Source organism: Thalia democratica, chromosome 5, assembly GCF_965202585.1.
Source record: "Thalia democratica chromosome 5, ktThaDemo2.hap1.1, whole genome shotgun sequence".
NCBI classification, from domain to species: Eukaryota; Metazoa; Chordata; class Thaliacea; order Salpida; family Salpidae; genus Thalia; species Thalia democratica.
In genome coordinates, this window is record NC_139169.1 from 53,575,544 (window position 1) to 53,647,632 (window position 72,089).

At 26.1% G+C, this 72,089-nt stretch overlaps 3 protein-coding genes across 4 annotated transcripts in view; all 3 read left to right on the forward strand.

Moving 5' to 3' along the window:
* Positions 1-27,032: 27,032 nt before the first annotated feature.
* LOC145836630 (cytosolic phospholipase A2-like) lies at positions 27,033-49,609 on the forward strand. Its single transcript, XM_082944417.1, has 11 exons — positions 27,033-27,055; positions 27,265-27,531; positions 30,356-30,475; positions 35,472-35,565; positions 35,785-35,908; positions 41,256-41,392; positions 41,521-41,617; positions 45,818-45,999; positions 48,760-48,946; positions 49,224-49,372; positions 49,541-49,609. Exons 1-11 carry the CDS (start codon positions 27,033-27,035, stop codon positions 49,607-49,609), a joined length of 1,449 nt encoding a protein of 482 aa, XP_082800543.1.
* Positions 49,610-65,522: 15,913 nt separating this feature from the next.
* On the forward strand, positions 65,523-66,408 carry LOC145837176 (AP-2 complex subunit sigma). The gene has a single exon (XM_082944944.1). It carries the CDS (start codon positions 65,549-65,551, stop codon positions 65,975-65,977), a length of 429 nt encoding a protein of 142 aa, XP_082801070.1. The 5' UTR covers positions 65,523-65,548; the 3' UTR covers positions 65,978-66,408.
* The window catches only part of LOC145837175 (transcription termination factor 3, mitochondrial-like), an 11,293-nt gene continuing 5,611 nt past the window's right edge, over positions 66,408-72,089 (forward strand). The window contains exons 1-4 of one of the 2 annotated variants that reach the window (XM_082944941.1): positions 66,408-66,887; positions 67,038-67,223; positions 68,065-68,118; positions 71,157-71,287. In XM_082944941.1, coding sequence (XP_082801067.1) covers positions 66,427-66,887; positions 67,038-67,223; positions 68,065-68,118; positions 71,157-71,287 — 832 coding nt within the window. In that variant the 5' untranslated portion in view covers positions 66,408-66,426. The remainder of the gene's footprint in view (positions 66,888-67,037; positions 67,224-68,064; positions 68,119-71,156; positions 71,288-72,089) is intronic. The other variant, XM_082944942.1, reaches the window with a different exon arrangement.

A 72,089-nucleotide genomic window follows, 5' to 3' on the forward strand; every position in this document is an offset into this window, starting at 1 on the left:
ACAGGTTCTAAATATCAAAAAAACGTCTACCTATACTTTTGACTTATTGAACAGTATACACTTCCTTTTAAGAACTTAGAATATAATTATTTTAATTTTAAATGAAACCACCACAATAATTACGATTACTAAAATTTATTAACTGTATTATTTTAAGTTTCATATATACTCATATTAATATTATTAAAAAGTTGTATTTCATATAAATTCGCCCTAAATTTGAATGCAACTTGCCAATTTCGTCTCCATGCTTGAAAAATATATTTTAACCATATAGAATCTCTTCAAAGAAAAAGTATGAAGTAGTCTTTAACGGCTGCAATACTCATTATATTTCTTGCATTGACGACTATCAAAACTTAATATTTAATCTTTAAAATTCAAAAGACTTATACTTTTACTAATGACTTTTATGACTAATTAACAACAATTGATTAATAATCCATTTTTGAACCTTATTAAAATAATTAATTACGACGAAGATAAATCGAAAAATTTATGCAGTCATAACTATCTTTCAGTTTAAATGTGGAATTAGCTTTCAAACAAAACTAATTTTTGCAAAAAAAAAAGAACAACTTTGATATAAGTTTACTTGATTATGATAATATCCTTTATACTAGAAACTATCAGTAATTTAACAAATTTTTAAACTTATAAACCATTGATTTAATATGTAGAACTTGGTTCATTCTATAGTTTGATTTTATTAGCAGCGCCTTTCCTCTGTAAATGATAAACCGTTTTTCAACATTTTCGATAGAATTTTATTTGACCTGTATTCTTAATGTGCTTTGGACTTTAAATTTTAAATTTAGTGGTTAGTCAATGCACTTAATTTTTTTTTTATAATTGTCTGTACCTTAATTCAAATAATGTTTATTTTAATTCTATCGATCATGCTTTGGCAAAGCGACTAAAATAAATTATAAAAAAACAATGAAATACCAAACGGTTGCACAAATGTACAGAACCTAACTCTTAAAGTCAGGATGTGTATATCCGGTTAATGTTTGAACAAGAAGATAATTTATTCATGAATTTTCGTAGTTTGTTTGAATTCTGACATTCTAGTATGTTCTAAATGAATTTTACAAAAGTAACCATGAACCTTATTTTTATAAAGAAATGCGTGATTCAGACTATTTTGCCGATTGCTGCACTAAAGTCATTGAAATAATTTACTAAATCGTCTGAATATGTGTTGCTGAATTTTGAAAAGAAGGTTTTTTTTTTGAAAAGAAATCGGAAATAAATTCTAAATTGAAAGATTGTGCAGCTGTGTTTGGTTTTATTGGAACTCACTGATCGATGAAAGAATTCATGATAAACTTGCTTATTAGGGAGTTAAAACCAAATTTGTTAAAAACCTTCTCCTTCAAATCATAAATAAGTCAATTAGTATCATACTAAAGTGTTGATTTCTTTTGCTGTTAATCTATAAATATTGGATAAAACTGTAGCTTTTGATTTTAAGGTATATAAATTTTTGTCTCTTTGTTAAGTGTCATTCAGTTTAAGTGGCCCAGATTTTGAAGCCTGGGTATAGCGTAGGATAACAAACTTTCTGACTGCAATAAGTATCAAAAATTAAATTTTAACAAAAGCTATAAGAAATTATGCTTTATTTCAAAAAAAACTAACTAAATTTCATTAAAAAAACAACTTTGTTAAGATTAATATGTTTTTAAAACAAACCCTTTTTTTAAACAATAACAAAAAAACATATTAATACAGATCGGGTTAATAGTTGTAGGGTTAGATCGGGATAAAAATTATCGGTTTAGATATGATCGGGTTAAATCGGGTTAGAAGTGATCGGGTTAGAAATGATCGGGTTAGAAGTGACCGGGTTAGAAGTTTTCGGGTTAGAAATGATCAGGTTAGAAGTGATCGGGTTAGAAGTGGTCGGGTTAGAAGTGATCTGGTTAAGAGTAATCGAGTTAGAAGTGATCGGGTTAGAAGTTGTAACAGCTAGCACTGTTCTTTTCTTCCTTTTCTCTCAAAGTTAAAAATGCTTAAGTTTAGTAAAGCGCGAGTTTTTGGGGCAGTCTAGTTTTTAGCTTGTAAAAATAACATATCGTGTTAAAAGGTTGTGTTCGCCTCGTAATTCTTGTACGAAGGCGACTGTTTGTTATATAAACTTTGAATTGAAGAAGTCATTTGTATAGTTTGCTATGTTTTGTTAATGTGTTTATCGCAGTTTATATTCATCATAATACAGCTTTTATTTCTAGAACTCGATTTCTTATATACAATTAGTTTAAGCCTTCTAACAATCTAACTATTTAATTAGGCTAAGCATTAAATTATAGTCTAAGTTTAACTCTCAATTCATTAAGTCGACTTAGCTAAATAATTTAGCTAAGTCAAATCTAAACATTTAAATAACACATCAATATATTTATAACGCGCTGGGAGTCAGATAATAACCAGCTTCGCATAATATAAGTAATAACTATCCGTTGGTTGATAGTTAAATGGTGAACCCTAGTTGTTTAACACGCACCTCATTTAAGTCCGTAACTTCTTCTTTTTATTTTCTACGTTTCGTAGTGGTGACCCAAATTTAGTTTAAAACTTTATTAAGACTTTAACAAAATCTACTAGTATCATGGATATACTTTATTTTAGGCCTAACAGCTGCCAACTTTATAGGGACTGGGAAGATTTCAAAAATGACAAATATAATACATTAATATCAGAGTGTCCCTTGTCTGACCCACCCGAACCAGTACCCTACAGATATTCAAACATTACGTACAATCACAATCTGACTAACCGCTTACAAAAAGCCCATTTGCATTGGTTATTGTCATGTCTAGATAACGACCTCTACCAACTTATTTTATGGGAAGGGCGCGTAGCTAACCGCTTAACAAAACTTCCGTGGATCTTGGATGACCACTTTCTTTACGATTGGCCTAAGTATAGGAACATCGAAGTAATCGATGAAGCCCGCAAAAATCTCGAAGATATTATAACAGCCTGTAACGAAATTATAGATTTTAACGTTAAAATTGATTTGTTAAGAGCAGAAATTAACAAAAGACAAAGTAGGCGCGATAGATTCGAGAAAACGCAGTTTGATAAGAATGTATGGTTCGAATACCAAGGTTTTAGCAACGAACGGTACGAATATTAAGAGAAATCTTTTAAGCACCTTAACATTATAAAGAATGTCTTGAAATAATTCCCTTTATTAGGTGTAGTCCATGAAATATATGATGTTGAGACGATAATTAACATTTTCGAAAATTTTTGTAGGTACAACCGTATCGACGAACTTGACAACAGCGAAAGAATAAAACTTATCTTATGGTCCAATGCTCCTGATGAGATGTTTATTTTTTTTAAATCAAACGCAACTGAATATAAAAATCTTGCTAGCTTAAAGTTATTTTTACGTAACTCTCATACGAGAAGTAGTAAAATCTTAATCAAGATTTCCGCAAATTACAAGCCGAATACGCCGAACTTCTACGCAGAGCAATTGCTAGCTAATCTATGCAAGAAATACGCAAATTAGAAGCCGAATTAGCCGAAGTCAATCGCAGGAAAGCTGCTATAGAATCAAAACGCAATCGCGATGTCGCCATACCGAATTATGACGTCACAAGTACAGCGTCACGTAATGCAACGAAAATATCTATTAAGAACCAACGTTCTGAGCAACCACGGCCAGGGTTGCCAAGGCCAGAGTCAACGACCAGAGCCAAAGATCAGAGCCATGCCAACCAGCACCACAACGGGCAGTCCCAACGGTCAGCGCAATCGCAGCCAGAATTCACAGAGCCAGAGTCAACGGTCAGCGCCACCGAAGTCAGCAACTATGCTACCAGCGTCAACGATCAGAGCCATCTCAGCCAGCACCAAAAAAATTAGAGCCAACGGCTGGTTCAGAAATGCCTTCCGTCGAACCGAAAAACGCACGGAAATCATCCTCGTCTACGACCGGAAGCGCAGCAGCGACGCCAGAAATTGCTTTCGTCAGTCCGACAAACACTTCTTCCAGCAGTACTTCGGCCGGCAAAACGACAAAACCACGAAAGTTGCCCTTTTCTCTAAACAAAAACATATCAGCGATGCCAAACAATCACAAAACTAAAAATGTTAGGCCCGATCGCGAAATCTTAACAAAAAAACACATTTCTTACTCTAAACGCAAAACGATTGCGAATAACAAATAACCTTTAGAATCTAGCTTACAGCAAATTTTTAAAACAAACCACGAATTAGTTTGGTTTATATTTCACAAATGGCGTTTTAAAACCAAAATATCTTTGAACAGTATTGAAGCACGCATTTTTAAAAATAATCGCGAATTATTTTGGTTCATTTTCCATCGATGGCGCTTTAAAAATTTTAAAATCGGAAATTCTTTAAACACTATCGCACGCATTTTTAAAACTAATCGAGAATTATTTTGATTCATTTTTCACCGATGGCGCTTTAAATATTTTAAAATCAAAAAGCTTGTTAATCAAAAATTAAACCGGTGTGAAACTTTGAGTTTCTTTTCAAACGCTGTTTTTCACTGCTGGAAAATTAAATTAAGATGTTATTGAACCTTTACGGTTAATTAACTTTTACAGAAAAAAGTTAAGACCACCAAAAGAGTAATTAACTTTTAGAACGCTAAGTTAGGACCACCAAAAGAGTAATTTATTTTATTTAATTATAGCAGACAACTAGTCTAAGAAGCTTTCTGAACAAAGCTTAGGACGAAATCGAGTCATAAGAAATTAAAGGAGTATTTTTTATAGTAAATTTTAATTAAATTTTTATGTTGAGCTCTTACTGATACTAAAAAAATTGCCTTAACTTGTTAAACTTAATTTCAACTTTTTTTTCAGCAAAATTTTTTTTTGTTCAAACTTTGAACTACAGTATCTACAGTTGTACCGTAATAACCTTAGTAATTGCTGATAAAAACTTTATTACCTTGTTATTTTGTCGTTATAAACTTCAGCTTACTTATAAAAAAAACACAATTTTTATAAGGTCATTCGAGCTATTAAAGTCTTATTCAACAGTTAAATGCTAAAAAACAACTTTGTTTTTAACTTTCTTAGAATATTAAAGTTTTATAAATTAGTATAAAGTTCAAGAGCTATATATTTTTACGAAAACAATTTTAAACTTTTGAAATGCATGTAATTGCTTGTTTTGTCAACTAACTCGTGTTAAATGTGAAATGTTTTCAATACACTAAAAATTTATAGAACGACTAATTCGTTTAAACTGAAGCTATAAATGCTTTTTAAGTTTCTTATAAACATACTTGAAAGTACTTGAAAATACTTAAAATAGTTTCTTCTTTATATTTTTCGAGCTTCGCACTAAAACGGCTCGAGAATCGAAAGTCATCAACAAGTCGGCGAAGGTGACAAAGAGATCTGATGTACCATCAGCAAGGTGGCCGAGTGGAGTACAGATGAGGAGACCGAGCATGTACGAGGAGCGTCTACGGGAAACAACGATTTGCGAGCACTACTAGCGAAAAAATTTCTAAAAATTCTTTCAGTTTTTTTCATTTTGTAAATTGTTAAAACTTTTTAATTCTACGCGTCATTTACGGAATTTAAAGCATTTACAAAGTAAAATAGTAGTTTTTTACAAATAACAAGATATAAGTCGACGATAGTCGACGGTCATATTTCATTTATGCTTATATATTAGAGGTTTTTTAGTGTTTTTTACAAACTCAAAAATAATTAAAGACAATATTTTCTTAGGGATAAGTGTAAACGGGTTTAAGTCGAAAAATGTAACAGCTAGCACTGTTCTTTTCTTCCTTTTCTCTCAAAGTTAAAAATGCTTAAGTTTAGTAAAGCGCGAGTTTTTGGGGCAGTCTAGTTTTTAGCTTGTAAAAATAACATATCGTGTTAAAAGGTTGTGTTCGCCTCGTAATTCTTGTACGAAGGCGACTGTTTGTTATATAAACTTTGAATTGAAGTAGTCATTTGTATAGTTTGCTATGTTTTGTTAATGTGTTTATCGCAGTTTATATTCATCATAATACAGCTTTTATTTCTAGAACTCGATTTCTTATATATAATTAGTTTAAGCATTTTAACAATCTAACTATTTAATTAGGCTAAGCATTAAATTATAGTCTAAGTTTAACTCTCAATTCATTAAGTCGACTTAGCTAAATAACTTAGCTAAGTCAAATCTAAACATTTAAATAACATCACCGATATATTTATAACGCGCTGGGGGTCAGATAATAACCAGCTTCGCGTAATATAAGTATTAACTATCCGTCGGTCGATAGTTAAAAAGTGATCGGGTTAGAAGTGATCAGATTAGAAATGATCGGGTTATAAGTAATTGGGTTAGAAGTAATCGGGTTAGAAGTAATTGGGTCAGAAATGATCGGGTTAGAAGTGATCGGGTTAGAAATGATAGCGAGTTAGAAATGATAGTAAACCACAGGAATCACATTGAAGTTAGTTGCAAAAAAAAAGAAATATAATAATATGCATAAGGCTTGCAATTGATAAAGGTTTTACTTAGATCATTGAAGACTAAAGTTTTTTTTTTTACATAGCTTTATGATGTAATTATCTTGCTGTTTAAACTGGTGTACAATTGAAATAATGGGAGCCGATCATTTCTAACCCGATCACTTCTAATCCGATCATTTCTAACCCGATCATTTCAAACCCAATCACTTCTAACCCAATCATTTATAACCCGATCATTTATAACAAGATCATTTATAATCCGATCATTTCTAACCCGATCACTTCTAGCCTGATCGTTTTTAACCCATTTTACTTGTTTATTTTTCTAATATGGGTTTCATGTAAAAACAAACTAGTCTTAATAAAGTTATTAAAATGTAATGTAATAATTTTTTAGTTACTTTAAAACATAATGACTGTTACGTAAAAAATATTTTTAGTATAAATTATGATTTTAGTTTTAACTTAACATAATTTTAACTTATTTTTATTACCTCATTTTTTCATTTTTCATCCTACACATATTTTCAATTCTTTTAATTTTTTTTTCAGATTACTTTAACAGACGTTTTTCGTTAATCATATACAATTTACTAAATCGTTTACTTTACAATATTTTGAACTCTTCTTTGTAGGGTTTTAAATAAACAATGAACTTCACCGCAAGATCAACAACAACAGCATCCGAGACAATCCTACGACCGGTTTGGATGATGGCCGAAATAAATACTGGCTAGGGTTTTAAAGTAAGCAATTATAACTATATTTAAGTTAGATCTTGTTGTAATTCACATGACTATAATGATTTTAACATAAGCAAATTTTAATAAGTAAACCTTTACAATAGTGATATTTAGATACAAAAGCCTTTATATTACGGTCTAAAAACTACATTGTAAGTCTGTTGTAAATTTTGTATTATTACTGACTAATGTATTAACGTTTTATAGTAGGTTAGTTTTAAGTTTCATTTAAACAACTTATACAAACTGTTCTACAACTTGCCTAGGCCTATTAAGATAATGGAATTCAAACAAGCATTAGTAGAAACTAACACTTCTTTTATATTAAGTGTAAAAGCAGGATTTTTAGATATAACCTAGCAATTAAAACAGTTGTGTCATATAACAAACCACAAAAGTATGTTACGTCGATTGACCGTCTTGATTTCACATCATTAATAAATTCCCACTTAATCCTAGAGCAAAAAAGTCACTAATAATTAAACAGACATGTTTATCTGTATAACAAGTCCGAGGATAATTTAATCTCACCTAGATAATCTTCTTTAAAACCTTAACTTAAATTTATATAATATAAAATATGTTTCAATTACGACTTAAATTAGTACTTTAGTTGACAATTTTTTTATAATTTACTTAAATATGACTAGTTTAAATAACGTAAGTAAAAACGAAATAAGTACTAAAAAAACATTTTAGAACAAAATAATAATAAATTATACTTAAAATAAGTATAACTAGTAACAGAAGTTTATAAAAACTCCATCAAGTTCTTTGTTTCCTTTAATCAACTACTTTTTCAGACGATTATTACACGCAACATATTTACTTTTTATTCATTACAGTAAAGCCAGCTTGAAGTCTATTGACTTTAATCTCGGTGTTTTTTTTTTGCACCTCTAAATTTCTATAAATGGCATGAGTTTTTTCTTCGTTAGAAATTTAAACCTATACAATAGGTTTCACAATACAAACAAATGTTATTATTTCATTATAAGTTTTTAAGTTATATAAGCTAATCAAATAGGTTATACTTATATTTCATATTTAATGATCGCTAAGTAATCTAAAGTTTTTGTGATTTTGAAAAACATGTGAAACAATACCTTTTAAAAGTTATCAAGAAAATTATTAAAGAAGTTTCTACTATTAATCGTGAGAAATTATTTTTGCAATTTTAAATTTTGAAAACTTTTAAATTTTTATGAAAAATGTAAACTTATTTTAATAGAAAAAGATAAATAATAAGTTTTCCACACTTAACTTTTATAGTTGAGTTTATTATATAATACTTCTTAATTAGTCTTTACATATAATTTACCATTGGATTTAAAAAGAAAATTAAATTTAAGTTTTAGTAAATGACAGATTCTAAATACACTTGTTGTTGACAAGTTGACTAAATATTTTTTAAAAAATGTCTACCTATACTTTTGACTTTGTATTAAACAGCATACACGTTCGTTTTAAGATTTTAGAATTTAATGATGATAATTTTAAATGAAACCACCATAATAATTACGATAACTAAAATTTATTAACTTTATCATTTCAAGTTTCATATATACTGATATTAATATTCTTAAAAAGTTTTATTTTATATAAATTTTCCCTAAATTTGAATGCAATTTGCCAGTCTGGTCTCCATACTTGAAAAATATATATCTCTCCAAAAAAAAAGTACAGAATTGTCTTTAACCGCTGCAATACTCATTATATTTTTTACATTGACGACTATCAAAACTTAATATCTAATCTTTAGAATACAGAAGACTTATATTTTTCTTGATGCTTTTAAAACCTAATTAATTACAGTTAATTTATAATCCAATTTTGAACCTTACTAAAATAATTAATTACCACGAAAATAAATCGAAAGATTCATGCTGTCATAACTATCTTTCAGTTTAAATGTGGAATTAGTTTTCAAACAAAACAAATTTTTGCAAAAAAAAAAACAACTTTGATTTAAGTTTACTTGATTAAGATAGTATACTTTATACTAGAAACTATCAGTTATTTAACAAGTTTTTAAACTTATAAACCATTGATTTAATGTGTAGGATTTTGTTCATTTTATAGTTTGATTTTATAAGCAGCGCCTTTTTTCTGTAAATGATAAACCGTTTTTCAATATTTTCGATAGAATTCATTTGACCTATATTCTTAATGTGCTTAGGACTATAGATTTTAAATTTATTGATTAGTCAATGCATTTTAAATTTTTGTTTTTTTTTTACAATTGTCTCTACCTTAATTCCAATAATTTTTAATTTAATTCTATCGATTATGCTTTGGCAAAGCGACTAAAATAAATTATAAAAAAACAATGAAATACCAAACGGTTGCACAAATGTACAGAACCTAACTCTTAAAGTCAGGATGTGTATATCCGGTTGATGTTTGAACAAGAAGATAATTTATTCATGAATTTTCGTAGTTTGTTTGAATTCTGACATACTTGTATGCTCTAAATAATTTTTTTTAAATTAACCCTGATCCTTATTTTAATGTAGAAGTGCGTGATTCAGACTATTTTGCTGATTGAAACAATTTACTAAATCGGCTAAATATGTGCGTGCTGCTGAGAAATTTTGCAGAGAAGGTTTTTTGTTGAAAATAAATTGGAAGTTATTTCTAAAATAAAAAAGATTGTGCAGCTGTGTTTGGTTTTATTGGAACTTACTGATCGTTGAAAGAGTTGATGTTAAAGTCGCTTATTATGAAGTTAAAACCAAACTTGTTAAAAACCCTTTCCTTAAAATCATAAATAAGTTAACTAGTTTTATACTAAAGTGTTGATTTCTTTTGCTGTTAATCTATAAAAACTAGATAAAACTGTAGTTTTTTATTTTAAGGTATATAATAATCGGTTAAAACAAAATTAATAATAATAATATACTTTAAGTAAAACTAAGTAAACGATAAATTTTGTTTGAGACGAGACAGACTAAATTTTGATGCAAAAACAAATTTGGTAAAATTAGTAAGTATTTTATATATTCTAATTTTGAAAAATCTAAAAATGAACAATAGTTTTTTAATTTGGTTAGAAATGATCGTATTACTAATGATCAGGTTAAAAATGATCAAGCTAAATATGACCGAGTTGAAAACTATCGGTTTGAAATTATCGCGAGTTAGAAATTATCGGCTTCTTTTGCCACCTAATGTTTTTTTTAGTTGTGATAAAATAATCTCACTCTTCTAAATGCCAGACTTCAGCACAGTATAAAGGAGGCTAACTCTTTTTCGTTATCAAAGGACAGTAAGATAATGATTCTTTTTTTAGTTTTAATGTAAAAGCCTGAAATTTGTGTATATTTATTCCCCTTAAGTTCGCGCTCTGAACAAAACCCAAAATAGCCAACTCACTAAAAACACGAACTCAAAAATTCATTGTAAACTTTTTTTTCATAAACGGATAATTTTAATATTTTGTAAACAAATAATGTTATAAAGAGATGGAAAATCTCACAAACCATAAAATAAAGTTTCATTTAAAAAAGATGTCATTTGACTTTTTTAAACTTTCTAAACTTTTAAAAAACGATTTATTAATAAAAACAAGCTAACACTACAGACATCATTATTAAAACACCTACTTCATAGTAAATTGTACTCTTTGTTATTTTTGTTTTAAACTAGTTCTTAAAGATTGCCTTTTATAAAACTTTTAGATTAATATTTGAATTATAACTAAACCTATTATAGATCACATTACAACGTTCGTTTTGTTAACTTTTAAGTTTTATTAACGACTTTTTGCATTTTTTATTCATATTTGATCATGAAATATTTAGATGTAAAATGAGCTCTTTTTTATTGTTGTTAACCTTTTGTTAGTAGCTTTTTTACGTATTGTGTATTGTGTAATTCTATTTATTATGAAAAACCTTAAATATAATTTTCTTAATTATTTGTTAGTTACTAGTAGAGTTTTTGTTAAGTTATATACAAAACTAAAAATATACACTTTAAACACAACGGTTTTTTTTTAAATGGGGAAAAGTTAATTTAAAAAATTCGAACAAGAGAGAAAAACTACTATATTTGAAACTATTCTATTTCATTTTATATCCATTTTGAAGTTCGAAGTCATTTTACGATGGAATGTTTTTAGATCTTTCCTCACACGAACACTTTGACGTTGCTTTTTGTAAAACAAAAGCGAGGGTTTGCGGTTTTAGGACGGTTTTTGTTTTTGTAGAGCTTTTTGTACTTTCTTAAAGCATAGTGAACTGTTAACTTGTACACTTTGAGCAGCTCTTTTATCATTTATATGAGCGTCCCTTCGCGTTCAATAATGGCATAATGCTTTTTCATTTCAATAATAAATTATAATGAATCTGTTTAATATAGCTGACAATAAGTAAAATTATCAACACACATACTACATAACGTAAATTTTTTTTATAAAGTTTAAATAAACTGTTTGAATTTAAACTTTGAGAAATTTTTTTTTCCCAGTCATTAATTTTTTGAAAAGCTTTTAAAATATCATTACTAACATTTGGGGAAGATTTAAAAATTAGATCATAAAAAATATTTAAAAAAATGTAAGACATAACACTTTTTTATATCATTATATTTGTCTGTTGAATAAAAAAATTAAAAGCAGTTTTTAACGTGAGCTGCATATTTAATTTTCATTTAAAAATCCTATTAATCCAACTACAGATAAAACAATAAACATTTATTTAAAGTTTGTCTTTTTTAATTTATACACACTCAAATAAATGTTTTTTGTTTTATCTGTAGTTGTTCTGGACAATGACGTTAAACTGTATCCAAGTGGTTGACGACTCGATAACCAAAAGGTTTTTTGGTGCACCATGTCTTAGGACTAAATACTTTATGCGCTTTTTTTTGTAGTCGCTAGAATTTAATGTGGCATAAACCCAGTAGTTTAAAATAATGTAAAGTAGATTATTAAGCTAACGCGTCAGGCATCTAGTTTGAGGAATCAAGCAAAAAAGTAGAAGTTTTTTAACTGCTAAATAAAACTGATAAAGCTTCATTTATAACGGCTGTATAAATTAAGTATAAAATAAAATAAAATAAGTTGTTCTTTAAAGTACTTAACAGTTATACAAACATAAAAAATTACAAAAGTTTATAATAAGTGTAACAGTTTGTACATTAATATTTTTTATTTAACAAATAACTTCTAATAAAAAATTATTGTTTACTAATGAATTTTTAAGAAATATTTATCACTTATAATTATGTAGAAGACACATCAGTTAAATAAATGCTACAAAAATGTTTTTACAGTATTTAGGTCGTTTCAAAATTAAAAATAACTGATTTAACTATTTAGCTGCGTAAATTGAAACTAGTTTTTTGTTTTAGTTAAGTTTAACTAATTTATTAAACGACAAAAAAAGAAGTCCATAAACTATTTAATTCTAGGACCTAGTGCACGAAAAACCTTTCGATTATCGAGTTGCTCACCTTTCGGATACCTTTTAACGTCTTGTCTAGGACCTAAGTGATTAAAATTATAAAGTAAATATTTAAATTATAGTACACAGACATCAAGTCAAGTTTTTTCTATCTACTTAAAATATTTTAAAAGTTAAATAGCTAATTATCAGATTGAAAAAAGAAATAAGTTTTAATTAGTTGATTAACTTTTGAAGTATTTATAGTAGATTGAAAAACTTCATGTCTGTACTATAATTACAATATTTATTTAATATTTTTATATAGCTTAATTAGAATAAGAAGTAGTTTAAACTTTATGCAGCTAAAATAGTTAACTCAGCTGTTTAAACAAAACTAGCTCGAATATTTTTCTGACTAAACATTTTTTTTCTTAAAATGCTGAAACTTTACTTATATTAAAATATTTATATATATATAATTAAAGTGTCAGCATTTTATGAAAAAATAGTTTAATTACAAAAATTTTCGAGCATTGTTTAGTTAAAAAACCTTAAGTAAGTTGCATTCTAGTAAGTATGTATATTTTATTCTAAAAAAAAATTAAATATATTTACTTTCGTTAAAATACAGGTTTTTAAATTCTTAAATTGAACTATTTACTTGAAACGAGATAGAAAAAAAAACACTTTATTATCAACATTTTAAACTTTTTCCAAATATTTGAAGAGAGTATGTTGTACTAAACGTGTCATAATCGACAGAAAATATATAGTTAAATAAAAGATTCAAGACAGAAAATCCACTAGGTCTCACTCTGAGACTAACTACACCGATTTAAAAAAATGTTTTGAAACTGTTTTTGAATTATCACAACTTTTACACACAGTGAGTTTCAATAAACTTAAGCTGATCTCAATTTTAAAGCTCAATATTATAATATTAATGTTAAAAAAAAACATATATTAAATTATTGCTTAACATATTTTATTGAAACATTTTTCAATTAAGATATTTAATCAACTACTTTGACAATGAAAATCACATTCTACCATGTGCAATACACTAATTCCCCTGTAAATTAAAGTTTCTGTAATTTAATTCATGATTTTATATTCTGTTGAGAATATATACTTTTTTGAAAATAGGAATTAAGTAAGAGTATACAAAATTTTTTTTTTTGTATTTATCCTCAAAATATTTTAAGTTAGTTATTTTACTTACATGAATAACTAAAATTTTAGAAGTTAAGTCTTTGTGTGAGTCAACTAATTTTTAATCTTTAAGGGTAAATACAAATAAATGAGCCGTAATTATTAGAACTTAACACTTTTCTTATCTACTATAAAAGCATCATCTACTAATAAGAACTCAACTAATGAAAGTACCAGCTAAAAAATACTGCAATAAAAATTGGATTAGTACCACCCAAACCTACTTAGCATAAAAATTGCTAATTAAAACCTTTAAAAAAGGCAATAGTTTAAAATTAAAATATTACTTTTAAATAAGAAAAATATTTTCACTCTAAATAAAAAACCTCATTCAATTTAAAAGTTTGTTATTTAGTTAAGATTAAATTAAAAAAGTTTCAGAAAGGTTGCTTAAAAACTGTAGGAGAAAACAGATTTTAAATGACATAATTTTTTTTTGCCTTTTTAATTTGGTCCTTCCATAAGTAACTATTGAGCTTTCCAAACTTACACCCTCATATTTCAAAAAACTAATTTGAGTTTTACAAAACAATAAAAAGGAACTGTTAGCTTAATAAAAATCATTAAAATAAAATCAACATGAAAAAGTGCCTTACCCCACTATGCCCTTTAATATTTATATAAGCCTTTTTTTACTTTAAACTAAATTTGATAAAAAGTCTCTTGTTTTCTGTAGGCTATAAAATTATTGTGTTTTACTACTAAGAGTTTTTGTTATAAAGTTTAGCAAACAGCATTGACTTGAAAAAATTTTAAGAAATAATGAGGTAACATCAATAAGACTAAAATTTTTCTTTTACAAATTTTTAATATAATTGGTGTAAAAACATTTTTTTTCAGCTTGTAAATATATTAGTAAAGTTTCTTTAGGTTTTGCCAAGTTGAATAACCTATAGTAATGTTCTTAATGTTTCTTAAATAAAGCAATTCAAACCAGCAAAACCTGTTGGAAAATCAAAATAGCTTATTTTTAATGCAAATACTTTATTAGTCATTTGCTGCCCATGAAGTACGAACAATTCCAAAGAACATGTGCATAACCTGAAGTTATAAAATATAATGTACAATATGTATTTATCTAACAAATTTTTATACCCATTTATTTACTTAGACTACACTGTTTCAAAAACTGCCACAAAAAATAAGTAAATTTATAATTAGTTTTAGTTATCACCTTAAATAGCTTGTTTTATATAATATTAAAAATACCCTAGTTGTATTTATAAACACATGTTTGCAGTAAATAAATCTAATACATAAATACATGTTGTATACAATTTATAAATGCTTTTTCTGTGTACAATCTTCACAGACCTGAAGAATTATTTGTACTTAATTGGCAGCTAAACGTACAAAGTCAGTTCTTTAGCATGAGTTTGTGAATTTTAAGTACTAAAGATAATTTTTATCTATAAGAAGTTATGATTGTTTTATATTGTTTATTGAACAAAAAAATCCTTAAGACCTGGTGCACAAAAAAAAAAACCTTTTGGTTAGTCACACATCACTTGGATACCTTTTAACGTCTTTTTAATCCTTTTTACTATTAGATTAACTTGATTTGTTTCTTAGTATTCTGTATGACAGTATTGATTATTTGAAACTGATGAACACTTTATTATAGACCTAAAAAGCATTTTTATAGGTATTAACAGCAAAAATTTTTTTGCTTATCAACAATGTTTATATTATTCTAAAGGATTAAATTGTTTTCAAGGTTCATAAAATAAAACTATAAATCTAAAATTTTTAAAGACTTTTCTCAAAAAACTAGATATGTGTGTACATGTTTGCTGCATTAAAACATTAATTAATACAAGACATATAATTAGTTACATTCAAACAAATGTATCATTTAAACAAATTTCAAAACAAAACATTAATACACTATCCAGGTCACCACTTACTTTAACTAGTTTAAAATCTTTAGAAAAAATCATGCATGTATGATGTTTTTTTCTACGTAACTTTGGCTGGTTTTGATTTTTAAAAAATTCAGTCAGGTTTTTATGACTTTAAAATAATTTTTTTTTTTCAATTAATTCTTTCAATATTTATACTAAATGCCCAAGTAGTTTTCTTGATAGACATTGATATTTTTTAACAATGAAACATGATCTAAATATTTATTTTGTTTATTTTAGGGTTGCCTTTTTACCTGGAATCCTGGAAAAACCTGGAATTTGACAATGTAGGCAAAAAAAACTGGAATTTGGGAAATTTGGAAAAAAAAAACTAAAAAAATCTGGAATTTTGAACAGAATGCATTAAAAAAACCTGGAGTTTTAACTATTTTCAGATGTTCAGTAGTAAAATTTCAATTTGACTAAAAAATATATCATATATTTGAAAAAAAAATTTTTCATTAATTTTTTTTTTGTTATCAAAAAAACATATTTAAAATTAGCTTTACAGTATCTTTTCAATATTTTTATACCATTTAACACAGTTTCTAACCTTGAACTTAATTTAAAACTAAAAATAGACCAAGAAATGTGTACTTTTTAAAACCTGGAAGAAATTTGGAAAACCTGGAAAAATTTTTGAAAAAACAAGTGGCAACCCTGTTATTTATAATTACAATTCTGTTTTTCAATAATAAAAACTAATATGATTTTTTTAAAGTTATTAATAACTTAAAAATAAATGTTTCCTATTTGATATAAAATTGTTTTACTTTCAGGTATATCTTACCCTTTAATAGATTGAATAATTAAAATGACTTTATAAAGTAGGTTGTACTTTATTTATGCAACTTAATTTATTGTTTGATGTTCTAGAATACTTATTCAAATAAAAAAAAAGTTTATAATTCGCTTGTCATTAGAAAAAAAACTAGTAGAAAAATCACAGTAAAATTTGTTTGCATAAATTTTAGTTTAATACTGCAAGATCTTAGTAAATTTTAATTTAGCAACATTTTAAGTAATGTTTTTAATTAACATTTCAGGTGTTTATAAATTAAAAGGCAACTGTAGATATAAATCAATCATTATGAGCTCAGGTATATAGTGTACTAAGTACTTTAAATTATGTATGTTAGTTATAGACTTTAATACTAACAAAGGGTTTGCAAATTTTCAAATTAGCGGCCTGATTTATCAGAACAGAAAAAGTCTTTTGGTGGCTGGTTGTGTTAAAAGAAAGTTATAGGCTGGCTAGATAATTTAAAAAAATAAGTTTATATAAATCAAAAAAAGTATTGATTTGTTTGATTTGGGCAAGATTATTCAATCTTTAAAATATGCCAAAAGTTTTTGTTGTCTACTCTTTGTCAAAGTTTGGATTGACCAAGAAATATTGAAAAGTATTTTGAAGGCAAGGTTTTTACAAAGTTTTACATGCTTCAAAATTATGAAAATTTATATTTAAGAAACAGAAAAAAAACTTTAAAAGTAAAACTACAATAAAATAACCGTTTATAAAATATTTAAGAAAACGTACTCAAAATCAAATTAAAATAATTTTTATTTAAACTTTGTTTGGTTGAGTTAGATGTTGTTAAGCTAGAAATATGTCCCAGGCCAGAGATTACTGATGGCAAGCTGAGCCCGCAAGCAGTATGTTTCCAACCCCTAGTCTAAAATTTTCTTAATTTTCATAAATATTCTAAATTGTTTAAGTATTAATTTTTTTTAAATATTTTAGCCAGAATTTATTTCGACCAATCATCAACAAAGTTGGGATGTTTTTTGCCATCAATAATAAACACACCACCAACAACAACAGCATCCTAGACAACCTAAGACCAGTTTTGTCCTTTTTAAAAAACAAGTATAGAGACTAAAATCTCACATTAAGCTGACAATGTCTTAGACTTTGGGTTGTGAACAATTTGACTGCTTCAATTTTTTTGGACTTGACCCACAAGAGCTTAGATTCATATGCACTTAATCCCGCTTGGTTAAGGTCGCAACAACTATGCCTGCCTGATGAGTTATAAAAAGGACAAAACCGTCGTAGGTTGTCTCGGATGCTGTTGTTGTTGGTTGTGCAGTGAAGTTCATTGATTATTTTTTTTTAAACTTAAAAATGTTTTATGATTTGTGAGTATAAAATAATAAATATTTACAAACAGAAAGGGATCCTAATCAGGAGTATAAAGTAAGTAACGTTTTTTTTATTCACCTATTAAACATTAAAATTTTGAATTATAATTAAAGCAAATTTTGTTTCTTAAAATTAGATGTACGTCTATTCAAAATCTGACAATTCAAACATTAACAATTTTAAATTAATTTGAGTTATAATTATAATAAACGTTTATACAAATCTTTTTTATATTGTAATCTTATAATTGGACCTATATGACCATTTTTTTATAATTACATTTTTTAGATATAGTAAAAATAAATTATAACATGAACATTATTATATTTTTTATAATTTTAAAATATTGTTTGAGATATGGTAAAAATAATTACAAACTTAAAAAAAAAAAAATTATAAGTTTTCTCTTTCAATAAAAAAAGTTTTATTTACTAATTTAGTCTTACTAAATAAACCTACCTGAGCACATTTTATTTTTTCTAAGTAGAAATTAATATTTGAGATGTGGTCCCTTGAAACTTTTAATAAGAATTTTACTTCACAAAAAAAATTATTGTACTGATTTTAGGAAAGATGTAATCTTTAAAATGTTGATTTTCTCTCATTTTCTGTTTATTTATATATAAAAGATTACCATTTGTGTAGTAATTAGTAGAGCTTTTTTAGGTTGTTTACCTTAAAAATATTTATAGTATTTTTTAATACATTTTTTTTGTGTAAAAAAGGTGCTTTACATATTAAAGTATACTATCAAAATCCACCCGCGTTCAAAATCCACCTAATATTTTTTTACTTGCTTTATTTAATAATTTATTTTGTATATTTTTTGCATTTATTTATTTATTTTTTGTTTATTTTTCACTATCACTGTCACCCCTAAGTCTTACCCTCAATTGGTAAGTAAGAGTTCTTGAATTTGACTGGGTGGATTTTAATCGCAGATGGGATGAATTTTGAACGTGTCTTACATGTTATATAACATATAATGGTTATCTAAAGTTAAAAGCACATTTGTTGTATTTTATTTTATACCCTTTCAAATAACATCATTCAAAAATATTCTCATATATATTTATATACAGGTAGATACAAATTGGGCAAAGTCTGATTTGTTAGTAGTGAAAATCATAAAAGGAGAGATAAAAAAAGGACATAGTTCTGACGCAAGTAAACTATTACAAACATTAGTTATATATATTAAACATATATGTTCTAAAATGAAGACTTATACAGGGTTGCCACAAAACTTAAAATCCTGAAAAAATGTGAAATTTAACAGTGTAGAATAAAAACCTGAGATTTGAGAAATTTTGAGAAAAAAGGGGAAAACCTGGAATTTGAACAAAAAGCACTAAAAAATCTAGAATTTTAAACAATTTTTACATGTTAAGTAGTAGAAAAAATTGATTTAACACTAAAAATTTATCATATATATAAAAAAAAAATTCTCATCATCAAACATTTTTTATAAAAAAAACACATTTAAAGTAGTCTTACATTATGTTTTTAATGTTGTTATAACATAGTTTTTTACCTTAAACTTAAGTTAAACATAAAAGATAGACCCAAAAACGTTTACTTTTAAAAACCTGGAATAAGTTATTGAAAAACCAGTGGCAACCCTGCTTATAAAACTATTCTAATGTTAAATAACCTGTCTTTCTGTTTGATTAAAAAAAAGCTTTGCTTAAAAATACTGCATTTATATAAAGTTTAAACAAACTTAATGTATTTTATAAATCTGAAGCACAGAAAAATATTAAATTTTAACTATAATAAAGACTAATGTGAGTATTTTAAACTTGTCAGATTTTGAGTCACTAAATAGTGTATATATTAATTAAAAAATAACTTTGAATTCTTTTTAAATCTTTGAAATGTTTTTTGACTTACTTATAAAGCTTTTTGCTAGACTTTTTGGTGGGAAAATTTTTCCAAAAATACATTGACACCGGTTTATATATCTTTATTTAATTTTCTATTATATCCAAGAAGTGTTTGTTATGTCTATAATATCAATTTTAATGAAATTATAGTTTTACAATGATATTCACATCTACACACAATGTATAATAAAGCAGTAGTTAAATAATTGTGTTTGTATAGTTTTATTTAGATTTAAATTTAATTTGTAATGTTTTTACTTAAAAGATTTATATAATATATAATTTATATAACTCACAGTAATTTTTAATAAACTGACATATGTTTCTGTGAGTCAAGTAAGTTAAGGATATAAGGATGTCCTTTAGGGTGCATTTGTTGCCCCTCTAAAATGAAAGTTTTGGAATTTTTTATAGTAAAATTTTTTGACTTTGCGAAATCACATAAGTAGACAGCACAAAAAAAAAGCTTTTTAGCTTTAAGCATTCTGAAGCAAATTACTTTTGAAAATTTTGCCTTATATGGGTGTATTTAAAAAGAGGAAAAAAGACTATTTCACTAATAACTTATTTTCTCCATTTCTTTTGAGATTACTACCTGAAGCGATTAGGAAATGTTCCTTGCTTCATTTAGAAAAATCTGTATAAACTAAGTTTATTAAAATTATTGAAAAAAAAAACTAAATTTTTTATGTCATTTTTGCATTAAGTTTTAGTTTTTAAATGTTTTAATAACTTTATATATACATGTATTTTTTAAACTTTATTTATACAGATTAACAAAAAAAAAAAAACTGATTTTTTTTTGTTATTTTTGCATAAAGTTTTTATTTTTAAGTTTTTAAAATTTTGTCTATACAGAATTTTAAAATATGGTAATGAACATTCCTAAGCGTTTCAGGTAGTTATCTCAAAAAACAAGTTTTTAATAGTGATGTACCGGACCCGGATCCAGACTTTTTTTTCAAATTACAATCCGACCAGAACCGGATCTGGACTTTTTTTTCAAATTAGAATTCGGCCGGATCTGGATATCAGACAAAAATGGCAATATCCAACCGGACCCGGATAGTGAGTCCGGTACATCACTAGTATAAACTAGCCGGAGTCAGAATGAGGTTTTTAAAAACTGACAAAAAAGAACTTTAATCTAATAATAAGTAGAACAGCTAGCCACAAGGTTTACAAATTTAGGTGTTATTTACAATAAAAAATCTGAAATCAAGTTCTTGAACAAAATACACTAGAAAATTACAAAATATTGAAAACTGGATCAGCTCAAATTCATTCAAAATCTAAAAGAAAACTAGCCTGAGTTTTTATAAAAAACTAAACTAGCCTGAGGCAGTCCAAGATTTTCTAAAATTCCCAAAAATTTTCAAACTAGCAGGGTTGCCACTGTTAAAGTCAATAAAACTAGCTAGAGTGAGTTTAAACAAGCCTGAGTCAGAATGAGGTTTCTAAAAACTGAAAAAATTACTTTAATCTAATAATCAGTAGAACAGCTAGCAAAGGTTGACAATTTGGTAGTAAAGTTGTGGACTGATTGTGGTAAACTTAACTTATTAGTACTACCCATCATAATTAAATCCTACCTTATTTAATTAATATCTAACAAATACTAAATTCTAACTGAGACTACTTTCTATAATCAGACACGACAGTTTTGAGTGATGAATCTTTTATATAAAACACAACAAGAAATACTAGCATATACAAAATTATTAATTACTTTGGTAACACTTTAAAAACTGGAATCTATTTAAATATATTTCAAAAGACTTAAAACAATAAACAGAAAATTAAATAAAACTTTTAGTAAACAAGAAAATGTAAAATTTTTAATAAACTATTGAACTATAAACCTGGCTTAAATATTTAAACAATTAAACACCAGTTGAAATATTAATTTTTAAAACAAAACACTACTTACAATAAGCATTCACAAAAAAGTTCAAGATATTTTGTTGCTTCAAGCTGCACACCAAACTAACTAACTGCTTACATATAAACTGCCTGTCATGTTCTGATGTTTTGTTGCATCAGTATTTAGTTTGAAACATTTCGTCATATGATTCTCATTGGCTCGTACATTCAACCGTATTAACTCTAAATATTCTCTGAGCTCAACTTTAAACAATAAATAATGCAAGTATTCATTCCAAAGTTTTCAATTTTACAACATATGTAAAGAGTTGCATTTCTGAAATGTTTGTTTCATAGTTTAAATGTAAACAAATGTAAATTAGTCAGTACAAAATGAGCCAATCACGGTAGGTGTTTAATTTAACTGACGAAAATGACTCTTATTAATTTGCACAGGGTTTGTTTTTGAAAAATTACTTTTCAGTATGCTCTTTTTTACTAACTAAATCCGGGTCCGGACTTTTTTTTTCAAATTAGAATCTGGCCGGAACCGGATCCGGACTTTTTTTTGAAATTAGAATCCCGCCGGATCCAGATATCAGACAAAAATGGCAATATCCGGCTGGACCCGGATAGTGAATCCGGTACATCACTATTTTTAATGAAATAGTCTTTTTTTTCCTTTTTAAATATACCAATATAAAGCAACATTTTCAAAGTAATTTGCTTCAGCAGGCTTAAAGCTAGGAAGCTAATTTTTTTGTGCTGTCTATTCATGTGATTTCCCAACGTCAAAAAATTTTACTAAACAAAATTCTAAGGTCGGGGCAACAGATGCACCCTAATGTCCACCCTGACTTTTACAAATTGATCTTATTTGTAGAGTTTAATTCAAGCTATCAGAAATTTTTAATCGCTTAGCAAAATTCAATGTAACTTTCAAGATATAAGCCATCTAAGTAAAAGACCTCAATCAATTTCTTATAGAAGGCACAGATAAAAAACGCAATAAAAGACTATTTTACTAAATATCTATCTGCTTCCTCATTTTTTAATTAATCTTTTTCAATTTTTTACAGTAAGTCTGTAACTAACAATTTAACCAATTGAATGCACAGTTTTTTTAATTTTGTAAAATTAAAACTTAGTTAAAACACAACCACCTATTTTTTGTTATTTTTTGAAAAATCTTTATTTTTAACTATTTAAAAAACCGAAAAGTCCTTTAAACTATAAAATAAATTTTTTCTAAAAGTTTGAGGTCTCTAGCTCAAAAAATGATTATAAAATTATATTTGTAGTGAATTTTTAAATTTCTTAGAAAAATGTCAACAAAAAATTACACTATAACGTTTGTATTGGAAACGTTTTAGAAAAACGTCTATATCTCAAAAACTAAAAAAGATTTTTATATTCTATAATTACTGGCTTGTAGTTCATACTTCAAGTTTTTAAATAAGGGTCAATTTTAATTTTTGTAAAAAAATGTTAGACCCCTTCTATGCCCTTAACACGGGAACAAGTCACTTTTGCTTGAAGAAACTTTTGCACGAAGGCTCACTTTTCCACGAGGAGACACTTTTGCACAACAACTCTTTTGCACAAGAGTCACTTTAGCACTAGGGGACACTTTTGCACGCATGGTCAATTTTGCACGAGGTGACTTTTTTTGCACGAGGGACATTTTACACGTCAAAACTTTTGCTCAACATTACATTTGCATGGCGATATTTATGCAAAGCGTCACTTTTGCAAGGCGTTATATTTTCACGGTTATTCTTATGAACTGCAAAAATTTTAAACAGTTGTCAATTTTGAAAGGAACTTTACTTTTGCACGCTTCTAATTTTTATTTTCTCAAATAAAAATTTAAATATTTTTTTTTGTAAACTTAAATAATATTCGCTTTTAAACGCAAGTTGTTTTTAATGAACAAAATATGGTAGTTTTTTAATGAAATTTTTATGTACAGTTTTTATGAACTTATTCTTGCAAAAATTTATTTAACAAACTAAGTTTTTGTCAGTGCTTAAATAAAGTTCTTAAATAAAAGTTTTTATTTGAAGTTTTAGGGAGAACAATATAATTACGTACCACAATTCATTATTTCATATGTATAATTTTAATTAAAACAAATTAGATGATTAACTAAAATAAATTAAAATTTTTAATTTTAAATAAAATCAATTTTGAATACTTTAAATAAAAATAATCTGAATCTTGTTCATTTTTGTTGTTAGTCAATGCATTTAAATATTTGACGTTGATTGTTCTACATCAAAGCGTAAATAAGTATAAGTTTGTGATTAAAATTTTGCTTTTTATGTTAACCTACAAATTTTATATCAAATTATGTTTTTATCTTTCTTTTAATAAATAAACTATTTGTGTTAATTATGTTTTTTCATTATGTGTCTTTCAGTTTAAGCGGCCTAGGTTTTGATGCCTAGGTCTATCATATGGACAATAAACTTGTAACCGCAAAGTGAAATATATAAAAAGACATAGTTGTTGATTAATATGTTAAAGTTTAAAATAAACTAGAACAATTTACTTACACTTCAAGTATTTTTTATTCCTAGTTTCTAAATAAATTATTTTTTTTGTTTCTGGTATGAATCTTTTATAAATAATTTTATTTTATCTTTCCTTAGTTTTTTTCTAACATTAACTTGTACTGTTTAAGATTTTAAATCTTTTATTTTTCGCCTTTAATATAAGTATGTTAAAAAATTTTAGTTTTCAGTTTATTAATGTTAAAAATTTGGCTGTTCAAAAATTTCTTTGTAAAAATGTTACGTTGTGCAAAAGTATAGTTGCGCAACAATGCTGCCGTGAGAAATACGCCATGCAAAGGTGTCTCCTTGTGCAAAAATGACGCCATGCAAAAATGACCCTGCGTGCAAAAGTGTCCCCTTGTGCAAAAGTGACCCTCCGTGCAAAAGTGTCCCCTCGTGCTAAAGTGACGCTCGTGCAAAAGTGTCCCCTCATGCAAAAGTGACCCTTTGTGCAAAAGTGACGCTCGTGCAAAAGTGACACAACGGAGATTTTTCTAGAACTCAGTATTGACTTTACAATTCATAGTTTAAAAGGTACCTTTAAATAACATCTTAATTTTAAAATTTTTTATATTTAAAGTTCACATTCCCCATGCATACTTGACGTTAAATAGTACCAAAAAGGTTAATTACAAGTATAGGACAAAAACAATCAACAATAGTAAGAGTCCTGCATGGAATGAGGAGTTTTTATTTTGGTTTCCTGCAAAGTCAAAAGTTCCAATAAATGAAAAGTTTCCAGTTGAAGTAAACTGTTTTTTGTTATAACTTTAACACCCAGTAAATATTTTTTAGAAGCTTACTTTTATTTAAAAAACTAAATTTAAATAGTTTAGATGAAAAACTACTTACTTTCTTCAGGGTTGCCAAAAAGTCTGGAGTCCTGGAAAAATCTGGAACCCAAGGAATTTTGAAAAATACCCTAGAATTTCGAATAAAAATCATTAAAAGACCTGGAATTTTAAACTGTTTTTACATTTAAAGTGATATAATTTGATAACATACAAAAAATCTCTCATAAAATTAATTTTTTTGTTACATTAAATTTGTAACATATATTGTCATTGAAAAACACATTTTAATTAGATTTATAGCATTTTTACAATGTTGTTATACTAATTAAGAATTTTTTTACCTTAAGTTTAGTTTTATACTAAAAATGTACCAAAAAAGCTTGTTTTAAAAAAAACTGGAAGAAATCAGAAAACCAGGAAGTAGTTTATAATAACCTATGGCAAACCTGTTTCTTAAATTAACTTTTTTTTTGCTATTGGTTGATAAGTTTAAGCTTGAACTTTGATCACAAACTATCTTTTATTAAAATTTAACAAACATTACATTATACTAGTTTTTAGTGAGTAATTTTTTTCTTAATGTTTCATAATGCATTGATATATAAACCAGTAAAAAATATTTAAACATACAGCTAAACTAGGGGCGGGAAACTTTATTGGTTGGCAGATCAGAAAAAATCTTTGTGGGCGCTTTTTTGAAACTTTTACTACAAGACTAAGAAAACTCCTTACAACGAAATGTTTATTTTTAAGACCACTAATGTGTACTAATAATAAAGTTAAAGTCACATTTTAAAATATTTGTTATAAGATATACAAATTTTTGATTTACTCAATAATTATTTAAGCTAAACATAAGTGCAAGAGGTTTCTGCTGCAGTAAAATGCCCACCCTTGATCAAAACTTTATTTTTTGTTAATATATATTCAACAATTTTAAGTATAAATTACTTTTTATTTTACAAACTAGTTTTATATTTGTAGTTTTTTTAATGTACAGCATTTTTTTTTGTTAAATTAATTTTTCTTTTATTTGAAGTAAAGTTATAGTGTTTTCGTTTTAGACGTGTAGCTTATTTCTTATTTATTGATTAATAAAGCTTATTAGTAGATACAAAGAATTCATTATCTTTTACAACTAAAACTCCCAGTCCATAAGTAGTTAAAACAATATTCTATTTAGTAAATATTTTTATTATAGATAAAGAATACATAAATTTTCTATTTATTTTCATTTTCAAACCTTTTGAATTTAACAAAGTTATTCATAAGATACGAGTGTATAATAACAACTTATAATTACTTTGTTTTTTATCGTTAAAATTAAATGATTTGTTAATTTTATTAGTTTTTAGTATTTATAACTTTTCAGATAAAACTTTTTGATGAAAATGTTTTGATTAATCGTCAAATCGGAGAAACTTTTGTTTTTGATTTAAACACAGTTGAATATGAAAAGCTTGAAAAAGTTATTTTAAAATTCAAGGTAGGAAACAATTTTAATAGCCATAAGTAATATAGATTTACTGCGTAAACATTAAGTTATAGTTGTTATTTAAAAACAAAAAAAAAAACTGTGTCTATGTATAAGCTAACCTATAAAATAAAATACTTTTTTTGGTTTTATTTTGTGTTAGCCCTGTATGTTTATAAGCATAGTTTAGTTATTGTACATATATAAAATATTTTTATATCTCAATAAAGTTATTTATAAAAACATAGAAAAAAAGTTTCCTTAGTAAATTTATTAGGGTAAAACGCTAAATCTTCTTTGATATAGTACACAAGTAATAGAAATACAATAAGCAAAATAATTTCAAATGTAAAGTTCTCGTTATTTTTTTATGATTGGTTCTCAAGTAGTTAATTAGTTTATTCTAAAAGGTAATGGTGTAACAAAGTTACGTAAATAAAAAAAAGATTTCGTTATTTTTTTCTAACTTTGAATTAGAAAATTGAATTAAGTTCATAGAAATTAGTTTTTTATGCTAAAATAGAATGGTTTACTCAAGCATTGGTTCAGAATTTTTGAATATATTTTCTTTTAGGAATCAACTGTTTATATGGAAGTTGAAAGAAAAGTTTGGTTAGTTAAAGTTTACAGAATAAAGTAATCTTTAAAAATGAAATATAACTTTTCTACATTTGTAGCTGAAAATATTTATTTAGTAGTACCACTTGATTAATAGTTTTTATACTAACAAAAATTTACACAAAAACAATCACATACAACTTAATTTAATTATAGTAGTACAAAAAAAGAAATTAAAGCATTATCCTAAATAAATTTCTTAGCAACTCGGGAGTACGGTTCAGCCAATCACTAAGCGACGAGGAAAAACAGTTCAGGGAAGCGAGGAAAAACAAAGTGTTCAACGCTTTAAAGAAAACTTTAGGAGCGAAAGCACCCAAGAGTTTAAGTGAGACTCCCACCATAGCAGTGATGGGATCGGGCGGAGGCATCCGTGCGATGGTTGGTTTCTTAGGTTGCTTGAAGGCGCTTGAAGACATGGGGATTTTGGATGCTTCATGCTACTTGAGCGGACTGTCCGGATCTACCTGGTATATATATTTTGGTTTTTATAATCTAATTAGTTTTTGTACATTTTCACAATAAAAAATATCTTGAAATAAGTTTGTTAATAAAACTAAAGGTAAAATATATAATCGGGGTTGCAACAAAACCTAAAATACTGAAAAAAAAACCTGGAATTTGACAATTTAGGATAAAAAAGAAAGAAAAAAACTGTAATTTTAATTAAGTTTTACATGTTAAGTAGAAAAGTTTTGATTTGACACGAAAAATCTACGGTTTAGATAAAAAAAATTGTCGTCATCAAATTTTTTATTTATTAAAAAGCACATTTAAAGTAGCTTTACACTATCTTTCCAATTTTTTTATATACTACTTAACACAGTTTTTAACCTTAAGCTTAGCTTTAAAAAGTAGACTTAAAAACGAATACTTTCAAAAACCTGCGAGAAATTCAGAAAACCTGAAATAAATTTTACAAAAACCAGTGGCAACTCTGTATAATCATCTTTTTTAATTAATTTTAAATTGCCCCAGAGCTTGAAGAAAAGCTGTTTTAATGAAATAAAAAAAGAACTATTTTTCAAAGCTTTCATCATTTATTGACATTTCCAATTGAAAAATACTACAAATAAATTGAAAAAAAAATTTTAAGCATAAGTAAAAAGCTATCAATAAAACCAAAATTAAAAAAACTTAAATATTAAACTTAACAATCAACAATCTCAATTAAGATTTATTACAAATTTAGGTATTATAAAACAAATTCAAATTTTTTTAAATAAAAATAATGCAATGATAAATAAGCTTTACAATAACAAATTTCGAGACATGATAAATAACAGGAATGCATCATCTAACTTTAATGTAATTTTACTATCCTACTCTTTTACAAATCACTGTATAGTGTTTTTGCCAAGTTTGTTTTGAGTTCATCCATCCAAAAAGTTCTTTATGAATAATATGATTATTCAATAAATTATTGTTAAGATTCTGAAATATCGGTTGCTCTAAGAAAGCAACTCTGTACACATCATTAATGTTAAGGTTCTTTAGACAATTTGTGGTTAAAAAAGTATGTAATGTCTGTATAAGGCAGACTCGTCTGAAATATCTTATGTGTTAAATTTAAATTTCATTATATTCCAATTAGTTCTATGAGCTGTTCATCTATTACTGCAAGTGTTTTTTGTTTATCGTACATAATTACTATTTGACAATTGTTCTTAAGGCTGCGTAAATCCCAAAACTCTTACAGTTCAGATTTGGTTTCAGTTATACTAATTTATCTTTAATATGTAGAAATACTTTATCTAACAACATATTTTTAGTGCACATTTTTTTTGCGTTTTATACTAAAAATTGAAATGTTAAAAACTGGAATTTGTTTTTTGACCCCGTATTTACGAATTACTTGACATATCATATTTTTAGATTAATTATTTTGTAAAACAATCTTTTTTAAAAAGATTCGTACAACAATATTGTATATTATTAAGTTTTAATTAGACTCATAAAGTTGAAAAATATTAGTTTAAAGACTGTAGAAATAATTTTTTTTTAACTGAAATTGTCTTTTTAAGTCTTTTTAATTCAGTCGTTTCATATGGAATCTATTGAATTCTTCGGCATTTTACCGTTATATCTCAAAATTATTGAATTTCAAGAGATGGTAAAAAGCAGTTGCTAGCTAAATTAAAAGTCTTTAAAATGAAATGATTATGTAAAAAAAGTGCCTTACCCCGCTTTTAATTATACTTACATATATATCCATCACTTGCATACTATAAAATTTTTGGCTCTGTAGAGCTGTTCATATTTTATAAGAAGCGAAACATCATCATTCAATAAAGTATTGGCGTAATAAATCAGTTGTTTTTATATATCCATTGTATATTTTATGGAATATGTTTTTTTTCAAGTATGTAATTGTATACTGCATTCAATTGTATTGAACTCAATTTATGAATGAAAATATAAAGTTCAGTGTTATAAAACGACAGATACCTTTGCAACTCCCATGTATAATAAACTAGCTTGTAATGTCGACAAATGCTAAATTTTAAATACAAATTTTCTCATATATTTCAACAGGTTGTTTTTATCATCCAAATAAGACTTTAAATTTAATGTTTTTTGTATATTATTTCAAGCTTTTTTAGACAAATTTGGTATTACTTTATCTTTTAAGTCGAATTGCTGGTTGCTTAGTATATTGAACAGGAATTGGCAAACTGCGGACATCCAGGGATAAATTTACGGCCTGCGAAAGGTGAAATGTGGCCCGCGAGCTTATTAATCTTGCCTGCAAACGAAATCTTATAAACTTACGCTAGATTTTCGTGGGTTTGAAATAGAGAGTAAAATCAAAAATTTAAAGATAGAATTTACAGGAGATTTGAAACTAACACTAGATAAACTGTAGTCTGTAATTTTAAGAAATAACTAAGATATTCGTGGGTTTGAAATAAGTTAAAGTTTACGATAAGTTTGAAATCAACTCGAGATGTTATTCTGTAGTTTTTAAAACTAACACTAGATCATCTGGGGTTTGAATTAAAGAGTAAAAAAGTCTAAGACATGATTTAAAGGATATTTGAAACTTACACTATATATTTTGATGTCTTTTATAAATAGTAAAAACTTCAACTGCAGCCTACGAATATTTTTATTTTTGAAATATATGGCCCGGCCCATGACCACCAAATCTAGAAAGTAGTTTTTATTTTATCTAGCATAAAGCTAAAACACGATTTTAAATTTCTCTTTTCAGTATTTTTTAAGAACAAAATAAGTATTTAGGTAAAATATATCTATATACATTATATCAATAAAAAACTAAAAAAATTTCAGGGCTCTTGCTTTTACTTACATGAATTCGAAGTTTTCTTCTGAAGGAATTGAGCCTGTAAGCAAGTTAGCGAAAGAAAGAATTTCTAAGAGTGACATTTTCGATGTACCTTTGGATATTGAGTTAGATTATCCTAATCATATAAAGAAATTCAAAATTACTTAGTTTTTAAACTGAGATGTTTTTTACTAGAGAACTCTACAATGAAATTAGTTTTTGTAACGTATAAAATTTAAGCATTTTTATTTTTTATATTGTATACTATATGTATAGTACATTTGTTTGTCTGATATTTTATGAAAAATAGAACCACGTACACTTAGATTTTTTTTAACTTTAATTCATAGTACTTTTGACCATAGTTGCCAGATATATTTCCAATCAGTTAAAACACACACAAGCTAAAACGAACAACCTTTTTATAAAGCAACTTTAGCATTAATGTTCCTGCTTTTGACATTCTTTTAAAAATATTTTTTTAAATTTGGAAGAACTATTTTTCAACACATATCTAACAAATATTTTTTTACATTTTTACAAGTTGATCTTAATTTATAAAGTTTTATCTGAGCTATCAGACAATTTAACCGCTTAAACAACTTAAATTAACATTTTGAAATACAAGCGATCAAAGTCGATGTGCTCAATAGGTTTTTTTATGGAAAGAGCAAACCAAAAACGCGAAAAAAGACTATTTTATTAAAAATTTATTTTCTCCCTCATTTTTCTACCAGTCTTTTCAAATTTTTACAGAAAGTATTACTAGATTTTATTTAGATTTAATGCAGGATTTTTTTAAACTTTGTAAGTAATAATTTAATGAAAAAACCACTTTTCTTATTATTGTTTTATTTATCTGGAAATTAAATATTTCAATACCTTTAAAATCGTAACACTCAACGTATTTTAAACTTAAAACGGATCAATTCCTAAAAGTTTGAGGTCTCTAGCTCAAAAAATATAGGAGAAGATAAATTTTTAGTGAATTTAAAAATTTTTGAAAAAACTGATCTTGAAAATTTGCGTTCTATACGTTTGTATCTGAAACTTTTTACAAAAAATACAATATCTAAAACTTTAAATAAGACTTTCTAAAATTCTATAAAAAATGGCTTGTAGTTTGTACTTAAAACTTTCTAATTAAAGCAAATGTTATAAAAAATAGTTTGACCCCTATGCCCTTAATTGACTAAGCATCATTAAAAATTAACAATTCTACAAATACATATTTTCCAAAATATTTTTAAGTTAAAATAAAACAAAATATAAAGATAATAGAATATAATACTCAAATTTGTCCAGGACTTAGTCCTATTTTTCCATTTTTAAAAATTATTTGCAAAAGTATTTTTTTAGTTTTTAAAGTTTTGCTTATTAAGCTAATTGACAAGAGAGCAAAACTCTTGAAAACGTTTTAAACTTTATTTTGGGGAGCGGGTCAGAGTAGCACGGCGTCACTTTTCTACAGCGTCTTGGACAAAACAGTCGTCTTCTTTCATTGTCTTCTCTCAAATTATTTCATATATAAGCAGTTAATTCACTTGAATGTGGCTTGTTTGGTTATTTCATTGCTCTGTTATTGTCTTTCACAAGCACATTTAGCAGTTTGTTGTAGCGATATCGATTGTTTTTAGGCTGTCAAGCCGAAGTATCTTATTTTGTATTGTTTTGCTAGTACAGTTTGTTGCATTTTTTCGCACATTTATTCATTGTAAAATACGTTTTTTACTTTTATACTGGATTTCAGTTATACAGGTAGTGTAAGTTATCTAAAACTTTATAAACCTAGTAAAAGCTATCTACAACTTTATAAACCTAGTACTAGTTATCTACAACTTTATAAACCTAGTATAAGTTGTTTACAGCTTTATAAATATACTTCAGTTAAACAGTAGTATAAGTTCAATTTTCACTTATAAACCTACTTTATCAATTAGCTAAATCAGTCTAAACACTAGCCTAAGAACTAACTTAAGATTTACGATATATAAGCGCGTTGTAGTCAGTTATAACCAGGCCCATATCAATACACATATATGGCATAATCCTTCGTTAGTTTAGACTTTAGAGGGTCACTTTAGCACGGCGTCATTTTAGCACGGTGCGTCACTTTATCACAATGGGTCACTTTGGCACGGTGCATCACTTTCGCATAGCATCATTTTATCACTGAGCGTCATTTTTGCTCAATTTTTTTCTTTTTTATTTTTGCTTGAAGCGTCTTTTGTAACAGTTGTTTTGGACTTAACGTAATTTTGCTTAAACCAAACCTTTAAAACCTTCATTTGAACTTTTTTTTGGTAATACATTTTTAATGAGAACAATACATTTTTAGTTATAAATATTTCGAATTCTGTAATATGTGTAAAAAAACGTGTTTAGAAACTCAATTAAAAAATTAAAAGTAAACGTGTATTAGATTCCTAAAAAAATCAAACTTAATTTACAACTTTATTTTGGAAGTATATTAATATTCATAGAGTAGTACATACTAAGTTATTTTGACATTGTTGTAAAAGTATATAACAAATAAAAAAATTAAGCAAACACTAAATAATTTAATTTCTTTTTCGAACATGTTATTAGTTTTACTGGTACAAATATTAAAACAGTTTGTTGTTAATTCAATTTATTATTCAGTTCTATAGAGTGGAAATATTGATAACTTAAAAACTAAGTTAAATTTACTAATCTGTTATTAATTTTTTAACTATATTATTTTAAGTTTTGATATTAAATATTAAAACAAAAAACTTGTTTTAATGTTTTTAAATTATATTTGCTTGATACATTAGTTTCAAATACTTAAAAATTCAAGTTCATAGACAACATTCATACACACATAAATAAATATTAATTTCCTTTTTTTAACGTTTCACGGCTTTTCATGTTTAAGTATTCAAGGTATAAATTTAAGCTTTGGTTAACAAAAGATGCTAGCGAAACAAGTTCACTGGAATATATAATAATAACAAGTTATACAGTATCTTTCTTTTGTTACACTGACATATGTTTCTATGTGCTAACGGATTAACACACTTCAACTGAGCTCTTTAAAGAAATAAATAATGTAAGGAAAGAATAGAAACTAAAGTAGGTATATACATGTGTCCATTAAAAATAATTACTATAGATTTTTATAGGTTAATGGTTTATAATATATAAAATATATAATGTTAAATCCAACTGTTATAAAACTAAACAATATTTGTAATTATTAAGTCTAAATAAAGTAAAATAAAATACACTATAAAATAACAAATCATAATATAAACTACTTACATGAAAATGAAGGAAGTATTAATTCTAATTATTTACTGGTTACTAATCATTGAAAAAAATATAATAATTACATCACAGTATATATGAACATTCGGACTAGCTAGTTAATTTATACTACAAAGTTAGATAATTTGTTCTCATGTTTGGAAAACGTAGTAGAGCGCTTTAATTTAAGAAGTAATTTGTAATCTGTTGTGCATAAAAAGTAAAAAAAAAACAAACATTAATTATTGAATTAAACAATAGTAAAGGCAATAAAAGCCACAGGAACTTGGTATAATGTATATTTTATTTATTGAATGTTTAAAATGATTAAATCTAAATTATAACAAAATTAAAGTTAGATACAATTAGAAAGCAGTTTAAGTTTAAAGAAAACAAAGAACAAAAATCAAACTTGTTATTAAGCTTACAAAACCCTGACCAATAATTAAGTTACAGCGACATACATATAACCACCATGACTTAAATATAATAATACATATACATTATATAATATGTATAATAATTAATTATTGCTTTATAAAGGAGCAGTCAGGTATTTAAATTAAAGATCGTATACAGATATTTTAATAATTAAACTATGTTATAAATTACGGGTTTGTGTTTAATATGAAAGTTAAAATGTAAAATAACAAGGTGGTTATGTGCTTAGCATAAACCTGCGGTAAAAAGACCTCTAGCCGTGTTTTTTGGCGTTGTAGGTAAAAAGCACGGTTTACCTGTGATTATAACAGGTTTCCAGTTAAACTTGGAACTTAACACATAAAAAAATATGAAGAATTATAGTCGAGGAGTAAAATAAATATATAAAATGTCGGAGAATAGAAAGTGACATGTGTGAAATGAATATATAAAAAATAAATGAATAAAACTATATTTTTACTTAGGATATAATTTATTTTCATGTTAAAAAACACAGACTACATCTAATCTAAAACAAGTTTATGTTGTATGAAATCAAGTTCAATACTTAAAAAAATAAAGTTGTTTCAAAAAATATAGTTATGATGTTTTTGATCAGTTTGATTAAATTTATAAGTTATATTTTAATTACATTGGGTTAATACTTGAAGACTTTTCTTAGTTTTACTAAACTTTCTAGCCTAAAAAAGAAAATGAAAGCTTAAGAATCTTAAACATATTATATATTCGTACGGTATAAAGAATTCAAAAACATACATTAATTACAAAACTAGTAAACATTACTACAAAAAAAGTAGATTTTAATTTGTTTTTAAACAATTTTGCTACCTTGTATTCTTGAATATATTACAAAGTGTTGAAAAATCTCAGCTTTCTTTTAATATAAAAACATATATTTAAAAGTATTGATTAATTATACCTTCACTATATTATCCTACTATTTATTTAGTTTTAAAATGTATATGATTGTTAAGTAACAAACTACAACATTTTAAGGTTTGACATTAAATAGTGTTCAAAAATATAATACTACAACAACTACAAAGCACTAAAAAATATAAAATTAAGTTTTCCCTAAAAAACTACAAAGCATAAAAAAAAAGAAAAAGTTTGAAATTAAGCTTGAAGTTCTAACGAATAAGTATTAACATTTATTTTTTTTTATGTTTAAGAAAAAGTTTCATAAATCCTTATAGTAAAAAGATTTAATTTGTGCAAAAATAAGGCCCCGTGCATAATTGTCGCACCTTGCTAAAGTGACGCTTTGTGATAAATTAACGACCCGTGCTAAAAAGTCGCTGGACCATCCTGGCACCCACCCTTACTTTGCAATATGATTTTGTAAATTTTTTTTCAAAGAATCATTTGATTATTTATCTAGATAAATTTAAGATTTATATAAATTTCTAGGAAATCTCTGGTAGAAAAGTTTGAATTTGGACAACCATGGTCACTTGTTGATGTTTGGGGGTATTATATTTCTGGGCATTTATTTGGTGATGATGTAAGTTTCTTTATTTAGATTTGATGTCTATTATAAGCAATTTCATTTAAAACTTTTTTATATTACTCAAACTAATTAAAGCTCAAACTAAATATATTTTGATAGTGCAACATAACAAAAACTTTAAATCTTTAACATGTTAAGTTTTTGTTTTACAGGATCTTATTAAGTTTAAACGCATTAAATTTGAAATATAAAACTAAAACTAGAAAAATTTAGATGGAAAGCTGGAAACACTATAAGATGTCTTCAATGCGAAATCTTATCAGCAAAGGAGAAAATCCGATGCCATTAATGGCATGTTTAAACGTGCGATTGAACGAATCTTGTCTTAAATATCATGGTTTTAATTATTCGTTCATATATTATTGGTCTCAACTATTTCATTGAAAAAACGTAGATTTTCGTTATTTTATTTAATCTTGGGTTAAATATTTTTAATCTTCTATTAAAAGTAGTGATTTTCCGAATTTGGCCAGATCCAATTTTTTTCACTAAGATTCAAATCCGGCCGGACCCTAAATTAAAAAATAGATCCGCTTTCGGTCGGATCTTTAATTTGTGGAAGCTTTATAAGCATATGTTATCCAAAAATAGATCCGGATCCAATTGTTTAAATTGAGTTTTCAAATTTTCAAAAGATACGCGGCCCGCCAAGATTTACTATCGAATATGCCCGGCTTGTAATAGAATTTTATTGTAAATTTATCCCATCGACTAGAAAAGTTTCCTATCTTATTACAGGTAATAAACTTTAAAAAAATCGAGATTTGGTTCAGCATGAAAAATTTTGAGTATTTTATTTAACCCGATCCGTCTGTATCTTAATTAAAAAACATATCTGGATTTTGATATTTAAAACAGATTCGGATCCTAATTTTGTAAATTCGGTAGATAATTAGTTTAAAGCCTAACTATAGTTAGTTGTTAGTTCATACTTCAGTGTTTATAAATGCTGCATTTGGTATATTTAAATAACATCAGTAGTTTTTGATTCGAGGTAGCAATGTTTTTATTAGTTTAACTTCACAGTGAACAAAAGTCTTAGTTTTGTTTATACTTTCATTCATGAGTAACTAACATTATAAATAAACAACATTGTTCTGTGCAGTTTACTCTTTTAGTAATATTTGATATTGACAAAATCAGAATTTTTTCCCACCGAAACCTGGTAATAAGTATAATAGTTTATTCGTATTTCTATTATTATAAGTTAACCGTAAATAAAATCCTGTAAATAAAAAACTTATTAGGACTATAAAATTTACTTATCATTATACAAATTAATTAATTTATAAAAATAATCTTTTAAATTCATTTCTCAAGCTGAACAAAAACAAACTTTAATTTTTTTTAGTAATTTTTAGTAGGTGTTAGTTTTTTCACAAAAATTCTAAAAGTGTTTGTTTTAAAAAAGACTAAAATAAAAAGTGTACCCTGATCTGTATTCATTTCAATACTCTTAGCAACCTTGATATCACACTTGACCCATAACTGAAAATAGGACAAAAATAAATTTTAAATTCTATTTTAGAATTAAATATCAGAAATCCAAGTTTCTAGTAAACTCTAAAGTTTATAACCAAACTAAAAAAATCCACCCACCACTTAAGTTATGCTATTTGGCGAGAGGTTATTTGTATGCTTTTTGTTTCAATCAAATATGAATCCTAATAAGTTAAGAATTAGATAATCTACGCTAAAAGAAAATACATGAAAATACTTTTCTTTTTTTTAGTTTTGAGAAATAACCAAAAAGTTTTGTTTATTAATTTAAAATAGTAGTGTTAGCAAATATTTTAGTTTAATTTTGAAAAAAAAACAAGTTTAGTTACAAAATAATAAACTTTTGCCTCGGACAGCCATTTCAGCGTCTAAACGCTTCCTCAGCTAGGTATTTTATTAAATAAAAGCAAGCTTATGAGTATACTAACAAAATTATACAAAATTAGATTTCATATAATAATATAATAAATAGTCCATTATTAATAGTGATGTACCGGACTCACTATCCGGGTCCGGCCGGATATTGCCATTTTTGTCTGATATCCGGATCCGGCCGGATTCTAATTTGAAAAAAAAGTCCGGATCCGGTTCCGGCCGGACTTTAATTTGAAAAAAAAGTCCGGGTCCGGTTCCGGCCGGATTCTAATTTGAAAAAAAGTCCGGGTCCGGCCGGATCCTAACAGAGATCCGGCCGGACCCGGTCTAGTTAGTAAAAAAGAGCATACTGAAAAGTATTTTTTCAAAAACAAACCCTGTGTAATTTAATAAGAGTCATTTTCGTCACTTAAAATTAAACACCTACCGTGATTGGCTCATTTTGTACACATGACTAATTTACATTTGTTTACATTTAAACTATGAAATAAACATTTCATGAAATGCAACTCTTTACATATGTTGTAAAATTGAAAACTTTGGAATGAATACTTGCATTATTTATTGTTTAAAGTTGAGCTCAGAGAATATTTAGAGTTAATACGTTTGAATGTACGAGCCAATAAGAATCATCTGACGAAATGTTTTAAACTAAATACTGATGCAACAAAACATCAGAACATGACAGGCAGTTTATATGTAATCAGTTAGTTAGTTTGGTGTGTAGCTTGAAGCAACAAAATATCTTGAACTTTTTTGTGAATGCTTATTGTAAGTAGTGTTTTGTTTTAAAAGTGAATATTTCATCAAGTGTTTAATTGTTTAAATATTTAATACAGGTTTATAGTTTAATAGTTTATTAAAAATTTTTCAGTTTCTTGTTTACTAATAGTTTAATTTTAGTTTTTTGTTTTAAGTCTTTTGATATAGATTTAAATAGCTTCCAGTTTTTAAAGTATTACCAAAGTAATTAATAATTTTGTATATGCTAGTATTTCTTGTTGTGTTTTATATAAAAGATTCATCACTCAAAACTGTCGTGTCTGATTATAGAAAGTAGTCTCAGTTATAATTTAGTATTTGTTAGATATTAATTAAATAAGGTAGTATTTAAATATGATGGTTAGTACTAATAAGTTAAGTGTACCACAATCAGTCAACAACTTTACTACCAAATTGTCAACCTTTGATAGCTGTTTTACTGATTATTAGATTAAAGTATTTTTTTCAGTTTTTAAAATCTTTTTTTGACTCAGGCTTATTTATACTCATTCTAACTAGTTTTATTGACTTAAACAGTGGCAACCTTGCTAATTTGAAAATTTTTGGGAATTTTAGAAAATCTTGGACTACCTCAGGCTAGTTTAGTTTTATATAAAAACTCAGGCTAGTTTTCTTTTAGATTTGAATGAGTTTGAGCTGATCCAGTTTCAAATATTTTGTAATTTTCTAGTGTATTTTGTTTAAGAACTTGGTTTCAGATTTTTAATTGTAAATAACACCTAAATTTGTAAATCTTGTGGCTAGCTGTTCTACTTATTATTAGATTAAAGTTCTTTTTTTTTAAGTTTTTAAAAACCTCATTCTGACTTAGGCTAGTATATTATAGTGATGTACCGCACTCACTATCCGGGTCCGACCGGATATTGCCATTTTTGTCTGATATCCGGATCCGGCCGGATTCTAATTTGAAAAAAAAGTCCGGATCCGGTTCCGGCCGGACTTTAATTTGAAAAAAAAGTCCGGATCCGGTTCCGGCCGGATTTTAATTTGAAAAAAAAGTCTGGATCCGGTTCCGGCCGGATTCTAATTTGAAAAAAAAGTCCGGATCCGGGTCCGGCCGGACCCGAAATTGTGGGTCCGGTACATCACTAATTATTAACAACACTAAAATTGTTTTCGGTAATGTAAACAGCCAGTTTTTAATTCATTCATTTTGTTTAAAGATTCTTATTTTAACGTTCAAAATTTAAATATTTTCTGCGTTTCATAATTTATATCCATTTTTAAAATATATTTGCTTTTGTCTTGTTAATATTTCCCCAAAAATTTTCAACATCAGTTTTATTATTTATAAATTTCCACTTGTATTGCGATAAAGTTGTAGCGTTGTCATGTTTTAATGTTTAAAACTGTACTTATGTTTTGTGTAGCGATCTTTGAATGTTAATATAACGTTTATGATAAAAGCCTTTCTTACCATTTACGGACTTCACAAAACAAGTCTATATTCGTATATATATAGAAAATAAGGTGATTGTTTAAACTTAATCACTTTCTACAGAGCCCACTTGAAGGGCTTTCAAATGATTTATTAGGAAAATACGACTTTAAAAATTCCAGAACATATGGTTTATAAAGACAAAAAATGTCTTTAATCTTCAGCTGGTTCAATTTCAAGTAAAAAGCACTTTAGTAAACAGAGATGCAAAAGTTATATATAAAAAAAACAATACGACGTTATGTATAATATTCAATTCTTCGTCATAATGTTTTTTGTTTTTTTGTATAACTTTTGCATCTTTGTTTACTAAAGTGCTTTTTATTTTAAATTGAACCAGCTGTAGATTTATGACAATCTTTTTTTGTCTTTATGAAACATATGTTCTGGAATTTTTAAAATTGCATTTTCCTAATAAATTAAAAAAATAAACATATATGAATTTATTCTTTCTAGACTTTATTTTACAAACGAAGTTTCGGTCAAAGACCTCGTTAGTGCTTATTCAAATAGAATAACTTATGAGGTCTTTGACCGAAACTTAGTTTGAAAAATAAAGTTTTGAAAAAATAAATTCATTATTTCTCCTCTAGTAGTTGAGATCTCTTTATTTGTTTTTCTAAAAATCAAAATATATAATAAATAAACGTATGTATTAATAAAACACTAAGTTATCAAATACAATTATTTCACTGTTCTGTTAAACTGGGGTCGGCAAACTGTGGCCCGCGGGCCAAATGCAAATATCAAAGCCAAAATCTGAGGCCGCGAGATACTTTTTAGCTGAAAACACACTTTTTTAGGGATACAAAAGAGTTTTGCAATAAAAACTTACAATTAGGCTCTTAGTTTAATAGTTATTCTAAACTAGTGCTATTTTACTGCTTATTTTGGTTTAGAATTGTATTTTTCTACTTAAATACTGTAGTTATTTTTAAATAGTTGCGGCCCTCAAAAACTTTTTTGTAAATAGTGCGGCCCGCGAGTAACTTTTCTGGAAATATTAGCACGCTAGTTACAAAAGGCTGCCGCTTCCTGCATTAATAGATAACCTTTTTTTTTGATAAAATAGGCACAGAGGGAGATTATAAACCTATTTATACATCCATAAAAACTTTATTAGATTTTAGTAACATTAGCAGAAAATGCTTCCAACTTGCCCTTAAAAAAATTCATATACAGTTTTAGCGATTTAACGACAAAGTATTAAAAAAAGTTGACAAAATTTAAAAAAAAAAAAAAAATTAAAGTAGACCTTTAATTGAAAATAAAATTATATTCTTTTCAAAGTTCAGGAAAAATTAATAGTTTAAAAACAAAAATTAAGGAACAGAAGCAAGAGTATAAGATAAAACCAGGTAGAGCGTTCGATAAAATTTTAAGATATATTATAGTTTTTTTTTTTAGGTAAAATTTGCAATTATTGACTATTTTGTAAAATTTTTAACTTAAAAATTCATATTTATATATTTTCGAGATTTGGACCCACTGTGAACAAATACAAATCTTGCACTGTTTGTTTGATATGAAAAACACTGAAATAGTATAAATACAACTAAAGTTATAAATAAAATTTATAATTTAATAGATTGGGTTGAGTTTTCACCTTTTGAAATTGGTATCCCGAAATATGCTTCTTACGTGCCGACCGAAGACTTCAACAGCAAATATTTCATGGGAAACAAGATTGAAAATTTTGATGAGGCCCCGCTTCATTTTTTGATGGTGAACATTTTCGTAATTAATTTTTTTTTAAATGTTGCACAACAAAAGCTCTCAATATTTTAATTACGTTTTGTTTAAAACTTTATACTGGTTAAAAAATAAAATCATACATTTAATTTTTTTTACAGGGTATATGGGGTAGTGCATTTGCTATTATGCTTGATCGTGAATTACACAACCTTGTTAAGAAGTTTTTGTTCAAAAATTTTAACAAGGTTACTGAAGGTTTGTTAGAAAACTATATTTGCTTGAAATTTTAAGTGAAAGTTAACAATTTTGACATTATATTTTTGTTTATCAGAACCTAAAGGATCTTCCATAAAATTAATTAAAAACGTAAAAGATTGGTTACAACAAAAATTAACTGCGGAAATTCCAGATGATCAAGAAACGTTTTAGTTTTCGTATATTTAGTCTTTGTTTTTAAATCTCTCTATAGAATTAATTGCCAAAATGTTAAAAGAATGAAAATAGATATTTTTAAATGTACTTAAAGTGATATTCATACAACTTTTGTACAAAGAAATAATAAGCTTAAGCATCTAACCAAAGCTAGGTTGATTATAGACAATAGCACAAATAATTGAAAATCAAAATATTAGAAAATGAAAAACTTAATTTAAAAAAAGAGTTTTGTTATTGTTGTTTTAATTACACTATACATATTTTGTAAACAGAGAAGAATCTGAGAATAAAACAAATTTGCATCTACTTAATAAGCAAGTATATTTTTAATGTAATTAAGCGAATACTAAAAAACTGCAACATACTCAAATTTAAAAAATAGGTCAGTAAAGATACGAAAAGCTGGCGGGCGAAAATATATGATGAATTTTGTAAGGTAAGATTGATCTAAGTGGAGATACATGATTTTTTATGTAAATATTACAATAATAACATTTAGCTGATAGTTTAAAAAATGCTTGCTTTCATACGTGTTTTATATATTTTTTTTATATATCACAAAAAATTAAAATTCGAATTTTTATTGGCACAAGTTTTAGTAGTAAAACCTTGTTTTCATACATTGGTTTTCATAAGTTGTTAAGAAATGAAAAAATGAGTATTTATCGTTTTATATGAAGTACAAATCATGTAATTTTTGTTTTGTTTTAGGTCTTGAATAAGTAAAAGAATAATAATATTGTGGTGAATATAATTAAATATTGTATATACACAAAACTAATACTTGTGACCAAAAAATAATAATTATAAGTGTAAACAACTTAGAAGTTGATACACAAACACCAGTTAAACAAAAATAAAAGTTTTTTTAATTTGTTTCTCTAAGATGACGTTTCGAGTTAAGTTTTCTATCAAATTTAACATTAATTTCTTTAATAACTAGTTGTTTTAGTAAGTTAATTAGTTACAACATTTTAATTAAAACTAAATTCATTAATTATACACTAAAGATTTTAATTTACTTTAAACTACAAAGTTTCTAAAATATTTTAAAGTACATATTTACAAAGTCAACAATTTTTATAGTCAGTTTTTCATAATTTATAAGTGATGCTTAATTTTATTAGTTGTTTATTCAATATTTGTTTAAAAATGATTAAATTAAAAATATATTTATACGTTCTTTAAAAGTATTTAAGTTGTTGACGAACATATTTTTGTTTTCATTTTTTTCCTAATTTAAAGAGCGGTCTGATGTTATTTTATTAAATTAGTTGTATAGACATATGTCCAGTATACCGAATGCTTATGTAATTAAAGCAATTTGTAGACCTCGTTTTATTTTTGAAAATAATCTTGAGATTTAATAACAAAAGTTTGCTCAGTAATTTTTTTTTCAACTAACGTACGTTTCTGTGTGTTTAACAAATAAAACAGTTTCTCGGATTTCAGAAAAAATAAATACTGTGTAAAAGAATAGAAAACAAATATGTGTATTTAAAAATTACAAGCCTAAATTATTATACTTTAATAACTAATAGTAATTACAATATAAGCTAATCACTCACAGTGTGAACAGTAGTAAATTAATAAGCTTTAATTAGTTAATATGTATTTTGTTTTATACATTTTAAATTAATTACTTATGATTTGTAAAGCTTTCTAAGTTAGGAGTAATATAAAATAGTTTTAATATTAACAACAATCAAAGTAAAATTACAACAAAGTTAGATAAAGGTAAAGTACAAATACAAACTACCATCCCGTTAAAGATTTCATAAAGTAATTAAAATATAAAATAAAGTATAACTGTTCAAAATTTAGGTTTAATTGTTTGCTAACAAAAGATCCTAGTGAAGTAAATTCACTGGAATATAAATAAAAACAAATTATACAGTAATCTTCCTTTATTCTACCAACATATGTTTCTGTGTGTCAACGAATCAACACACTTCAACTGGGTTCTGTAAAAAAATAATTACTGTAATGAAAGAATAGAAGCATAGAATAAAGTAGGTGTATACATGTTTTCATTAAAATAAGATATTTTCTACAGATAATAGTTAATAATAGGTGAAATACTTAAATAAAAGTAGTCATTATTTATTAATTAATGCTATTAACTTACTCTATTCCACACTGTGAGTGATAAACATATACTTTAATTACTATTAGTTATTCAGAATTGAAAAAAAATCTGAAAAAACGTTGAGTTTGACAATTTAGGTACAACAATCCTGGAAAAACCAGGAAATGTAAAAGAAATTATTAAAAATAACTGTTCAAATTATAAATTAAAGCGTTTGTTAATAAAGATCCTAGCGAAACGAGTTCACTGGAATATATAATAATAACAAATTTAAACAGTATTCTTTTTTAATTACACTAACAAATGTTTCTTGAATTTCATAGCTCCGTTGAAGTGTGTTAACTTGTTGACACACAGAAGTATGTGTTAGTGTAATAAAGAAAGAGTACTCTAAAGTTTGTTATTAAATAAAAAGAATTTTGAACAAAAATTACTAAAAAAATTTGAAAAACCTGAAGTTTTAAACTGTTTTTACGTGTTTTGTAACGAAATTTCGGTTAGATACAAAAAATCCATCAATGATATAATTTTAAATAAGTATCATTATACAACTCGATTATAGTAGCTTTACAGTAAATTTTCGTTGTTATCATACTATTTAAGATAGTTTAATTTATACTAAAAATCGACCTAAAACTATTTTTTAAAACTTGAAATAATTTTTAAAAACCTTGAGCAAACCTGTTACTAATAATTATTATGGCTTTCTTTTATGCAGGACTTTTGTTTTTAGAACAATGTGAAACTGTATTAATTATTTAACACAGAAAAACGTGCATCAGTTGAATAAAAAGAAGTACTGTGCAAGTTGTTGTTATCTTAGTATGTCTTAACAAACTTGTTTTGTTAGGACTCTTTTTAAGAAAATCTTAGCAAGTCGTTTTAATATTCTATTCTTCAAATATTAATACATTTTTATTTAGTATTTGTTTAATAAAAGACCTTCAACATACTTAATTATTAGTCTTTTTACTTGTTTTTGTAATTAATGTTCTGCAAGGCACTTCTATGACATTTCAAAACTTAGTTTGTATAATTTTTTTCTAAAGATTATTTTAATTTTTTTTTTAATTTTTTTTTAGGTTTATTGAGTAGTTTAACACTTTTTATTTCTGAACATTTCCTGTTTGCCAATTAATTTTCTACAAATTTTTTTTTGTTATTTACTTTAAATATCGTCTCAAATTTGTAGATTATAAAAAAGTCTTTGTATCTGAATCAACTAGTGTTTAAACTTTTGAAAAAGTATTATGTATATACTTATAAGACTATATATTTATATTAATCTTTGAAAAAATAACAGTGATAAAAATACAGTTTGTAATTCTTTTTTGATTAAAGTCTTTTTGTACTATATAAATAAGAGGTGTAAACTATAAAGTATAAATATAAAGACTTGTAACTTCTACGACAGCTACGAAAACTCAGAGCTGGAAGAGTTTTTAGTTTTATGCGGGGTTTAAAATGGGCTAACGAATCTCCATTAAACCCACTAGATACTACGACCGAAACAGAAGGTTATCAAATTGATACGTTAATCTATTCATTTAAGTCATGATATAAAGTAATTTTTTTACGCACTTTTTTGTTCTTTTTAACATTTTATTATTTTTTTGAATATGATTAAAACCATTTATGAATACAGAATTATTTTTTGTTCAGACTAGTTTTAATTAAATTCGTATGAAGTTGTGAGTAAAAAGCCATGTTATATTTTTAATTATCTTAGTTTTTGTTCATTTTTTAATATATACTTATTTGACAACCAAATTTTGAAATGTGCGTCTATTAAGCACGTCTAAGAATTTAAGAACTTACTATAATAATCAAGATCTAAAAGTATATAAAGTAAACTGAGGTTATGTTTTTTGTTTTGCATCAGATAGTAAAAAACCTGTAAATACTTTAGCTCTCTTAATTTATCTTCACAGAAGACGAGTTCATAGACTTAGAGCAAGCAACCGACACTTCAAATGAGCAGCTCTACCTCGCAGATGCCGGATTAGCTTTCAATTCGCCTTACCCGTTGCTGTTGGGGCCGCAGAGAAAAGTAGACATTATAATTTCGTGTGATTTAAGCGCGCGAGTCAGTGATGATTATCATCCATTTAAAGTAAGTGTGTTGCGGATTATATGATCTCCTGCTAACATTAGGAAGGATATGATTAATAATTAAATATTTACTTGATACTTATAGTAAATCTATCAATATTGTCAAAACTTGGTGTGGCAAGAATAAAAAGATCACCAAAATTAATTGTAGAACAAACTACAGGGTTGCCACGGGTCAGGCTAAGTCAGTTTTTTTTTGGAAATATTGAAAAAAATATCAGGTTAAATTTATTTTTTAAGGTCAAGTTAGCAAAAAGAAAGAATTTTTCAGTTCTAATTTACAAATTTTTTTAGTTTTCAAAGCCTTAAAATGGTAAAAAGTTAATGAAAAATCCTTTAAAGTCAGACTAAAATTGCAAAATTTTTCTAGAAATTTACTTACAAAATCATTAAATTCCAAAGCCTTCAAATAGTAAAGTTAGATAAAAAAATCCCTTATAAAGTCAGACTAAAATTGCCAAGTTTATCTAGAAACATGTTGAACTATTACCTTATTTGGCAAGTAGTTGTTGTTTGTAATCTTTTTAATATTGATGATCTGTGGCAAGGACACTTCCATAGTGAAACTTTGATATATACACAAAAGTCTATTTTGCGAAATTTTAGAATTAGACTGTTTTTTGTTCAAGTAAGTTGTTGAAATCTTTATTATGCACTTAGTTAAGTATTTTATGTAACAAGTTTATGTGCATGGTTTACTTTTGTATTTTGTACTTTTTGTATTTCTTTATATACATTTTTCAGAGTATGTTAATTAAAAATTTATTGCCAGTAGTTTACTTCACATTTGTGAAACTTAGAGATTGTTTGCAAAAAGATAAGCAGTGAGAAAAAAGTATACCTAGTTAAGTGCAAATTTTTTTATAATTAAGTTTATATTAGTTTTACATTCCAATAACTCATCATTACAGTTATCTTTCGCTGAAGTACACATTCTGAACACAGCAGCTAATCAATAGAAAGTTTGTAGCTAAGAATTACTAGTTTAAATAAAATCGAAACCTGTCGGAAATTTTTTATTTTGGTTCAAAAGTGTGTACTGAATAAGAAGTGCGTACTAAAATACGTACTGATCAAAATATGCGTACTCAGTATGCGTATTCAACTGGAAGTGTGTACTTAAAACGCGTACCTAAGAGGAAGGAAAAGTCAGGCTAAATCGGTCAAAATCTTGTAAAGTCAAGCAAAGTTTACAAAACTTTGCGTGGTAATCCTGAAACTAATTAAAAAAAGTTATGCTTGACAGGTTAAACAACTTAAGCAAACTTTTTTAAATAAGTTAATCACTTTTTTAAAACCATATTTACTTTTGTATATTATCTTTAAAAAAATATTTGATTTGAAATAAACAATGATTTAATGATATTACGAAATTACAAATAATTTCAATTATTTCAAAAATTTTTCAATATATGTCGAATTTTCAAGTCTTTCTGTTAAAAAACCTAACTCAAAAAAGTTGACTAACAACAAAAAAAACAGGATGTTTTTAATTTAGCATAGATTATTGCACATCTATTGTTAAAAGTGTTTTTAATAATTTTATTTTATTTGACTACTGGACAAGAAATCTAACTAATTAATTATCACTAACTAAGTACACTGATTTATTGTTTAACTTTTATTGCGTTACACCGTTTCTCGCAGAGCAGTTCATAGACGCAAACAAAAGTACAGAGCGATGAACTAAAATATAAATAGACATATAAATAAAATTAAAATATGACTAGCCATTAATATGTTGTTGATAAAAATTAAATTAAACATAGGTAAGTACTGATTTAACTATCGACCGAAGAAAGTTAATACTTATATTTACGCGATGCTGGTTATTATCTGACTCCGTGCGCGTTATAAGTATTTATCGGTGATGTTATTTAAATGTTTAGATATGACTTAGCTAAGTTATTTAGCTAAGTCGACTTAATGAATTGCGAACTAAACTTAGACTATCTTTTAAGCTTAGTTTAATTAAATAGTTAGATTGTTAGAATGTTAAGTAATTGTATATAAAGAAATCGAGTCTAGAAACACAAACTGTATTAAAATGAATATAAACTGCGATAACATGATAACAAAATATACAAATAAGCTACTCCAATTCACAAGTTAATATAAAAAACAGTCGCCTTCGTACAAGAAGTACGAGGTGAACACAATCTTTTAAAACGATGAGTTGTTAATACAAGATAAAAACTAGACTGCCCGTCATGCTAAAGCAGTTCGAGAAGTCAACAAAGAGATAAAAAGTCCCTAACTTGAGAAAACTCTCTAGCGCCCTTTTTTATTTAAACGCAGTGGCGTTACACTGATATTAGTATTCTGTTAACTATACATTATCTATATTCATAATAATAAAGAAAAACATTATCAAATTAGTCTATACGAAATTAAACCATTATCTTTCTATACTAAGCTTTGAAAAAATGTAAATATTATGATTTTATACGGAGTTTAAAAAATAAAGTTTTTTTATGAAAAGGTTGTAAGTCAAGGCAAAAACATAATCACAGTACAAAAAAAGATGTTATAAACTAACTAAATAAATAATTAGCATCGAAGGAACTCATTGATACGATAACAGTTCCAATAATTCAAAGCGAGTCATATATTGCGAATAATCTAACTAAAGATCAAAGCCAGTTTTAAGTTATTTTTACCCTTTTATATTTTACCTGTAAAAACTGCTCAAAAGCTCAACTTAACTTGTCGTCCGTTATGTATGTTTTGAGTTAAATTTTCACAATCAAATTATAAACAGGAGCTATATTTAGCTGAAACATGGGCTAGACTTCATAGAATTCCGTTTCCAAAAATTAAAAAACGAAAACCTGAAGATGAAGGGATGAAAGAATTTTATGTTTTTTATGATGCTGATGTACCAAAATGTCCGATCGTTATTCACATTCCGATTGCTTCAGTTAAATTCAAAACTCATTCTGCACCAGGTAATTGTCAAATAATTAAAAAGAGATCTTATCATCGCAATAAATGTCCGTTTTTGACTAAGAGTCATTTATGGAAAGAGCTCTTGATTTTACTTTAATAAAATTCATTTTTGACTTCAAATTAGTATTTTTTTGAAAAAGCTTAGTAACATAGTAGAAAAGTTTAAAATTATGTTTGTAAAGTATTTTATACTTATATTAAAACTCAGTTTCTAAACTTAATTTAGTAGTCTGAAGACTTAACTGTTCTTGAAATATGATTCAAGTCAATGTTTAGGTGTAGAAAGGGTTCAGGGTGATCAATCTGGTAATATAAATCTTTTTGGGCATTCTAGCCATTATAAAACTACGAAATTTACCTATACAAACGATGTTTATGACAACCTGTTTAAACTGATGCACTTCAATACTTCTGAAGCTAAAGATGTACGTAATAAAATAAAAAATACTGATAGCAAATAGTCTTTAGAAGACGAAATCATTCTAGATTATAAAAAAACTTTTAGTTTTGAAATTTAGCTAGTTTGTAAATTATCCGCTAAAAACTTGTTGAGTTTTTTCTGTGAAAGTTTAATTTTTATAAATTATTTTCAGGCTATTTTTAAAGCTATAGAAACAGCAACTGAAACTCTTCGCAAAAATCCTCAGAAATGGAACAATTAGATTTTGTAATAAAGAAAAAGTATATACAACTTTTTTAAACGAAATTTTTTACATCTAATTATTATTAATCAAAGTGTTGAAAACTTCAAGTTTTTTACAAACAGTATGTTTTAAAAATATTATTCAGTTTTAACATTTAATCCAAACAAATTAAATAGTTTTACTGTTGCTTAAGTTAGTATTGTTTCAAGCTGTACTTATTTTAATGTACTATTTATTTTTAATCCATTATTTTTTTTTAACTGTTTTTATTTTTTAATCTTGTAAAGACTTATGCAAGTATAAAATTATAAATAAACTTTTTTTTTACAATTTTATCAAAACTTTATTTTTCTAACGGCAAAGGAGCAGAAAAAAATGTATAACAACTTTTCTGATGAGACTAGAACACAATAAATATTATTAGTTAAATTGAACTTAAAAACTAACTTTAAAAATATCAAACTACTACCAAGAACAAAGAATTAACAAGATTTTACATCCTACTCGTATAGCAGAAAAATATTGCGGACTATATTTCAAAATATGTTTTTTATTTAAGTGTTGTGTACTAAAAACTTACGATTTGTCTAAAAGTTGCTATTAATTCAGGATAAATAAAAACTAAAGAAAAGCTAAGTTAGATTAAATTTTTACGAATGAACAAGGCTCTTTTAGAGAAAGTTAAGCAGTTTTGTTTAATAAATTTTATGATCCCAAATGATAAAATAAGTTCAGTTTCTGTTGATATTTGATATTTAGGCGTAATATTTCACTTAAAGTCACAAATACTATAAGTAATAGAACTAACTTTTTTTAAGTAAGAATATTCAGAATTAACTTCAAATGATACGATAATTTCTACTCTACAATGTGTTTTTAAAGTGGCTAACAGTAAAGGTTTTAAGTAAACATATGTGTTGATTAAGCAGTGCTAACTTATATATGTGCTAACTTAAAAGTTAACAAATAAACAAATACGCTAGCTCACCTTTCAATTGCTAAAAACAATTTATTCGTTTATTTTCTTTGCTTTATTTATAAGTTAAATTTGTTGCTCTCGAGAACTAATAGCATAATAAGCCCTCACTTTTTTACAATAAATAGTAGTAGATATGATAAGTAGCGCTAAAAGAGCAATGTTTTTTTATCCTTACAATTCAAATTTGGGGTTGTACAAAGATAACCTAGTGTGCACTTTATAACGTATTGTTTTGAATTAAGCTGAAAATTTTAACCTTATTTCTCCTCTTTTTACTCCTCGATAAGTTTATTTTTAGTAAGATGCTTAATTGCTTCAGTTGTTACTGATATTTTCTTTTAGTAAGTAATAACTAATAAGTATTCTATTATTAATGTTGCCACTTTACCTGGAAAAACCTGGAATTTTTTAAGTTTGAGTTTTTGTTATTTTTTATAAAATAGATAAAATTAAAATACTTATAGTTTTTATAAATCTGTAGTTTTAACTAACTTTGTTTTTATGGAAACAATAATGTTTTAACATTAACTTTTATTGATATTGTTAGTGAGTGGAAGTCATTAGGAAAGAAATAAAAACGTTACTTTGTTACTTGTAACAAAAATGTTACAAATTTTTTACAGAAAAATATCAAGTGAACCTAAAACTCTTCAAATCTTTTAACAAAAAATATAGTTAACAAAACAATGCACATTTTGTATGTTGTCATTATTCTATTTAGCACAAGATGAATTTAATATACTATATTTCAGACAAATAATTTTTTTTTAGTAAGTTTTATAAAGCTTGAAAAAAATTATTTAGATTAGTTACAATCTAAATATTTTTTAATAAAATAGCAGTTTCACTTGCTTTATTTATAAATGGTTAATATAAAATCAATTAACTAATATATTGTTTATTGAACGATAAAAAAAGCGCTCAAAAAGTTTGGTCTAAGGACCTGGTGTACAAAGGAACCTTTCGGTTATCGAGTCGTACACCACGAAGCTAGAGCAAAATATTAATGTAATGAGAAATTAAATAGCAGGAGAAAATAAAACTGATGTAAGTATTTATCATGATGGGATAAATAGAATATATGTATGAGTATGTTGAGAAGAATTCAGTTTTATTGCAATGAGCCTTAAGTAAAGACCTTCCAGAATTAACTTATTGCTATTTATATTTTCATTGTAAAGTTTTATTTGTTCAAAGAAAACTAGTGAATTATAAAAAGTTTTAGTTCTGCATACTTGTTAAATTTTATTTCAGTTCTAGCACTTACTTCTAGGACTTAGTTTTTGTTTTAAAAATGTAGTATTTTAACTAATTATTGAACTTTTAAAATATCAAAAAATCATTTTTTAAAACAGTTTAACAAGAGTTTATAAAAGATAACACGTTCAGAGTATTAAAAAACGTATGTACACTTTTAGCTATTTGTATTAAACAAACATAACGGCTTCTGAACAACCATCTTAGAAGAATTTAGTACAGGTTTCAACGTAATAAAATAAAGTGCAATACTTACAGTAACTCTTAAGTAATTTATATCATTTGAAAACCAGTTTTTTTTTAACTAAATAATAACTTACTGTTAAGAATTATCAAAAAAACACCTTTCAAAAACTTGGAAGAAAATCTAAAAAAACTGGAAGAAATTTGGAAAAACTTTTGAAGAAACGAGTGGCAACCCTGTATTATAAGCTTAATTTAAGTTAGCCTATTTTCATCCATTTTATATTGCTGTTTTTTTAAACAAATTTTAAATTTATGAAGTATGTAATAGTTATTAAAGCTATTCATATTTTATAATTAGTCAGCTGTTCTATTAAAAAGTTGTGTTACTTTAAAAGTATCAGATATCTTAAGAGCAACTCTACATTACTACTACTTATAGCAGCTGTATTTGTCATAACTTAATTATTTTTGTGTACTGTTGAGTAACTCAGGGGTAGGCAGAAGTGGCGTCGCATGGTACTTTTCTTAGATGGTGCAGAAAAAAAAATCCCGAGTTGCCGGTGATCGATTTGCCCCTAGTTGAGTTGTCCTTGCTCGAGTTGCCTCTGCTTGAGTTGTCCCTGCTCGGGGAACGGGTCTAAATTGCACGGAAAATAAATTGCACTAGGGGACTAAATTACACGAAGCCAAATTTGCACGAGGGCACAAAATTGCACGAAGACGATTTTACACCAAGGGTCAATTTTGCACGAGAGTAAAAAAAATACAGATAAAACAAAATAAAAGTTACTGACCGAGGGTAAGAGTTAAGGGTAACAGTAAAAATAATTAAATAACTAATAAAAATAATTATTAAAAAAAGCTACCTACCGAGGGTTAGGGGTAACAGTAAAAGTAAAAATAAATTAATAATAAAATAACTTACCAACCGAGGTATAGGGGTAAAAGTGATAGTAAATTTTTTTTTTTATTATTATAAAAAAAATTTAACCCTTGCAAAAAAAGACTCCGTTCAAAATTGTCTGCTCCTGCAAAAGTGTCTTCGTGCAATTTTATCCCGTTGTGCAAAAGTATCTTCGTGCAGTTTTGATCGATTTGCCCCTACTCGAGTTGCTTCTGCTCGAATCGCCTCTGCTCGTGCTCGAGTCGCTCCTGCTCTGCTTAACTTTGTTTTCATTTTTTGTTTACATTAGCTTGTGGAATGATACTTAAACTGTACTGTATTAGGGAATTTTCAACTTAGCTTACTTACTACAAGATATTGATTTTGCGGTAATTCTTAAATAATTTAAAGATTTTTTTATTTTATTTGCGGCAGTCAGCTAAGAGTTTGCGGCAGTGTAATGAATAGTCGTTTTTTCAATTGGAGTTTGATAAGAGATTTTGTTCTAAAAAATAACTAAAACGTTACAGATACTTGAAACTTTTTTACAAAATTTTAAGGTGGTGCAATAGCGGCAGTGCAACACCTCATGCGACGCCTCTGGTAGGCAGGCATTTGGTGGTCACCTGCCAAATTTCTAAACAAAAACATCGTGGGCCTCAGTCGTAATTTCAGTTTTTACTCTTGATAGCAGACCTAAAATATCTAGTAAGCTTCATATTTGTTGACATATTACCTTAAACCTTTATTTTATAGCTCTTTACTTCAAACCTCACAGTATTTATTGTAAGTTTAGAATTACCCGTAAATATCAGTATAAATTTTTTTTTTTTCTCTTTACACAAGATTTCAGAACATCTAGTGAACGTTTTATAAATATTCTGTTGCGGGCCAACTTTTTATGCTCACGGGCTTGAGTTATACCTTTTTATGAGCCGCACCCTATTAAAAACAAAATATGCTCGTGAGCCGCACTTTAACCCTACATGGTCCGCAGTTTGCTGTCTCTAGTCTAACTTAGGGTCTTTTTTTAATAATTTTAAAAATGTAGCACAACTTTTATAACAATTTTTATTCACTTTTCCACTTTACAAAAAAATTGTCAATTTTAATAAATAAATCTAAACTTTACACTTCAACAGCACTCTTATATAGCTTTTTGGGTAGCTGTCTAAATTGCGCGAGCGTACAAAATTGCACGAGGGGATAAAGTTGCACGAAGGGTCACTTTTGTGCGGAGACAATTTTGCACGAGCAGACGACTCTGCACGGAGACAACTTTGCACGGGTTAAATTTTTTTTGTTTTTTTATTAATGAAATTATTATTTTTCATCACTGTCACCCCTTAGGCCCTTACCCTCGGTCGGTAAGTTATTTTTTTTTAATTTATTTTTTTCTTTTATTTTTTTTTATCACTGTTACCCTCGGTCGGTAGCTTTTTTTTGATAATTTTTTTATATATTTAAATTATATTTTTTATTAATTATTTTTTTGTTTTTACTTTCACTGTTACCCCTAACCCTTACCCTCGGTCAGTAATTTTTTAGTTTTTTTTTTTTGTTTATTTTCTATTTTAATTTTTTCTTTATGTATTTACTCACGTGCAAAAATGTAACTCGTGCAAAATTGACCTTTGGTGCAAAATCGTCTTCGTGCAACTTTGTTCACTCGTGCAATTTTGTGCCCTCGTGCAATTTTAGCGTTGTGCAAATTTGGCTTCGTGCAAATTTGTAAACTCGTGCGTTTTTGTCTTCGTGCAATTTAGACTTGTTCCCAGCTTTTTAGTATAGTTTTGAGCTCTCGCAAGTCTACGCACATTTTGTTTGCAGCAAAAGTGTATAACTAAACAAGAGAACGTAACTAAACGACATGTAGGAAATATACTTACCATATTGACAATTTTCTTTTAATGAATGTTATTATATACAATATGGTGACTTTCTTATTTTTTTGTTTACAAAACAATTTTTATTGAAGTTGTACATACATGTGAAATGCTTTTTTTATAAAAATTGTTTACATCAAAACAAAGTACAGTGCTTATTCACTTATCCGGACGTATTACTTTTCTCTTAACATGTCTGGATTAGTACAACATTTTTAATTTTTTTAATAAAATTGTATAACTGCTGTGTGCTGTGCAATGCAAAACAAATAATAAAATCTCATCTACTCTTTTTCTGCTTTAAACATTTTAAACTTTTCTTCACTCTTGAAAATGTCGTACTAAGTATACCTGCCTATGCTAAACTGCTTCATTGTATAAGACTCTGGCACATTGTTTTTTACCATTTTACAAACTTCTAGTTTATTTTAAACAATTAAAGCAACTCTTTTTTTGATATCTTGTCCGTTTCTAAAACCTGGTATGTTGAAAATTTCAAGCATATATAATTTGTATGGGTGGATGTCACTTTTTCACGAGGGGAAACTTTTGCACGAGCGTCACTTTAGCAGGACGGGACACTTTTGCACGAGTGGACAATTTTGCACGGCGACTCTTTTGCACGAAGACACTTTTGCACAAATTGAAAAAAAATTAATTTTTTTTTTTTTTAATTTAATTATTTTTTTTCACCACTACCTAAAACCTTCGGTCTGTAATTTTTTTTTTAATTTAGATACTTTTTTTTAATGTTTTCCTTGTTTATTTTTGATAATTTTTATTAAGTAAATATTTTTTTCCTTCTTTTGAACTTTATTAGTTTTTTTCTGTCTAGTTTTGATTTTATTTTGTAAATTTTTCTACTATATTTTTTACTTTTATTATCACTGTTACCACTAATCCTTACCCTCGGTCGGTATTTTTTTTTTACTAATTAGTTTTGTTTTTATGTTGTTTTTTTTACTGATTTAATTTTCTTTTTATTTTTTATTTTGATCTCGTGCAAAAGTTACCCTTAGTGTAAAAGTGACGCCGTACAAAAGTGACGCTCATGCAAAAAAGACGCATTCCAAATTTGTATATAAAAACAAAAATAAAGTTGTCATTCACCTCATCTCTAATAAAAAGATTTTGAATTAACGACTTTTATAATATAATACTATACTTTTATAACTATTTAACTATCAAAAAAATTAAAAAGTTTGAATGAAAACGTGGAGTTATACTTCAATTTTGTTTAAACTTTTTTTTAAACTAACTTACTTTACATACAAAAGCATTTGATAACTAAACTAGTTTTGAACAAAGTTTGGACGTGAGCTTTAGTAGTATTATTACTTCATGATAAGAAACTAAAATGAATAATTCATTAAATTACTTCGAGTTTTCTGAGAGCAGTAAAGCTTTAATATTTGTTTTTCACAAAAATGTTTACGTTTAATAATGAAAACTTTTTGAATTTTGTTTTCGACTGAAACTGTCCGGATGAGTGAAGAAACACTGTACTTATTTTTCTACTTTATTTCTTGCCTATCTAAGACTTAACTTGTCTTGCATGGTGTTAGAAAAAGACAATTTTTTTTTTAATATTGTATGACAAGGTAAATCTTAGGTGGGCAAGAAATACATTATCTAAAAATACAATCTTTATTGAGTTGAAATGAAATGTCAATTCTATTTAAAATCAAAACTCTTCTGTAATTTTAAAACTTAAACTTAGAAATCTATAAAAGATATTAAATATAGTTTATTAAATCATATATACGTATACATGATTTACAGTATAAAATATGTTTCAATTTTTATTTTTTGTTATGTTTAAGAATTCTAAAATGCATAACTAAATGAGAGTGCGTAGATTCGTAAGAGATGACTGTATTCGTTTTACTCCAATTTATTTTTTAGAATTCGATTATTAATGATAAGTTAATAAAGTTTATGTTTCAGAATATCTAGTCTTACCATGTAAAAAAGGTAACGATTAATAATTTTTGTTATAAAATATTTAACAAAAATATAAGTCAGTAAGTTTAGATTTTCTTTTTGACTAAGCGATATGACCCTAAGTAAAGACTAAACTGAAAAAAAAATTGAACTATATAAAAGATATTAATTTTAGATTAAAACAAAGACACCGATTATTAAAGTTAGTTCACTGAAGAATATAAAAATAATTAGTAAGAATTTAAATGTATGTTTCGAGATATGTTGCGAGGAATGAAAAAATTCCAAAATTTTCTTTGGAAGCAATGACAAAATAAACTCAAAAAACATCATTCATTTAAAATATATCATTTAGCTAATAATTTTTGTAAAAAATATTTCTTAAGAACAAAGATTTAATGTGTTTTGAAAACTTTTAAAACAAAAAAAAAACTCAAGTTTTCCCCTTATTTAGAATAGGTAGTAAAAATGTCAGTCTAAAATTGCAAAAATTTTTGTACGAACCCTGTTGTAATCAAAACATCTATAAATCAAGAAACACAAAATCGTCATATAGGTTTGACACCAATATTAAGCGATCAACAGTATCTGCAACAAAAACGAAGCTTATTCTTATTTAGAACCTGTTTGACATTGCATAAAATATAAACAATCCTGATGAGAAACTGCTGTTTAAAAATCTAAATACAGGATCTACTAGTCGAATTTTCAACATTATATGCATCTTTACAAGAAATTTTTTTAATAACCTAAATTTTGAGTAAATGTACTTACTAACGAGTATAAACAAAATGAAAAACGTTAAAATATACCCTGTCTAACATCAAATGTAAAAATATAATATAAAACTAGAAGTTTTCCTATATATTTGAGATAGAGTAAGAAACAATAAGGGGAGATCTTTAATTAAGAAAAAAGTTACTTTTAAAAGTATTAACACTGGTTTTGTTTTCATAAAGATTTAATACTGTTTTTTTACCGTAATAAAAAACAATTAAGTAAAAGATACTTAAATGTTGTTTTTAAACTCAAAAGCATCAATTATAAATCAGTAGTTTTCAAATCTCTTATAAAGTTTTTCACAAAAGATCAATAAATGATAAGACTCAGTGCTAACAAATTAATAACTAAACAATATATAAGTAATAAACGAAACATTTTTACTAAGTATACACATTTTAAAAACTAGTAGTGAACAACTTATCAAATATACTTTAATACAAAAAATAAACTTTCATAACAAACATTTTAATTTCGTTAAAAAAAACTCTATTGTGTACAGATCATCAGTTTTTGTACTTAACATTTGTTTTTTCCCAACAATTTATGCTATTCAAATTTATTTAAGATAACATTAACGCTTTTCTTTTTTAAGTTAGAATTGCTTTTTATTTAATTTACAAAGTACTCAACTTGTAAAAATTAATAGTTAGTGATTTATTAAATATACTTTAATACCAACAATTTAACTAACTTTTAAAACTCTGTTGTTTACAAGTTAGTATTTGCAAGTATTTTTATTTATTTTACCAACAGCTATCGCTATTAAATCTTTTTTAAAACTTCATTAAATGCTTTTTTTTTAATAAATGATTACACACTTAGATAGGTCAACTAATTAGTAATCACTCACAACTTTAGTTCTTTATAAAACGCTGTCTAAAAGTTTTTTACTTTATAGTTAAGCATCACTCAAGTATTAGCTTATAAGCAAATAAAGTTTTCACGCTAATCTTTAGTTACATTTTTTGCTATTAATGTTAACAATCTTAACAACAACATAACTATCTGGATTCTAAAAGCTTTTTTAAATTAATAAGTTTAGTTTTTCATAAACTAAATTTATTACCTAATCTTAAACTTATATGATATTAAAAAACAAATATTTTTATATAAACTTTAAATTTTTATGACACTGGCAATTTTTTGTTCTTGAGTTTTAGTTTTTAACTATGGTGTTCTTGCATAGGTTTTTTTTTAGTTTTCAAATTTACTGAGGAAAAAAGTTTAAAAACTTAATAAATGCTACGCAAAATGAAAAACAACAAAAGTGTATTCAAATGTTTCTCAGTTTGTGTAACATATTTAGAATAAAACTAAAATAAGCTTTAAAAGACATTTATTTTAAAATTTTTAACAAAATCATTTAATATTGTTTATTAAACATCAAATAGAAGCACTCAAAATTATTTGTCCTAAGACCTGGTGTACGAAAAAACTTTTCGGTTATCGAGTCGCACACTACTTGGATACCTCTTAACGTCTTGTTCAGGATGGAAAATATAGTCTAGCCCAGAGATGTTAAAATGCTAAAAGTTACTATGGTAATTCAGCAATGAAGTGTTTTATTTTTGGTTTGTTTTAAGTTAGTAATTTCACGCTTGAGTAAACAAAGCAGAGCTTTTTAACATGTCTGGTCTAGCCAGACCTTGATAAACAATTTTTGATACGTTTTGTATGAGTGTTATTATTAAATGACTGTAAATTAAAAGAAAAATACACATAATTATCTTAGAAAGCTTGAGGTAAAATTTAAGATGTTTTAATTAAGATAAAATTAAAATAAAAAAGTCTTAGAAGAACAAGTTTGCTCATCAGAAAACGATTTTATTTTAAAATAATTACAAACCCAGAAAAGCTAGATGCTAGCTTTCATGATTTCTGCTCTATTTGTGTTAGTTTTATATGTTAGGGTACTTTTTTAATTTTTTATATTTCTAGACCAGGCCCAAAATCAATATTATCACTCATACTTGAATCTAAAAAACTATAAACTTTTCTCTCTCATTCCCATATACAGGGTTTAAAGTTTAAAAAAAACATGAAGATTTCAATATTTGTTTACGTAATTAAATTTAAGTAAATAGAGTTTTGAAGAAGAATTGTCTAGTTTAGCATTGGATTATCAAAAAGTTTTATTAAATTATACAAAAACATTCCTGTTTAAGTTATTACAAAGAATACATTTTCAACCTTTTATACCCTAGGTTATATATCAGTATGAGAGATATTGCTATTTACTATTTTAAGCATTTAAAATTGGAATTTTAGTATTTTAATAATTTTATATACTTTACTAGCACTAATAATAGAAAAATGTTACTGTTATTATAGATAATTTTTAAAATGTAACTATTAATATAATTTTTGTTTATTTTAATTTTAACTTCCATCAATAATTTTTAAATGTAATAATACAAGCATACAGGGTTGTCACTCGGTCAGGAAAAGTCAGGAAATCAGGAAAAGTCAGGAAAAAATGGGGGGTTTTGAAAAAAAGTCAGGAAAAGTCAGGAAATTTGATAAAAAAAAAAAGTCAGATTTTGTCAGTTAAAATTTACAAAATTCCTTGTTATCCAAAGCCTACAAGTGGTAAAAGTTAATTAAAAGTCCTTTAAAGTCAGAAAAAAATTCCAAAATTTTCCTAGAAATTTACAAAAAATTTTAATTTTATTTCCAATGCCTTCAGCTGGTATAAATTAGTAAAATATCCTTTAATAAACTGCAAAATATTCCTTATATGTCGTTTGTTTATCTAGATACATTTATGCTAGGATTTGCTAAAAAAATGTTTCTTTTTTCAGACAAGCTGTGTTTATAAGGTAATAATACAAGTGTTTTGCTGATAGGGCTGTTTATTACAAACATCAATCATACACAGATGGTTGAATTGATGTACTGGAAGTTTGATAATAGAATTCAGCAAAAAACTATTGTTTATAACCTGTATTAAAGTTAGATTGGAAGCTTTATATAGTTTAAAGTGTTAGATTATGTATTTTAGAATAAGTTTAATTTAAGAGCTTGATTTAGAAAAGTCAGGAAAATGTTGGTAAAAAGTCAGGAAAAAGTCAGGAAAATTTTCTTAGCTTGATGAGTGGCAACCATGAGCATAACTGCATTATAGTTATTCAAATTCTGCAATTAAATTCAGGGTTCGTGCGCATCAGACTAAATAAGTTTTTATTTAAAAATTTGAGAATCTCAGTTTTTCTCAGTTCATGTGCTTGAAAATATAGATTAAAAAAAATGAGAAATTATTTTTAAGATCAAATTGAAATTTGATTTTTTTCTTAATATAAATTTAGTTATTAAATACAAAATCAGTCAGTATTTGTAAAAATAAATGCTTAAAACCTTTTGTTGAATCTCTAAAAAGTTTTCAAGAATTTTCATTATTTTGTTTCGAGTACATACGTCATAATTATGAAAATCCAAAAAAAAAAAACAGTTCAAGCATTACAGTTTATTTCAACAACTTAGCTGTTTGTTTGAATTTGTTTACATCAGCTATGTTTTTCAGAGCTTAGTTGTTTGAACTATTTTAATTTCTAAATTTAAGGCTTTATACCAAATACTTTTTAGATTAAAACTCTTAGCAGTTAATTCATATATTTTACTGTTTGTTTAAAGTTATTAGAGATATTCACAACACTCAAACTTAACTTTAAGATATAAGTACTAAGTTTTGTGGGTGTACAAATTTCAGGTACAATTCATTTTTCTGTACAAGAACAAAATATTAAAGGATTTTTTTAAAATTAAAGCATAAACTATTTAATTCTGATATGACATCAACAATCACTGTACTTATTTAGAATTTATAATTATGTATCAATTTTAAGTATTAGTCAAAATACTATAACAAACACATTTTACTTATTTTAATACTTGTCTAAGCCTTTCATTCTAAATGTTAATAAAACATGACAATGTACGTTGTTTTATTATAAGTTTTCTGGTTATAATGTTTAACCTAGTGCTTAATTAAATTGAACAATTGTGTTAAGTAATATATATTGAATTTTTACATTGGTAATAGATATGATATAACACTTATTTTAAAACTTATCACTAAATTTGTTATGTTAAGGGCATTAGGGGGGGGGGGGGTCAATCACCATTTTTGCAATTTGGTCTTATTTTGTTGAATTGTAACTAAGCTAAGAGTTGCTTTTTGTAGACTTTTAAAGCTCAAAATATTTTATGAGATAAAGCTGGTAGAAGTTGAAGACTACAATAGTACTAATCAAGACCCCCCTCCCCCCCCCCCCCAATACCCAAAATGACTTCTAAAGGAGGTTTTCCTTACTTTGAAAAAATATCAGGCTAAATTGGTCTCAATCAAGCTAAATGAAAAAAATTTGCACACAAATCCTGTAAATTGCTTTTGTATAGAAAAAAGCTACCTAATGGTGTATGAGGTCCTAATAACAGCTTTGAACAGGGTTGCCACACACTCAGGATATTTTGTTTTTGAACTCAGGCTAACTCAACATAATTTTTTTATTTTAAGAAAAACTTAGAATAGTTAAGACTTTTAATTAATCTGAAGACAGGTTTATTTTCTAGATTTTGAATGAAATTAAGATGATTTAGTTTTAATATTATCTTATTTTATATCATAAAAGAATTTCACAGTATTCTCCCTTCTAACTAGTATATGTTTCTGTGTCTTATCAAGTTAACATTTTCCAACAAAGCTATGAAAGTCCAAGATATACCTTATCTTACCATTTCTCTTATTTGCATAGCTCAAAACAGTGTGTTAATAACACAGAAACATGTGTTAGTTTATTAAAGAAATAGTACTAGTAAATACTTTTATTCACTGTTGCTTCTCTAGGATCTCTTAAAGGATTAGCTTCAAATTTTGTTGAAGAACATGATTTTTATTAATTTTGTAAAGTAAAAATAAAATTTATAAGATTTAAAAAAACTCAGTATAACTCAGGACAGTTTTTGGTAACTCAGGATAGTTTTTGACTTCAAAGAGTGGCAACCCTGTTTGAAAACTCATGTTAAACCTTGTAAGATCTAAACCAATTGCTGACACATATACAAAAATAAAGTTTTTTAATATAAAAAACTCTTACATGTTTGCCACACACTCAGACTACTAAGAATAACTTAGACTAGTTGTAGGTCTTGAAAAAGAACTGTGGTTAACTCAGACTTATTTAGGCCTACCCAGTCTAGTTTGAAAAACTCAGACTGGCTCAAGTTTTAAATATTTTGTCATAAAATCTGGCTAATTGAATATTTTTAAGTTCTCAGACTTTTTTTTCTCAGACTTGAACCTAATATTTGTATTTATAACATGAGCATTTAGTTATTTATAAAGCTTTTAGTTATTGTTATTTGGGTATTTGAGCTTTGTTAACATTATTTTTTCTAAATTTAGGCTTATTAAAAAGGATAGCAACATAGCAACATAAAAGATTTATATCTAAACTATTAAAAAGAAAAAAACATTAAACTCTGACTAACACAGACTTAATTGATGTAACTCAAGCCAGTTCTTGTTCAATCAGGCTAGATTTTTACTTTAAGGATAGCAACATTGTTACAATGCTTATAGATTTCTTACTCTAGACTTCTTTAAACTATTTATGGAACTGTTGGTTGATTGGATTAGGATGACATTGATCTTGTTTTTTTACCTGTTTTTATTAACTTAATATTTAACATTGTGTTTTGTGTTAGCAAATTTGTTTTTTTCTCTAATTGATTGTTATTGAAAAAGGTTAAATAATTAGGTCATTATTATTTTAAGTTATTGATTTTATTTATTAAAAACTTAATATACACAAGGGTTGCCATTTTACCTGAAATCCTGGAAAAGCCTTGAATTTGGGAAATTTTGATAAGTAACTGGAATTTTGAACAAAAAAACCTGGAATTTTAACAATTTTCACATGTTAAGTAAATTTCTATTTGACTCATAAAATCCATCATATAAATAAAAAAATGTTTAATCTCATCAAACATTTTTATTTATTAAAAAACATATTTAAAATAGTCTCACAGTATCTTTTGAACGTTTTTATACTATTTAACACAGTTTCTTACATTAAACTTAACTTTAATCTGAAAATTAACCCAAAAATGTGTACTATTAATAACCTAGAAGAAATTAAAAAAACCTGGAAAAACTTTTGAAAAAACGGGTGGCAACCCTGTATACTATTAATTCAAGTGTTTTGTCTGTTTCTATTGTCTATTTTTTTTAGATAGTTTTTAGTTTGTATTATATTTTGGTTTTAATTGATAGTTATTTTTATTTTTCTAAAAACACATAGTTTTAAGACAAACAATTTTAAAAAAATGTATAACAAGTTAGTATGACTAAGTTTTTTTAAGGTTTTTCTTATAAATCCCATTTTTCTATAAAAAAAATAAAAATTAAATAAATTTATCTAATTAATAGCTAATTTTTCTTTAATAAATTTTAATAGTCATATACCCTTAATTATTTAGTTCAGAGGTCTTCACAATGTACACCCATGCAATGCATGAATACTATTTTGGGGTGAACCAAAGTTTTAGCATGCAAAAAACTATTATAGGTGTGCAAAGAATTAACTTAAGCTTTACATTTCTGCAGTTTATGAAAAAGAGCAAAACATAAATTCTTTGCTTTTTTATTTGTAGTTTTAAAGCGTACACTAGATATTCTGGTAAAGTTTTGAAATTTAAACTAGATATTATGGAGCTTATGATGAAGAGCAAAAAAACAAGTTTTTAAGCATATTTTTGTAAGTTTCTAGTTTGGAGTGTACATAATTTTTTTCAAGTTTAGTATGCACATATTTCAATTACCATGAAGAACACTTATATAGTTTTCAATGTACAGCGTTGCCACACCCAGCTACTCAGGATAATCAAAGCTTGTTTAAAATTTTTTAAACCCAGGCCAACTTAAGCTAGTTGAGAGTTTTTCAAAAAACTCAAACCAGTTTTAATAAATTTTATATGTCTCAAGTTAGTTTTTATGACTTTTATCTTGAAATTATGTTTTATTAAAGTCGTTTTTTTGGTGCATAGTTAGATAATTAAGATTGATTTTTAGTAATCTTTTTCCAGTTTTAGCCTAATTTGATTTTTTATTTCAATTTTCTGATAAGCTCAAGCCAATTCAGGCTGGCTTAATGTATTTCCGAATAATTTTTGGTCACTTAGACTTTTTTTGTGTTAAAGAGTGGCAACCCTGTTTAAAGTTTGTTTAAAATTTTAAAACTACATATTGACTTTCAAAATCTAATTAAAAAATAAATTTTAAAGTTTTAGTTTTTATCCAAACGCTTAGGTAGAGTTTATGTTTCATAGAGTTGCAATCCTGATTAAAAAAAAAGTATTTTGAAAAAGTATATAGTTATTTGCTACCTACTGTGGTATTATAAATAGTGTAGGAAAAGTTTGAAAACTACATTACAAGCAAGATATTTTTTAATCAAGTCAAGCCAGAAAAAATACTTACTTTAAAATATCTGGTCAACATATCCTGTCAACTAGACAAGCTGCCTGACCCTATTTTATAGTATATTAAAGTTTTAAATTATACAATAAGTTTTAAATAACATATCTTCATTTATTGCGACAATTATGAACAGTTAAAAGTTAACTTTGAAGTTAAAATGAAGAATAACTTTAATTGATAATTTAAAGTTGCAATAAAATTTTTAACTTAAAAATATAATATAGATTTATATCAATTGATTTGTCTAAGTTTTTTTATTCTGAATTTCTCTTTGCTTTAATTATAAAAGCTTAAAATGGAAGTTTTCAAAATTTTAAAACCAAAAAAAAAAGAATTTCAAAAAAATTTAAAAGTAAGTGGCAACCACTTAAAAGTAAATTAATAAACTATAAAATATTTGTTAAAGATACATTTTCATTGGGTAGTATATATATAATCAACTATAAAGCAATTTACCAATAATATAAAGTTTGAATAATATCTTACTTATATTTCAAGTACTAATTATTGACAATGTTAAATATATTTTTAGAAGTAGCTAAGTTAAAATTGAAATAACAAAATGATAAGATTCATTCTTATCCAGAATAGGGCAGGAAAGACAAGACTTGCCAAGTGGTACATGGAGTTTGATGATGATGAGAAGCAAAAACTGATTGAAGAAGTTCATGCAGTGGTCACTGTTAGAGATACCAAGCACACTAACTTTGTTGAGTTCAGAAACTTTAAGATTGTTTATCGCAGGTATGCTGGACTTTACTTCTGCATTTGTGTTGATGTCAATGATAACAATTTGGCTACATTGGAGGCCATTCACAATTTTGTTGAAGTTCTTAATGAGTATTTTCACAATGTGTGCGAGTTAGATCTTGTTTTTAACTTCTACAAAGTATACACTGTCGTTGATGAGATGTTTCTGGCAGGGGAAATCAGAGAAACAAGCCAGACAAAAGTAATTCACCAATTACATATGTTGCAAAACTTGGAGTAATTGGAAATCATAATTATGGTTACGGGTAAAATGTAAAACTTTTTTTTTCTGCATTTCGAACTTTTCTTCTACATTCTACTTTTAAGTTAAACAGAGCTTTTCAGTAATAAATTTGTTTTGTAACTTGAATAAATATTTTCCAAGTATTTTGAAACTATCTTCTATTAAAAAGTTTCAGAAAAATGTAAAGTTTCTTGAGTCTTAAAGTCTACAACTTAAATTATTTAAAAATTTTTGCTGCATTGTGTTCTAATATTTAACGAAATTTGCAAATTATTAAAACTATTAAAATTATATTTTTAAGTTTTGTACTTTTTGAAATAAAGATATTCTATGTTCTTTTTTATCTGAAAGAAAAGTATTTTATATGTTTTTTTAGTCTTTACTATGATTTGACTGCAATATTATGTTATCAACCTTTAGTAAAATAGTTTCAGATTTTACTTATTATGAACTTAAATTTACATAGATTTTGTCTAAACAATTTTTTAAAAGTCCAGAGTTCATTTAGAAATGTTGGGGCTAGAAAGCTTTGTTTAGAATGCAAAAAACTTAACAATAAAGTTGAAGAACTAAAATCTTTTGATGAATTTGACAAAAGTTTAATATCTTTCTCAGAAAATGTTAGTTCGACATTTTTACCTAGGAAGTCTACAAGTTTAGCTTATTTTATTAATAGCTCCAAAAGTTTACAATCCTTGCTTAATTTTGGTGTGCAATTGTACAAGATTGAAAAATCAAATCCTGAGGCTATAGACTTATTAGCAAAATTGGATTTTTCGACTGAAATTAGACCTAAATTGATTTTTTTAAACAACTTGGGCATTACCCCAAATGAGTTCGGTGAAGTTTTAACTAAAAACCCTGAAATTCTTTATTCAAACTACTCTACAGAAAAACTAAAAGAAGTGTTAGTTTTATTAATTAGGTAGATATTTTATGCACAAACTTAATTAAACAATTCAATTATTAAAAAAATAATCTTGTGGGTATGTTAAATAAGAATTACTTATATTTAAGTTTTTTTGCAGCTTTTCGATAACAAATTATTTTTTCTTAGTGTTGAATATTTCAATACAATGAGTTTCACTGAAGAACAAACTTTTTCAATAATAGTCAGATGCCCGAAGCTTTTTACTTTAAATGTTGTTGAAATTGATCAAGTACTCGGATTTTTACAAAATTTTCAAGTTAGCACCAAAAAGTTAAGGCTTCTACCTGAGGAAGTAAGAAGTCTTGTTATAAGGTATTTATTACTATAATAAAAGTTAATATTACATAAAAAACTAATTTGTAAAGTATCTATAACTGTCTATTTTTCTACTTACAAGCATGTAATTTGTAAGTTTAAGACTTATTTTAAATTCTACTAAAAACTTGTTCAGTGAAATGCATCTCAATTATGTATTTTTTGAGAATTTTATAAGCTAGCAGATCACAATGGCTGAAAGCTGAGCAGCAATTGAATATAAAAAATAAAACGAGGTGTTATACATACATGAATAGATCTGGATTTCTTGTTTTCAAAATCAGTTTTGTTTCTTTTTGCTTCAACTACTCAGAAATTATGCAAAATCGAATGCAACAAGTTTTTGCTATTATTTCAGTTCTAGAATAACTAAAAACTCTTCAAAAACTACTTAAAATTCCAGAAATACTTATTTATTACTGATCTTTTTACCGTTTTTACATATGGTATTGATAAAAAAAAGTATATTATAAAGTATTATTTGCTTTGTTAGTCAATTCAAAAGTTTTGGTAATTTTCTTTTTATTATAAAAACATGAATATTTCTCAAAATATTGCTTACAAAAAGCTTAAAAATGTTGTTTTGTTCCCTGGATTCAAAAATTTTGAAAGCGTTTGTAGGTTATTTGTAAATTTCTATTATATGTGGTTGAGCCTAAATAAAACTAAGTGAAGTTTCCAGAGGGGCTTTTAAGCTATTTTTAAACCTCATTGTTCTCCAAAGTTGCCTTTTTGAAAAAAAAGTAAATTAAAAAACATAATATTTATTAAAATAGTAAGTAATTTTTTTAATGGTATCTAAAATTTTTTTTTAATGGTATCTGAGTATTATTTGCAGATTGGTTTCAAAAATGCATAAAGTGAAACTTTTACAGGAAGACACTTTTAATGGGTTAAAATTTTTATTTGTTTATTTAATTTTTTATTTATCTTAATTTATGATTAATTTATTTTTACTATCATTTTTACCCCTAACCCTTACCCTTAATCCGTAACTTTTTTTTTCAATAATTTATTTATTTTTATAGTTTCAATTTTCTTGTTTTTTTTTACTAATTATTTTTATTAGTTATTTATTATTTTTTATTACCACTGTTACCTCTAACCCTTACCCTTGGTTGGTAACTTTTTCTTTTTAAATTGATTTGTTTATTATTATTTTTTATATTGTTTTAATTATTAATAGTTATTTTTATTTTATTTTCACTATCACTGTTACCCCTAACCCTTGTCCTCGGTTGTTAACTATGTTTTAAAATTAACTAGTTTATCTTTTTGTATATATGTATTTTTATAGTTTAGTTATTTTTTACTCTTGTGCAAAAATTTACCTTCGTGCAAAAGTTAATCCTCGTGCAAAGGTAAGGTGTCCCTTCGTGCATCTTTGACCTTTGTGCAAAAGTTACTTTTTGCATATTTGAACCGTTCCCATTTTGTGTAGTTGTTGCAAGCTTTAATTTTACTAAAATTTCAATTATTTTAGGTAATTTTTGACCAGACTTTAACAAAAGTTGGTGGCTTTTTAACTTAGATAAATTCTTAAATACTTGATTCAGGATGGATAGTATGCAGTTAACAAATTTCAGTACAGCTAAAAATACAAAATAATAGAGAAATATAGTAATATGTTAATTTGTAAATGCTTAATAAGAAATAAAAATCCTTATTCATAACAAATTAATACATAAAATTAATTGAAATTCATATGTTTTTTTGCAGTTGATTTTTACAAGTTGATTTTATTTCATAGAGTTTTATCTGAGCTATCAGACATTTTTAATCGCTTGAAAAAATTCAAAGTATTTTTTGAGATATGAGCGATCAAAGTCGGTGACCTCAATAGGTTCCTTATAGAAGGCGCAAACTAAAAATGCGAAAAAAGACCATTTCATTAAAAATCTATCTCCTCCTTCATTTTTTAAGCAATCTTCTTCAAATTTTCACAGAAAGTGTATTATTTTTATTAAATTTCAAAAAAATTGATTGCAAAAATTTTTTTAATTTTGAAAAATAAATTTTTTATTAAAAAAAACCACCTATTTTTTTTGTTTTTTCTATCTATAATTTTTATTTTTTAATGTTTTCAAAATTCCATCATTCTAAGTCCTCTAAATTTCAAGAGGAACGTTTCCTGAAAGTTGGAGGCTCTAGTTAAAAAAATGAAGGAGAATATAGGTTTTTAGTGATTTTTAAATATCCGAGAAAACTGACCTTAAAAAATTTGTGGTCCATACGTTTGTATCGAAAACTTTTTATAAAAATTACAATATCTCAAAAGTTAAATAACATTTTAAAATTCTATAAAAGCTGGCTTGTAGTTTAGTTTGTACTTTAAGCTTTCATATAAGATACAATGTTATTTTTAGTAAAAAAAAATGTCGGACCCCCTATGCCCTTAAGTATTTTAATTTTTTGTATCTGTTTAAGTTTTTAGTATGAAAAATAAAGGAAGAGCTTGAATACACCTAGTTGTTGCTATGTGCTTAAAACTTATATTATCAAAGGTTATAATTTAAAAATCACATCTACTTAATTAATTTGATATTGTTAAAAATGTTTTATATTGTTTAAGCTCATTATCTAAATTGAAAAAGGGGAAAGAAAAGTTGTTAAAGAAAATCATAAAATTAACTTTAAAGTGGTTGAATATAAAACAAGATTTATTAATTAGTTAATAGTAGGGTTAGTTTAAAATGGTTAAAAGCACACTCAGGTTAGTTTGAACTTTTGTAAAAAGCTCAGGCTAGTTTTTATGACTTTAAATATTTTTTTGAAAAATGCCTTTTTGCTAATAATTTTTTTTATAGTTTTGGTAGTTTTAGGTTTTTAAGATAGATTAACGTTTTTTTTTTGTTTTTTAATTGTTTTACTTTTTAAATTTTTAACACTCAGTCTAGTGTTTGGTCACTTAAGCTGAATTTTTAACTATTATATTATATATTATTAAATATAAAATATATATAATGATATATATTGTAAAAAGTGTAACCCTATAGTAATTAGTTAAAAAGCCTGTTTATTTCTTATAAACTATTGTAGTGTTTCAAGGAAAAACAGTTTGTGATTTTACAAAAAAATATTTTGTCACTGGGTATTGGGTCAATTTAAGGTTATTTTAAATATTTGTTAAGAAGCCATAGGGACGTAAATCGTCATTTTTCCTTAATAACTAAACTATTGGTTATATTTTACAGTTTTCTTTTTAATTCTAAATGACTTTTAAGATCTAAGCGATCAAAGTTGGAGAGCTCGATAGGTTCATATCGAAGATGCTAAATAAAGTAGGCAAAAAATAATTACTTCACTATAAATATATCTTCTTCTACAGTTTTCGAGAAAACGTATTTAAATTTGCTAATTCCAATCTCAAATAGTTTATTAAAAACTTGTACAAAACGGATTATTTAGTGTATAACTGTTTTTTCATATATAAACAAACAACTGAAAAAAATATTTTCGTTCATGGAAAGCAATTTATTTAAATCTATTAACTATTATGTGTTTTTTTCAATGTTTAAATGTACATTTAAAACCTATAAAGTTATAATTTATTTAAAAATGTAGGAGGGGAACAATTTTTGGTAGATTCGAAAAAAAAATAATTTAAAAAATCAGCTATGAGTTTATTTCTATACGTTTCTATTAAAAACTTCCTACAAAACTGATTGTATCTCATAAGTTAATTATTTTTTTAGTTCAATTAAAGTATCTTATAGTTTTAAATTTTAACTTGAAAGTAAGAGCTGATGTTGATTTTTGTAAAAAAAAAAAAGGATTCCTCCTATGGCGAGGTGTTTAATTTTAAAACTTATGGTTTATAACTATAGGATAATTTTTATTTATTATTAAAGTAATTTTTTAGATTAAAGGGCTTACTTTGCTTATAATAAACATTGTTATGTTTAAACTGATCACATATATTATAAACAGATGTCCAAACTTAATTTTGAAGTCAACAATGTCACTATATTTGAATGGTCAAGTAGTTGAAAGAATTTTTGGTTTCAGTCATTCACAAATTAAAACATTTTTAGTCGAAAATCCCAAACTTTTTATTTCAGGTATTTTCAAGTTCTTAACTCTATTCTATTTTTAATTGTAAATTATGATTTTTTTTTACAAAACTAATGTTAAGTTTTATTGTAATTTTTTTAGACTTAAGTTATATTTGATTTACTATCATGTTTATTTAAATAAACTTTTACTGATTAAAACTTTTGATGTGTTACGTTTTGAACAGCAAAGTTGCATGTGTTTAATTTTTACACAAATGTTTAATATATTATTGTCGCTTTTAATTACAGTGATAATAAAATAGTTATATAAAACAGTTTATAACTATAGTTCAGTGTATCAAACCTGAACTATTAATAAAAGTAATACTTAATCAAATTTGACCCAATTAGTAAAACATATAATTTTAGTAGTTTAAAACTACTTGTTATCCTAAATACTCAATAGTTAATGGAGACAAAGCTTTAAGTTTAACTTGTGGCTAAAACGTACTACTTAGTTTAATAATTTGAAAAATTTTATTAACAAAATAAGTTCTTGATTTGTAGATGTTTATCTTAGCTATCATAGACTTTTAACCGCTTGAAAAAGATTTAAAGTAGTTACCAGATATAAGGGATAAAATTTGATGAAAATAATTTTAGGTTCTTTATGGAAGGCACAAATTAAAAAAATAAAAATGCTATAAATATAGTCCTTCAATTTTTAGCAAAACCCTTTTACACTGTACACTTTGTCCTCTACTTATATTTTAATCATTATCTGAATTAGTTTTTATTAAATTATTATTTATTTGATTTTTTAATCAGAAGTTTTTTTGATTAAAATTTTCGACAAGGTAAACTTACA

Coding starts and splice junctions, on each gene's coding strand:
- LOC145836630 (XM_082944417.1), top strand. CDS start 27,033: ATGGAAGTTGAAAGAAAAGTTTG. Junction 27,056..27,264: donor GAAGTTGAAAGAAAAGTTTG/GTTAGTTAAAGT, acceptor TAAATTTCTTAG/CAACTCGGGAGTACGGTTCA. Junction 30,476..35,471: donor GATGTACCTTTGGATATTGA/GTTAGATTATCC, acceptor ATAAATTTCTAG/GAAATCTCTGGTAGAAAAGT.
- LOC145837176 (XM_082944944.1), top strand. CDS start 65,549: ATGATAAGATTCATTCTTATCCAGAATAGGGCAGGAAAGACAAGACTT.